A 72,089-nucleotide genomic window follows, 5' to 3' on the forward strand; every position below is an offset into this window, starting at 1 on the left:
GTACGAACGGTTTCGGAAGCAAGCACCTCCGGTTTTCCTGGGAGGTCCGGACGTGATGAAAGCCGAGCAGTGGCTGACGGTGATCACCAAGATTCTGAACTTTATGGGTGTCACCGGTAACGACAGAGTGGTGTGCGCCACATTCCAGTTCCAGGAGGACGTTCTGGTCTGGTGGGACATGGTGTCTCAGATCCATGACGTCACCACCATGACCTGGGAAAGGTTCCAGGAACTCTTTAACGCAAAGTACTACAACGAGGTCGTCAGAAGCGCCAAGAGAAAAGAGTTCGCTCACCTGACCCAGCGTGAGAACATGAGCGTCACTGAGTATACTACTCAGTTTGATCGGTTGGCGAGGTTAGCCTCGGGAATTGTGCCGACCGACTTCAGCAAGAAGGAGAAGTATCTGGACGGGTTGAATGCCAGGATCAGGCATGATCTAATGATTACCACGGACGACAGCACCACCTATGCTCAGATGGTGGAGAAGGCACTGCGTGCTGAGGGCGCAGTTGGGTGCATGTCAGAGTCAGCCAGTACTCCGGTGAGTGGCGGAGCTCCTACCCCTCCTGCATCAGGCTATAGCAGGGGGAGTAGTGGTTCGGCCATTGATCAGAGGAAGAGAGCACCCACTGCTTCCGGTGGCTCGAGTCAGAAAAGAGGTTCCGGGGGAACCAGAGCAGAGGGAGTCGTCCTGGTGGTACTGAGACCCGATTCTCCTATCCCGAGTGCCCTAGCTGCAAGAGGCACCATCGGGGCGAGTGCAAAGGTCAGGGATGCTTTCACTGTGGCATGCCCGGACACTTCAAGAGGGACTGTCCCCAGCTCCGATCAGAGGCACCGAGAGCTCCAGCGATACCCACTCCAGCCAGGGTGTTCGCTATCACTCAGGCTAATGCAGATGCCAGCCCATCAGTTGTCACAGGTCAGCTTTTTATTAACAACTCGCTATATTTAGTGCTGTTTGATTCTGGGGCTACACATTCTTATGTGGCGGCCAGAGTCTTTGGTAAATTGGGTAGACCGTATGATAGATATGAATCAGGGTTTGGAACCCTATTACCTGGCGGAGAATTGGTTATCTCCAATAGGTGGATTAGGTCTATGCCGATCAGGATAGATGGTAGAGAGTTAAGTGCTGATCTGATAGAGATGAGTTTAGTCGAATTCGATATTATTTTAGGAATGGATTTCCTATCTAAATATTCGGCGAGCATTGATTGTAAAAGGAAGATGGTGGTCTTCCAACCGGAAACTGAAGAACCATTTGTGTTTGTTGGTTCAGTTCAGGGATCTCGAATCCCGGTGATCTCGGCTATGTCAGCTAGAGAATTGTTGCACGGCGGTTGCTTAGGGTTTCTGGCCGTGGTGGTGGACACCACTCGGCCAGATACCATTCGGCCAGAGGACATCAGGGTCGTTCGGGAATTTTCGGATGTTTTTCCCGAAGAACTTCCAGGGTTACCACCTCAGCGAGAGATTGATTTCGTGATAGACTTGGCACCGGGGGTAGAACCGATTTCCAAAGCCCCGTATAGAATGGCTCCAGCTGAACTTAAGGAATTAAAGATTCAGCTCCAAGGGTTGCTTGACATAGGGTTCATTCGGCCCAGTGTGTCACTCTCGGGAGCCCCGGTTTTATTCGTCAAGAAGAAGGATAAATCGATGAGGATGTGCATCGACTACAGGGAATTGAACAAGCTGACGGTGAAGAATAAATATCCATTACCTAGGATCGATGATTTGTTCGATCAGCTTCAGGGGAAGACGGTCTTTTCTAAGATTGATCTCCGTTCGGGTTATCATCAGTTGAGAATCCGAGAGGAGGACATTCCAAAGACGGCTTTCCGCACTAGGTATTGACATTACGAGTTTCTGGTTATGTCATTCGGACTAACCAATGCTCCTGCAGCATTCATGGACCTGATGAATAGAGTATTCAGGGATTTCCTCGATATCTGTGTGATTGTGTTTATCGACGACATCCTCGTGTACTCTCAATCAGAAGAGGAGCATGAGTTACATCTTCAGATGGTACTGCAACGGCTTCGAGAACATAAGCTTTATGCCAAGTTCAAGAAATGTGAGTTCTGGCTATCTCAGGTGTCCTTCCTAGGGCACATTGTGAGCAAAGATGGGATCAAGGTGGATCCCGGGAAGATCGAATCCGTCAGGGATTGGCCGAGACCGAAGACAGTGACAGAGATCAAAAGCTTCTTAGGTTTAGCTGGGTACTACCGTAGGTTCGTGGAAGGGTTCTCTAAAATTTCAATGCCCCTAACCGAGCTTACAAAGAAGAACCAGCGGTTTATTTGGTCAGACAAGTGCGAAGCTAGCTTTCAGGAGTTAAAGCAGAGATTGATTAGCGCTCCAGTACTAGCTTTGCCTTCGGACAAGGAGAAGTTCGTAGTATATTGCGACGCATCCAAACAGGGTTTGGGGTGTGTATTGATGCAAGCCGATCGGGTCATCGCTTACACCTCCCGTCAGTTGAAGGATTATGAACAGCGATACCCGACTCATGATCTAGAGTTGGCCGCAGTGGTTTTTGCACTGAAGATTTGGCGGCATTACCTTTACGGGGAGAAGTGTGAGATCTATACCGACCATAAAAGTCTCAAGTATTTCTTTACTCAGAAGGATTTGAATATGAGACAAAGGCGTTGGTTGGAATTAGTGAAGGATTACGATTGTGAGATCCTCTATCACCCCGGAAAAGCCAATGTAGTGGCCGATGCCCTGAGCAGAAAGGGTCCCGGGCAAGTAGCTAGTATGGTTCAGATCTCACCTCAGCTAGCAGAGGATATGGTTAGATCCAGCATTGAGTTGTGGTAGGTCAGCTTCACAACTTAACGCTGCAATCTGATCTGTTGGAAAGAATAAAGGTCGCTCAGATGACAGATCCGGAGTTAGTGAAGATCTGAGATGAGGTGTTGGCTGGTCAAGCCAAGGACTTTTCAGTGTCAGACAGTGGGATGCTTTTGTATAAAGCCAGGGTTTGTGTTCCGAATAGTGTGGAACTTAGGAATGAGATCTTTGAGGAGGCTCATTCTACCCCGTATTCTCTGCATCCCGACACCACTAAGATGTACCAAGATTTGAAACCGTACTTCTGGTGGAGCGGTATGAAGAAGAATTTGGTAGAATTCGTATCGAGATGCCTCACTTGTCAGCAGATTAAAGCTGAACATCAGAGACCAGCAGGGTTGTTGCAGCCTCTAACCCTACCAGAATGGAAATGAGAGGATATTACGATGGATTTTGTGGTCGGGTTACCTAGGACCACGGGTTTATTTGATTCCATCTGGGTAGTGGTGGATCGATTTACGAAATCTGCTCATTTTCTGCCGGTTAGAACAACATTTTCAGTGGATCAGTTGGCAGAACTGTATGTCAGAGAAATATTAAGACTTCACGGGGTACCGAAGTCTATAGTTTCGGACAGGGATCCGAAGTTCACCTCCAAATTTTGGCAAAGTTTGCAACGAGCAATGGGTACAAAGCTGAAATTTAGTACAACATTCCCTCCTCAGACAGATGGTCAGTCCGAAAGGACAATTCAGATATTGGAGGACATGTTGAGAGCCTGTGTTATGGATTTTGAAGGCTCATGGAATAAGTATCTACCGTTGATAGAATTTTCGTACAACAACAGTTATCAGAGTACGATAGGGATGGCTCCCTATGAACTGTTATACGGTAGGAAATGTAGATCCCCTATCCACTGGGATGAGACAGGGGAGAGAAAATACCTAGGTCCGCAGTCGGTGCGGCGGACCAATGAGGCAATTGAGAAGATAAAAGCTAGAATGCTTGCCTCACGGAAGCGGACAAGAGTTACGCAGATCCGAAACGCAGAGATGTTGAGTTCCAAGTAGGGGACCATGTGTTTTTACGGGTATCTCCGATGAAGGGGATTAAATGTTTCGGGAAAAGAGGCAAGTTATGCCCTAGATTTACAGGACCATTCGAGATTCTCGAGAAGATAAGTCAAGTCGCATATCGGTTAGCATTGCCTCCAGCCTTATCAGCAGTTCACAACGTATTCCATGTCTCGATGTTGAGAAAATACGTTTCAGATCCCTCTCATATACTCAGTTATGAGAGTCTTGAGCTACAGCCAGACATGACTTATGAGGAACAGCCAGTGCAGATCCTGGATAGAAAGGATAAAGTCCTTCGGAATAAGACCATAGCATTGGTCAAAGTTCTCTGGAGAAACAGCAAGGTGGAGGAAGCCACGTGGGAGCTAGAGTCAGATATGAGAGCTCAATATCCAGAGTTATTCGGGTTAGATTTCGGGGACGAAATCCTTTTAAGGGGGGGATAGTTGTAAAGCCCGCTTAGTTAATTTGGAAATTAGCAGTTGTTTATGATTAATTACGAAAATTATTTATAGCTATTTAAATAATTTATTATACTGTTATTTATGGAATTCAGAAATGCATGGTTATGTTATTCAGTAGTTTTCATATTTTGCATTCCCGGTGCCCGGTATTTTGGAACTCGGCGTTTGGCTCAGTAGAAATCACAATTTAGTACGTTAGTAGTTTGGGACGGGTTTTAGACATTGGGAATGTCGGGAATGGCCGAGAATTTAGAATTTCCCAAAAATACCCCTTTTGTATGATTTATGTGATTTTAGTGTGGAGGGGCAAAATGGTCTTTTTGCCCCAATGACTTTTGTCTTTTAGTGACTTGATTAAATTGAAAATAAATGTTATTTTATTTAATTGTTGGCTGGAATGTAATATGATATGTGGCTTTAATTCAGTTTCTTCATTTTACAAAAAAAAATACTAAGTTTAGAAAATAGAAATTGGAAAGCTCTCTTTCTCTCTTTTCCTCTCCTTTTCGGCTGGGTTGTGCAGCAAGGAAAAAGGAATTTTCCTTGGTAATTCAAGCTCATCTTGTGTAGATTTTGTGATCCCTAGTTGCTAGTAAGTTTTTCTTCAACCTTTCTTTATGTTCTTGAAGTTTTTGAGGTGAAAATGGTAGGTTGCATGTTAGTTTGTATGGCTGTTTGTTACTGTGTTTAATTGTTGTTTACAGAAGCTAAATTAGGTTTAAAATGAATGGATTATCTAGGTTTTATTGCATGCTTGCTACCTTGTTTAAAGCTTTGAGTTTTCTATGTAAAATATGTGATTTTGATGAAATGTTGTGTAATCTGTTTCTGTGTTGTTGCTGTTGTTTTTGTTTGTTTTCAGAAGCTTAATCATGCATATTTAAGTAGAATTAACCAGGTTTGAATGCATGTTTGTGGGATTTGCTCAAGTTTGAGTTTAGAACTCAAAGCTTGAGCTTTAATGGCAAATTTTGTATCTGAGGTTTCTGGGTTGTTTTTATGCTTTGAAAATGTTCTTTGGGGTATTTAGAGTAGGTCTGGAAAATTTGGTTTGAATTGGGTTTGATTTGAGTGAGTTAGGAATTTTTGAAAAGTTCCTGCGAGGAACCGGAATTCCGGTTGGATGAGGGTTCAGTAATTCCCAGAACCGGAATTCCGGTTGGGCAACCGGTCTGCCGGTTGGGGAATTTTCAGAACCCGTGTTTTTCCTCGTTTTTATGTTTTAAGGGGTATTGCCATGCTTTTTATCGATAGGGAAACTTTTAGTTCCTAGTTTAAGTCCCCGGGAAGTGATTTAGCGTGTCACTTATAGTGTTGTGATTTTTATGGTTTAGGAGCCTGTAATCCGCCGCTCAGCTAAAGTTCCGGTCAGGTTGACCGGCACACCTGAATTCGGAATCCAGGTAAGATTAGTATAACAGTATGCATATGTAGATTACATGTTTAGCGTGCATGTAGGAAGCCTGTTAGATTACATTAGTTATGTATGTTGGCTTCGAACCATCCAACCCTGTCACGTCGGTACAGGCTGGAGTATGACCAGCAGCCGGAGTATGACCGGTTCGACCGATCAGGCTGACATTTGGTTGGTGGTTCCGTACTATTGACCTATCCCGTCGGTACAGGCTGGAGTATGACCAGCAGCCGGAGTATGACCGGTTCGACCGATCAGGAGGATACTTGTCAATAGTACCGTCCCCGTGAACGTTCAAAACTCAGTACCATGTTGGACATGGCAGTAGTGGCTCAGTACCGTGTTGGACACGGCAATAGCGGGACTCAGTATCGTGTTGGACACGGCAGTTAGGCTTATGTATGAGTATTATTATGCTTTTCTTACTGAGTCTGTCGACTCACAGTTTACGTTTATGTGTAGGTAAAGGCAAGGCTAAAGCTGATGGGCCGTGAGCGAGCTTGTGAAGATTGTACATGTCGGGGCGGTTAGGCCTGGAGCGTACGATCATCGGGACAGCGAGGCTAATTTTTGTAACTGGTCGTTAGACGACCTTTATTTTATGTATCAGTTAAACAGTTAAATCTTTTGTAAATAATTTTATAATCAGGATCCCGAGTCTTTTGTAATATTGTTTTATAAGTTTAATTAAAAAGCAAAATTTTAATTAATCACGTTTTTCCATAAACCTCGTTGATTAGCAACGAGCTGCACAGTATGTTTAAAAATCACGTAATACGCCTATGTTAGTTAGGGTGTTACAATCTATTAGCAAGGGACAGAGAGAGAAGACAAATCAAAGCCCCTGACAGATTTGGATATGCTGAGTTCATTGCTTTTGCACTTATGGTTGCTGAAGAGATAGATAGTTCAGAACCATTGAGCTTCTTGGAAGCTATGAGGAGTAAGGATGCTGCAGCTTGGCTGCAAGCAGTTAATGAAGAGATGCATTCTCTTAGAAAGAACAAAACATGGATAGTTGTGAGAAAACTAGAAGGGTACAAACCAGTTGGGTGCAAATGGTTATTCAAGCATAAAGAAGGATCTGAAAATGAACCTCCAAGGTTCAAGGCAAGATTAGTAGCAAAAGGATTTACTCAAAAGGAGGGTGTAGACTACACAGAGATTTTTTCCCCAGTTGTCAAACAAGCTTCAATAAGAGCTATGATGGCAAAGGCAGCTAGTTTGGATCTAGAAATTGAGCAAATGGATGTGAGGACAGCTTTCTTGCATGGAGAATTAGAGGAAGAAATCTATATGCAACAACCTGAGGGGTTTGAAAATGGTAATCCTAATGATGTTTGCCTACTCAAGAAGTCCCTATATGGCCTCAAACAACCACCAAGACAGTGGAATTTGAGGTTTGACAACTACATGCAAAGCATTGGATATACCAAAAGTAAGTATGACTCTTGTGTATATTTCAATAATCAAACTTACCTATTGCTCTATGTAGATGACATACTGATTTTCAGTAAGTCTAAACCAGAAATCAGCAAGCTTAAAGGCAAACTCAGTGAGGAGTTTGAAATGAAATACCTAGGAAAGGCTAAGAGGATTCTAGGCATAGACATTAAGAGACCTTCAATAGGAGTTATTGTTTTGTCTCAAGCCTCATATCTACAGAAGGTACTCTCCAAATTTGGCATGTCTAAGAGCAAACCAGTTGCTACCCCTATTGCACAACATTTCAAACTCTGTCGTCGCACAATCACCCAAAACAGATGCTGAAAGAGAAAAAATGAACAAGATCCCTTATGCTAGCTGTGTGGGAAGTCTAATGTACTCTATGGTTTGTTCAAGACCAGATTTAGCTCATGCAATGAGCATGGTAAGCAGGTATATCTCTGATCCTGGTTCAGAACATTGGGAAGCACTTAAATGGACCATGAGATACCTGCAAGGAACTCTGAATACAGGAATTGTATTCAGCAAGGATAGTCAGTTTCAAGAAGAAATAACTGGCTATGTTGACTCAGATTTTGCAGCCAATCTAGACACAAGAAGGAGCTTGACAGGTTTTGTATTCACTGCTCTAGGAGGCTGCATCAGTTGGAAGTCTAATCTACTGAAAGTTGTTGCTCTGTCTTCAACAGAAGCTGAATATATGGCAGCAACAGAAGCCATTAAAGAAGCTATATGGCTAAAGGGTTTAACTGAAGAACTAGACTTCAAATCTGAGGACATTACAGTATATTGTGACAATCAAAGTGCCTTGCATCTCATGAAAAATCCTATGTTTCATGAGAGGTCAAAGCACATTGATATCAAACTACATTTCATTAGAGACATTGTGTCATCTAAACAGGTTCAAGTTAAGAAGATCAGCACCCATGAAAACCCTGCTGATATCTTCACCAAGAGTGTCACAAGAAGCAAGTTTATACATTGCTTGAACCTGCTCAATATCAGAAGCTCATAAGCTTCTCTCTGACATTAGCTTTTTTGAGACAAACCAGGTGGATTTGTTGTATGATTTGTCTCAACTAAGCTATTGCCACATCACCATATTATTTTATCCTTGTCATTGGTTAGTTAAGTTAGTTATGTAAACTTGACACCTAAGCATACCTACCTACTCAATTCAAGACCAATGCCTATAAAAAGAAAGGCACCAAGGCTACAGAAGGAGTGAGTCCAATCCGAGCCTCTCACCTAGAATTCTCTCTCTCTTTCTCTCTAATTTTCTGTACCAATCTTGTGAGTGTTTAGGAGGGTTGTAAAAGTAGAATTGCTCATCCTATGAGATGACTTCTACCATGTGAGGTTTGATATGTAATGTGTCTTACACTTAGACTCAAATTGAGTACATGAATCGGATTGTAAAGGTGCTAGACATTTTTGAATAAAGTTCAATTGACTCAATGCTAAGTCTTAATTAATTTTCATTTATTTCTGGTTTTAGTTGTTCTGATTTGTATTAATCTTGTTTGCTTGTTATGTTGTTGTTCTTCTTGTTGTTAATTGGCACTGATTTGGCCAAGTATTGAGGGTGTTTTTCACCACAAAAATTTCAAACTGTATTAAAAAGCCTGGCTTGTATACAGCACTAGTAATTATGTTAGAATAATGACTTTTGTATATATATACTCATTAAGAGAAATGTTAAAAGATATTAATAGTGTACTTTTTTATATATCATATTATTATTGGTATAATTAAATATTAAATCTCATATATAATTTTAAAAAATATCGCCAACTAAACATAAGATGTTACCTATAAAAAGTGCTAGAGACTACCGCTAATTCCCAATAACAATATTTATCAATTAATTAAGGGCCAGATTGGCACAGCTGTGCTGTGGGAAAAAGCAGCTGTAGCTGTGATGTGAGAAAAAATAGCTGTAACAAAACTGTAAAAAAAAGTTGAGCTGAGTGTTTGGTGAATTATAAATTTTAAAGTACACAGAGTTGTCAAGATTATAATGATAGTGATAATGTTATAATCTACTTTATTATAAAATTAAATATGTAAAACTTATTTTATATAATATTTTATTTTTTTATAAATTTTTAATTTTTTTTTCAAATATAAATTTATATGCATTTAATAAAAATAATTTATAATATTTTTTTATTATGTTTTATCAAATTGAGAAAAAATTAGAAACTCAAGTATATATGAAAAATTCTAGGTTCATGTTGTTTGTTAATAATAAAATAAAATATAAATTATTTTTTAAAAAAAAATAAAAGATTTAATAATTATTTATTTTTTCTTAAAAAAAATTATTTATTTTATTATAATTAGTTTATTTTAAATTTTTTTATTTTTTTTATATGTAATAAATAAGTAAATATGGTTTTAGTACAAAAAAAAAATTATTATTATAGTCTTTTAAACAAAACAATTTTTTCTAAAAGTTGGGTTGGAGCAGCTTCAGCTTTTAGCTGTAGCTTCTCTAAAAATTCTTCAAAAAGCTGTTTTTTGACTATTTACCAAACACATTTTTATCATAGTTTTTTTAAAAAGTAGCTTTTAGCTTTTCCAAAAACTGTGCGAAACTGGATTCGTTACGGTTATGAACCAATATCAAATAATGTTGACCCAGGATTGAAGGGACTATGCATACATATAAATTAAATGTGAGTATAACTATATATTATTATATTTGATACAACTCACACCAACACCATACATTAGGCGATGTCTCACCACTTGATCACATATATATCTGAATACACAACATTGACGAAATACTATGTCAAACTAGACTTCATGACTTGCAAGTTTATTGAAAATTATCAATTTGTCTATATTAGAGTTTTTAAAGAAATTTGAATTTATATGCATTTATTTATTAGGTTAAAATTATTTTTCTAAATTTAAGTTAATTCATATTAGTAGAATATATTAATATTTTAATTATAAAACTCAATTTTACCATTTTCATTTCAAACACCTAATCCTCTCTCTTCCTCCCTTATTTCTCTTGCTCTCTGAACTCACTCTAAGGATTCAAACCCACAACTCACCACCCACAATATTGGTGTCCCTTCTCTCTACGACCACCACGACCACTGACCCAAGGATCCATAGACTCAATGACCACCGCGGATCCAGTGACTTCTCCATCAACTACGGTTTCACCATCGACAATGTTGTCAAAAGAATAAATTGTATGATTAATGTTTATTATTTGTGAGTAGATGTTAGATTTAGGGTCGAAAATAGTCAGATATGAGTTTTGGGCAAAAAACAGGTCTTAAAATTCCTTAAGGTCATTGTAGTGATGTCCCAAGTGAGTGAGACCATTTCCCACCCCACGAGAGTGTCCTCCTGGAATTAAAACGTAGCACAAGTCATCATATCATTATCAGTGACACCCATACAGTTAAGAATAATGTTAATCACAATCAGCCATTGTTATGCTTTCATGACATCTGGACCTCCCAAAACGGCTAGAGGGGCTTCCTTACAAAACCACTCATACAAGGGCTTCATACGATTACTAGCAACAAGTTGTTCTACTGGAAACACTACATCATGTTGAATACTTCGAGCATGCATCTCACTAATTTGGGCATAACAAGAGAACCTTGTTGCCTCAACCTCTGAATCACTACATCATGTTGAATACTTCGAGCATGCATCTCACTAATTTGGGCTTGCATCTTTGCAAACCTTTGCTCCCAGTCGTGAGGAGCCTGTGACGGATTTTCATAACCATCTCTATGTGATCTATCATGACCTCTTCTGCGTCCATGGGGATGAGGTGGATTTTGACCTCCCCGACCGCCTCTGTTCTTAACTATTCTACCCTAACTTCTTGTGTTTCGCCGGACATCCATATTATAAGATTAGCATGTGAACCCATAAGTCAGGTAGATCAGTCAACGATCAAATAAAATTTAACAATTGCACACATGGAAATTTAGGCAATGCACTAATCAGCTAACATATTACTAACATACTTCCTATAATGTTTTTCTAATCACATAAATTACTAAACAAGTAAAGGCTTACTAAACTATGAGTCGAGCTTGTCTCTAACGATGACTGTACATATCTTAACGGTCTTCGGTAAACAACCTGATAGCTTTGATACTAAATTGTAAGGGCCTACTTGCTTAGGCACACTATAGTGATTTTTTTAATTACTTTGTACACCTTTACTAATCAAAGGGTTTCTCATAAATCGTGTCAAGTTTAAACTTTTTAATTAAACATAATTTTACATAAGGGTCGGGATCCCAATTTAAAAAGTTTACAACCTTTTCAAAGTACATTTACAAACATGTCGCTTTGCAACTACAAAATAAAAGCCCAAGTCGTTCCAAAACTGAACTCTCCAAGTCTAACCATCATGATATGTACAATCATCCTCAAGCTCTGGACTCACTACTACTCAGCCCTCGCCTTTTTTTTACCTAAACATGTAAACAAAATCTGTGAGTCGACAGACTCAGTAAGAAAAGCATAAAATATAAAACATATATACACATTACTGACTTGCATCTAGGCGTCCATATCTACAAGGCTTAACAGATAAATCAAGAATGTTCTTACCTTTGGTAAGATATATCATAATATTAGCCACAACTAGCACTATAATTGCGCTGCGGGCTTAGCACGATAGTTGTACCGCTATTATAGCATCAGTCTATACCTGAAAGTACTATTAACCATAATATCACTCTTAACCAGTACTTACTTGTACTTCCGACTTGATACTATAGTTGGTACCGCTATGATAGCGTAAATTAATATTTTATGGAATTAAATACCAGCACAACCAGCACTATACTCGCACTGTTATCCCGATACTGTAGTTTGTGTCGCTATGGTACTAATTCATTCATTTTGGCCACTACTAACACTATAGTTGTGCTGCAGACTTGGCACTATAGTTTATGCCACTATGATATCAATGCATATATTCTAACAATATAATCATGTATATCTACACACATATATATACACATTTTATTCTAGTCTTACCTCATTTCCTGATTCAAGCGTGTCGGTCAACCTGAATGAAAATTCACGTGCTGAACGGAGGTCATATGTCACAATCACGTAAATCAGGTAAACAACTTGCTAAAACCTTTACAAGGACCTAAATTCAAAACTAGAAGTTTTTCTATCGATAGATAGCATTACAATACACTAAATATTGAGGAAACACAAAAACTAGGGTTCTAAAATTGCTAAAAGTAGTAAACTGGATTTCCAAAACAGTAGACCATTTTTTGGGGTCCTCCTTGGAAAAATGGTTAGCTGATTTTTTGCAAAAAAACCCCCAAGAACTTTGAATCTCTCTTAATTTTACCCTAAATTTGGTCGAACTCTCTAGAATGCCTAACTAAACATCAATGAACATAATCCAAGAAATAGCAGTAGCTCACACACAAAGAAATGAAATCTATCATTGTTGAGCCAAGTTTGAGTTCTTGAACTCAAACTTGCTCAACAACTCAACTAACCACCAAAACCAACTCAAATAAACATCAAACAACTTATAACTAACCCAAAAAACCAATTCCAAAGTTACCTAACTCAGACCAAACGTATTTTAAAGATTTACATGCTTAAACCCAAGAAAACTTACCAAAACTTAGAGAGAACAAAGGTTAGGGCTTTACCTTATAGGTTTTGGCTTTTAACTCCCCTTCAAAACTTGCTGAAAATTGCTTGGATTAGCAGCTAAGCTTCTAGTCTTTCTTTGGTTCAAGGAGGGTTACGAGAGAGAGAATAAGAAGACAAAGGTTTCATAGATATTTTTTCATTTTTTTTAAATACTTATCTAAAACCTAACTTATCCTTATGCAAAAGAATAGCAATCAAGGAATTCTAAAATTTCAGAGAGTTTTTACCATTCTTTTCTTCTTTATTTTCTTCTCTTTTTTCAAGTTAATATGTGTGATTTTGCTTCCATGAACATGAGTAGCTAAACACTTAATCAGCGTTTAGATGGATATTGTTGACATTGTTTTATGGTTTTAATATAATTTATTTTCCCTCAGTTTCTATGTATTCTATTTGATTCGTATTTAATTACTTTTAATTGCTAGATTACCAATTAACTGTCTATGATTTTGATGTGAAATTTGAGAAGTGAGTGTCAATTATGCTATAGTGAAATAGAACTGAATTTCGATATAGGACGAGAGTACCTGTATGGTTTAGATAGCTTATAGGATTTCTGTGTTTAATGTCTGTTACATGTTTAATTTATCACGAGAGTAGAAAATTTGCATGTAATTGAGATTTATATATCTGAGCAGACTATAAATTACATTAGTAAACCTGCTATTCAATAGAAATTGGTAATAGGAAGATAATCATATTAGGCCATAATCAATAGATACAATTGAAGTCGAAGCCCTAACATTTTTTCACTGTTAAATTCTGAAAAACCGTATTTTTGCAAATGTCAGTTATATATAAGAAAATATAAAACTGTATGCGTCTGCAGAAGCAGAAAGTAATTCGTGGTATAAAACAGAACATGCAGAATATAAAATATTTGCAGAAAAATAAATAACTTGACACAAGAGATTTATACGTGGAATCAGTGTTCTTCCGAACACTACTAGTCCACGGGGCCACGCCCAGAGAATGAAATCAATTAATAAAGTATCAAAATTACAAAGATAATTGACTTAAACAAGTTTAGACTCCCTCTAAAGTATTGCCGCAATCCTTTGTAATCCACTTTATGAATCTGACTTCTTGAAACACCTTCAAGCCCGAACTCCCTTCGTCTTTGAAGCGTGAGTGCTTACTTCCTCCCGAAGTAAGGCTTCAACAAGTCTTCTCCCGAAGACCAAGTGCTTACTTCCTCCCGAAGTAAGGCTTTATCAAGTCTTCTCCCGAAGACCAATCTCTTGTTCAGTCAAGTAGTTCTTCACAACCTCTAGGACAGAGTAAGAACAGAAATAAACAACTAGAACCTAGATGAACAATTAGGCTCTCACAAAACAAAGAAAACTCTCTTCTCTCAAATAAGATAAGTGTAAAAAATGAATAATGGAAGAGCTGATTCGAATGGCTGCTCTCTAGGCTCCATTTATAGAACATAGAAACCTTAGAGACAGTCACAAGATCGAATCTACAGTTGTACAAAAACTTTCCTAAGAAAACACGATCTGCACCATCAGATTCGAATGCTGACGCAGCAGATCAGACCAGAAACGGAAAACTTGCTATAATCGCGTCCGATCCTCTATCAATGCTTGATTCCTGCCAAAAACAGATTAGATCTTCTGATTGTATCAAGATACAATCGAAATTAATAAGGAAAAGGCAATAATCAAAGTTTCCCTAAAAAATACAACTTTCCAAAAGAGAATTGCTTCTCTTTTAAGAAGTTTCCAAACAAAGGAAAGTTCAGCTGAAAAGTGCAACTTTCCTAACAAGGAAAAGAGCAACTACAAACCGAATAAACAAGGTAAGAAATCGATTATGAATGCACAAGAATCTTACCATAAAAGAAAAAATATTTTGTCAACTAACTTGCCAAAAAAGGACTTTACAAATTCCTTTATTTATTTGCTTCCTAGTTTCGCTATTTTCCTTATTTTAATTTTCTCTATTAATTTTATTTAGTCAAATAGAAGTAAGAATTTAATTGTAAAGTACTTAACTACAATCCTCGTGGGATCGACCTCACTCTTGTGAGTCTATTACTTGTTAACCATACGTATACTTGCGTGTTGAAAATACTACAACAGTAAACCCTAATGGGTTCGAGTTTCACCCAAAAACTCAAATCTGGCCTATAAATAAGGTCTTCACCCTACATGCAAAGGGCTACGAATTTTGGCTACACACTCTGGTTAAAAATTTGGTAAGAATACTAGTATAAAATACTCTATAGCCAAATGGTTTAATAATATTGACTCGTGGGATAAGACTCATTAACACCTCAACTACATAAAAATATTTGTTTCTCAATTTATTTCTGAATCGGTTTCTAAAAAATTCGATATACAATTGTGATTCGATAAAAAAACTACATGAACAATTTATATCACACGGTGATAAAATTATTTTGTTAATAATTCTCTCTTATAAACTTATTTTACTTAAAAAAAACCCAAAATTTCATTATGGCTAACACTTTCTTCACACAAAATTTACATCTTTTGCATTTTATTATTAGAAAGTAATTTGGCTTCTTAATCTAATTTTAATCCTAGTTATGTCTCGATAGAGATGATGTCCCAATTAAATTACAAACTATTATTTTAACTAATTATTATTAATAAAATTGTATAATTTATTCAAAAAAAAAAAATTATTGGAAAGCAATTTTGAGGGCTTAATTAAGAAAATTAAAATTGAGGGGCCATAGGAGCAAATATCCTAAACTTGATTCTTGCTCTTTGGGGTTTCTTCTTCTTCGTCTGACCAACAAAGGGTTTTACCCGCAAAAACAAAGTTCAGATTTCGCAAAGAATTCCTCCATGGACGTAATCAAGACCCAGCAAGTATCTTCGAGACCCATTGAGAAGGTCGTAGTGCACCCGCTCGTCTTGCTCAGCATCGTCGATAACTTCAATCGAGTCGCCAAGGACACTCGCAAACGAGTCGTCGGTGTCTTACTCGGAAGCACTTTTAAAGGCACCGTCGATGTCACCAACAGTTATGCAGGTATCCTATTATTGCTTTCCCTCTATTCATGTTTCACCACACAAACTATTTCTTTTAGGAGCCCAAATGCTCTGCTCAATTTTATGTTTTCAGGGAATTCGCCCAATCAATGCATGATAATCTGTCAAACCCTAGAAGTATTCTTGTGGTTTCTACTTAGACTTTATTTGTTTTATATATAATGGGTTTCTTAGTATTGACATTTCTGCGTGATAAAACTAGGTAATTTTAAACTGAACTTTGCTTTGGAAAATGACTGAGCTGGTAGATGTTTAAAGATTGAAGATCTCAAACTATTAAAAAATGAGTCTTTAAACTGCAGCTATACTTTAATAAAAGCATAGTTAGGATATATGGGCTGTGCTACTCTCTGTGCTTCAATGTCCATGCTATCACTGTCTCTGAACTTATTTGGGAAGGTTACAGCTCAACTCAACTGAGTGTTTATTTATACATATGATAGATTTTATTTAAGTGAAGGTATTTTCTGAGGCTCCAGTGAGAACAATCTTGTAGTTAAGATTAAAATTGATATAAGGATTGGAAGCCACAAGATCAAGAAGTACCTGTGGATAGATGCATCTTGGATGTCAAATTATGGCTTGTCTTGTATTTGTAACTAAATGTTTTCTAGTTTGAAAGTTATAACTAATATGATTTATTGTGTGTCTGAATGGTCATTTTTGGTTCATACGATAAACATTTGTAGAAAGATTTTAAGTAAATTTGTATGTGACTTGAGAAATTTGTATTCGGAATTAGTTCTTATACAAACCTGTCCAACCTAAAGCGATGGTATTATTGTATGTTTTTGAGACTTGGGAGGATATCTACAATTTTCAGTTAATAGTTTATAAAAAGATTGTCATTTGTAATTGTATGTACCATTGCAATAAATACTATTAGTTTAACACTCTTAGGTGTAACTTTCCGCTTTTCTATGTATGCGCAAAATGCGTTTAACCTGACAATTGGGCAAAAAAATTTACCACAATGTTCTGAATTTCAGTGCCATTTGAAGAAGATGATAAAGATCCCAGTATTTGGTTTCTTGACCACAACTACCACGAATCAATGTATTCGATGTTCAAGAGAATTAATGGTACCCCTGTCTCCCCTTAATTTAGATATTAATTACTGTGCTAAATTTATTGGACTAACTAAATCATATATTTTGTGTGGATTACTGATAATGTTCAGCGAAGGAGCACGTTGTAGGTTGGTATAGTACTGGGCCAAAGCTTCGAGAGAATGATCTAGACATTCATAGATTATTTCACAAGTAAGATTATGAGTTTTTTGTTTAATTCAGAAGTTGGTGTGTGCATGTATTGTAACCTACTGCACATCGAATTTTAATAATTGTGCTTCATATGTTGCTATAGTTTAATTTGTTTGACAGTCAATTTCCTTTTGGAACTACTTTATCAACGATTGTCATTTTGATCTATACATATTTTACTATTTCAGTCAGAGTTATGATAGTTTGGAAACCATCGTGTAGCTATATGTTTACCACACATCCTTATAACCTTGTTATTCTGATCTTATAGCTACGTCCCAAATCCTGTCTTGGTCATTATTGATGTCCAACCTAAGGAATTGGGAATACCGACCAAGGCCTACTATGATGTCGAAGAAGTTAAAGAGGTAAGCATTACATTGATGGGTTTGCCATTGAGAATCATGATAATTGATTTCCAGATTGACCTATGAAGTCCGTAAATTATTCTTTGCTATCCATTTTCTCAAAATAATCCTTCCTAGAGCTTAATCTTCTTGATTATGTGACAGAATGCCACTCAGAAAAGCCAAAAGATTTTTGTTCATGTACTTTCAGAAATTGCTGCTCATGAGGTTGAGGAAATAGGTATATGGTTACAATTACATGAGTAGTTATAGCTAGCTCACACAAATTATTACCTATGCAAGTTGATTTTTTTTATTAGTTCTTTTCTTAAATAAACTGATTTTATGTACACGATATCTGATAATAGGAGTCGAACATTTACTAAGAGATGTGAAGGATACAACTATTAGCACACTTGCAACCGAGGTTTGATCTTTAGTTTGTTCTTCGATGTGTTGTGACTGTCTCAGATGCCCATGGAATTAATATTTTGTCATGTTCAGGTTACCGGAAAACTGACAGCCTTGAAGGGTTTGGATGCACGCTTACGAGAAATACGTGGTTATCTAGATCTTGTTATTGATGAGAAGCTTCCTTTAAATCATGAGATACTTTACCATTTGCAGGTACTCTTCTCTACTATTTCTTCAACTCCCCCACCAAATGACACGTCTTGCTTTTCATATTCTTTTTCTGGAAGTGTTGCTTCTGCATTTTGCATGATTTTGTTTTGAGTGTAAAAGGTTTACTGGGTAGAAAGTAAATATGTGTAAATTTCAGGACGTGTTCAATCTTCTACCAAATCTCAATGTTACCGAACTGATCAAGTCATTTGCAGGTATTTTACACTAAATTAATATGCTGCATTTGCTGTATGCTGTGTATGCCCATCTGATTATATATTGAAAGTCGTTTTATTAATATTGTTCTATTGTCTTATGCAGTGAAAACAAATGATATGATGCTAGTTATCTATCTTTCTTCTGTCATTCGAAGTGTAATTGCACTCCATAACTTGATCAATAACAAGGTAGGTTACTCTTTCTTTTTACTTGTTATGTCAGCTATGTCATGCTTACTGAAGCCGATTAGATAATTGTTTTCGTGAAGTTTGTATGCTCTTTTGTTGTTCAAGCTCCTTACATCCTGTAGGTTTGGCTAACAGTAAATACTAAATTGTGGGTGAAAATCTTAAGCTCTATGCAAATTTCTCAATTAGTTTCCATTAACCCTTCCATGTATACATATAATTGAATCAAGCGCGATTATCCTTTTCTATGTTTTCAAGAGCGTTATAAGAATTTGCAATTGGAAGTTAAAATGAGTTATGATGTGATTACTTGTTAAGACTTTTGAATTTTCTTATTTTCGGTTACTTGTTTTCAGATGCTAAATAAAGAACATGAGAAGACAGAGGATGCTAAGCCAACAGCAGTTCCCGCGGTGAATAATAGCTGAAAACCCATCACCGGTTTCGTACTTTCGATTAGAACAGAATTAGCTTTAGGAGTGGCGGAAGGCACCATTTTATCTTGATGCCTTTGAGACTTCTGTTTGAGAATATTTGTATATTCTCCTCGGTGACAGAGGATTCTGGTAACCTCTTCCAACTGGGAAATTACCTTATACATTATATTGCAAAATTGTTTGGTTTTTGTTTTTTGAAATTTTTGAGGTTTGTAGGCCTAACACGTAATTGGGGTTATTTATTTCATTTCTCTATCAACATCCCCTCTTACTATATTTATTTTTACTTACAAAATTGCTTCTTAATTGTGTCAACAATGGGCACATGTCAGCATCCATCTATGACTTTATTTTTACAGGTTCATTTATCTTCCTTCCATTTATTTTATAATATTCAATCTTTAAATGCATCTGCTATATCAATCTGGATTTCAGTAATTGTATAAACATAGCTCATTCACAAACTTAAGGAGACATTCAATAGAAAATGATTAATTTAAATTGGACTTTATGTGCTTTGGTCATGAATAAAGTTTGTAACCCTTTTACCCAAACAAAACTCAAATGGTGAAATATGATACCACTTAGGTTTTACCGTTTTAGAAAAGTTATCACTGCTTATTGAAGTGAAGGCTGAAAGTTGAAAAATTTATAATTTATTTATTTATGTATCTAGTTGATTATTATAGACTTTTTGAAATGATGAAATGTAATAATAAATATGAAATAAAAAAAGTGATAATAATTAATATGAAATTATAATTACACTTTATTATATATATTTATATATTTAATATGGATTGATTTTAGTAAATATTAGGATTTTTACTTAAATTTTTTAAGTCGTTTAAATTTTTTTTTTTTTAACTATTGAGATTGTTAAATTTAAAAAAAAAAATTCAATTTTACTAATGAAAATCTGAGGGGAAATATTGAGAGATAATTCAGTAGCTTTTTCACGATGGACAATGATACCAAAAAAATAACTTATAAATTCAGTTACAATTGTGCTTGATAATTGGGGAAGAAAGCTCTTGCAGTATGGATTATCAACTCAAAGTAAACCAGAACTTTTTAATTTAAGATGGATTTGAGTTGATGTTGTCTTATTAGGATTAAGTCTTTCTAAATTGTATTGATTTATCGTAAAAAAAAAATTTCAATTGAAATATGATTATTCATCATGAACGAGAAATCTGAGGGTTATCTGTTAAGAATATTTATATTAGATAAATATAATTTATAATTGATAACATTAGGGTTTCTTCAATAGGACACTAAAATTCTAAAAATAATGAAGTTTAGACACAAAACTGCTTCAATGGAACTCTAAATGTAATCTTATATATGTGAGAATCTATAGTGTCACGCTAAAAGTAGTGGGACACTATAGACTACACTATTTTTTTTTTTTTAGATTTTAATATTAAAATAATGTATTTATGATTAAATTTTTATATTTATATAAATATTATAATGTGAGATAGCTTAATAAAATAATATAATAATAAAAAATATATTATAGTATTGCGATTAGAATAGAAAAAAAAAATTAGTACTAAAACTATACTCTTCTAGTTGATTTTACACTATATATAAATTTAAGTATTAGAGTTGCACTCTTAGAATATCCTAAATTATTATTATTATAATCTCAATGTTTTTTTATTATTTATATGTATACAATTTTGAATATTATTATTATTTAAAATATCTTTAAGAAATTTAAAATAATTTTTAATGCATAAAGTAAAGTTTAAATAGTCTATTTCATACATGTACAAAATAAAAGAAATACATGTGCAACAGATTGATTAAATCTTATCTTTGGTACGTTATATTATTAAATTTTTAAAAAATTTGAAGGATGTCTTAAATAATTATAATACATACTATTAGAAAATTCTATAATGTATCCCCTTAAAAAAGATGCATCGATGCACCCCTATCTGTTTTGGTATCCAAAATAATTTTTTAGTCAATTTTTTTCTAATGGTCATGTATTTTATAGTTATTTAAGACATCCTACAAAATCTTAAAAAATTCAAAAAAATAAAATAAAATAACCAGCTTAAAATAGGGTTCAAACAGTGTATTGCACGCGTGACTATTTTGTTTTATACGCGTGTGATGTAGACTGTTTAAACACTACTTTTTATATTGTAAATTATTCTGAAATTTTCAAAAATTTGTAGGATATCTTAAATAATTATTACGTACACGAATATGAAAAAAAAAATAGACTAAAAAGTTCTTCTGAATCTCGAAATAAATAGAAGGTGCATAAGTGTATCCTTTTTTAAGGAGAGCATTGTAGAAGCACTCTATACTATTATATAAACATTTAAGATTAAAACTATAGGTGCACATTGAATACAAGAAAGTGGAAAGTGGTGCATCAATACACTTATTTTTAGGAGTGCACCCTAAAATTTCTTATACTTTTTTTTTTTTGACATTAGAGAAGGAAATTTCAAACATTAAGCTATATTTGCTACCATTAAAAAAACAAAAATAAAAATTCATTAATAAAAAATTATCTATAAATTTCTCACATAATTTTTTTTAAAAAAAAAATAACAAAAAATAAAAAACTAAGTTTGAACTTTTTTTTTCTTAAAGGTTAGCTCAAGTAGCCATAAGAGAGTGCGTGTGTGTTAGAGTACTTAGGTTCGAGTCCCAAATTATACCTTGTGTAATATATAAACGCTTAAATCAAAAAACAACTTTTTTTTTTCTGTATCTAATCTAATAAAAATAAAAATTTATTGGGTGATTCTACAATGCACCTCCTTAAAAGGGATGTACTGATGCACCCTTAACTTGTTTCGGCATCCAGAAGAATTTTTTAGTCTATTTTTTTTTTTTTAATTTCATGTACGTTATATCTATTTAAGATATCTTACAAAATTTTGAGAGATTCAGAATAATTTACAATATAGAAAACAATGTTCAAACAGTCTATTTTACACGCGTGTAAAATAAAATAGTCATGCGTACAACACACTGTTTGAACGTAGTTTTCGGCGTGTTAAACTTTTTCTAATTTTTTAAAATTTTGCATGATATCTTAAATAACTATAACGTATATGACCATGAGAAAAAAATTGATTAAAAAATTATTTCAGATGCTAAAACAGATAAGGATGCATCAATATATCCATTTTAAAAGGTGCGTTGTAAAATTTTCCAAATTTATTTAACACAACTTTGGTATTTAAAAAAAAAAAAAAGAACGCACCACCTTGGTTACAAAATTTGGTATCTAGTAACGAATGACCCATGTCCAAATAGCTGATAAACCCGCCCCACTTAGAAAAAAGAGAGAGAGAGAGAGAGAGAGAGAGAGAGAGAGAGAGAGAGAGAGAGCAGAAGAGGAGCCATCAATTTTCGCCGCCGTGAAGCGAAAAGAGGAGCCTTTAAAACTTCGTGAGGTCCCCGTCGTCCTTCTACGTCCTCTGACCCCTTTTCTTCCGACACCCACCTCTGCCCTCTGCTCTGGTTAGTTTTCTTGCTTCTAGTCTCCATGGAACTCTTCAACTATTACTCAATGCTCTGCAAGTGTTTGATAAAATGTTTTAAAAGACCCCTAGAAAACTAAGTCACGGGTCTCTCACTTATGGCATTCAGTTTAATCTCAACGATTCTTAATCACAAGATACTTCTCTATTATCTGAATTGGCTTTACCAGTTGTAACTAATATCAATTAAGTAACACTACACAACAAAAGTTGTTTATCAGATTTTCATGGAAACCATATGTGAGTGTTGTTTCCTTGACAGGGCATAGTATTGGTTCTCATATTATTATATTGCATTTTATCTGATGCAAAGGTAATGATTCTGGTAATCCATCATATTTTAAACTACTTCTTCCAATTGAATGATTTCAACTACTTGATATGTCAAATATAGTAGTAGGTTGATGCAATTTCAGTCAAGCAAAGCCTACTTAATTAGTTAAGGCTTCTACTTCTGATAAATACACATACACTATCACAAACAAACACTAGTTCTAGTCTTTTATCCTTAACTGCACCTTCATTTTGTTTTTGTTTTTTTTTTCTTTTATTTTATAAGTGTGATAATTTTTAATTGTTTCTGAGACAACGGTGATTTGTGTTTGACTTTGCAACTCTGCTTCGTACGACAATTTAATAGCTCTATACGGAAATCAGATTACTTGGCACTTTGTTTGGGCTTCATTACAGTGCGTGTCTGTTTTATTATGTTGTGGAAACAGTAGTTTTTAACTTGCTATTATTATGTGTCATTCTACTTCATTTACATCCCTAAATTAAAGGAAAGTGAAAATAGTTGAGCCAAGTTTTAGTTTCCTTCTCTTTGTCATTCTACTTCGTTGTATATGTAGTATCAACTTGAAGTTCTTGTTGAATTGTACTGAATTGGTATAAAGTTCTTTTGAAGTTGATTTCATTTTTTTTCTTTTATTTAAATGTTACACATTTGGAAATTTTGTTTCCAGTTTCTATCCAAAAACCTACCTGGTGTTGTGACATGGGAAAAGCTTCGAGGGATAAGAGGGTATTTTTTTTATTCTTTTATATATATCATTCAAGTTTTAGTTCTCTTATTATTGTTTTTCCGGGATTTTAAGTAATTGGCTGAATCAATTGAAGGATATCTATTATCGAAAAGCAAAAGAAGAAGGTTGGCGTGCTCGAAGTGCCTTTAAGCTTCTTCAGATAGATGAGGAATTCAACTTATTTGAAGGTAAGCAATTTGAATTTCTCAAACTTAGTTTTCCAGAATTCCTATATTTATTTGTTGGAAAAAAAAAATCGTAGTAAAGAGATAGTAGGAGACTAATGATCTTACCATTTTCATACGGAAATTAAGATACAATTTAGAAAACAGTAGGAAATATTAATTTCACTAGAAAGAAAATATTTGTTATAATCTGTACTGTTTTTGTTATTGTTTGTGAGGTCTAATGGTACTTTTTTTTTATAAATGTCAAGGACTTGCTAATTTTTAGGACAGATAGAAATAATAGTAATAATAATAGATGATGATAATGATGATGATCTACCATTTGTGTTTTAAAATAGCAAGACCTTCAAGCAGTTTATCTATTTTATATTTTTCTGGTTGCCCACAGCAATGCAGTATAAATTTACTTAAGCTATCTGGTTAGTATGTTTTATAATTATTAGTAATACAAATTTGAGGAGTTCGGAAAGTGCTGGTAGATATTTGTTCCAAGGTTCAAATTCCCAGACTCAAAAATAATAAAATAAAAATTACAAATTTGATTATTGTTTGTCCCCAGGAGTGAAGCGTGTGGTAGATCTTTGTGCTGCCCCTGGTAGCTGGAGTCAGGTATAATACTCTATAATAGATAGATTTAAATATTCCTTTTCTTTCTTCTTTGTTTATTTATTTATTCATTTTAAGTCTCCTCTCTTTTTACTGAGTGTTCATTGAAAAATCTACTCCTCTTGATTCATGTTCTCATCTTCATCACAATTTTGCATTTGAAACAATCTTCTGTATTTTTTCACACAAAAGGTGATGGACGTGATATATGCGAAGGCTCATTAACTGACATCACACCTTTTATATATTTTCTCATGCATAGGTTCTGAGCAGAAAACTATATCTCCCAGCAGCACTTTCTTGCGATTCTATGTAAGTTGGCAAAGTAATAGAGATGCATAAAAACTTGAACATAATGAGAAGAGTTTTTTTTTCCCCTTCTTTTGCTGGATACATGATGAAAAGTTTAATTGCCTATGTTGGTGACTGCTACGTGGACTTTTTATGTATGAATTTTTATACTATTTGTTTATTCTTTGTCAAGCTAATGAATTTACTATGGAAAATATTGAAATGTATTCTTTGGGTGTCTAATCTGAATGTGAAAGCCTTGTTCCAAGCATTAACACTTATTTTCCTTCTGTTTGAACAAACTTGCTCATCTGCTGTTAACTTGCATATCATTATGTTTTTTCATTGTAACAAGATTTTTATATTTTACACAACGGTGTAGATAATTTATAATATCAGTCACCTTCAAGTGACTAGCTTTGTGAGAGGACTATAAATTCCTACAATGATATGCAGGGATGGCGATCTTCCTCTTATTGTAGCTATTGATCTACAACCCATGGCTCCAATCGAAGGTGTAATTCAAGTGCAGGGTGATATAACAAATGCCCGAACAATTGAAGGGGTAGGAAGCAATTAATTTCTCATATTCATTGTGCATTTTTATAGAATCATTTTATCTCAGTGCCTTCATTCTCAATTGGTCACTCGTTTTCCTGTCCTAACATGTATAACTTTATTCATAAATTTGTCTTATAATAAGGACAACATCAGAGGATTGGAACGTTTATACAAATAATTAGATTTTCTGCTAAAACATTAATGGTTATAAATGTTACCTTTTTGAACTTCTCTCCTTCCACTCTTTAACAGGTGATCAGACATTTTGATGGCTGCAAGGCAGATCTAGTTGTGTGTGATGGTGCTCCTGATGGTATGCAACAGTAATTGTCGCAGTATATCAGCTTCTCTAGTAGTAGTAATCTTTGTTTACATTATGCTATTTTCATTCCTATCTACAGTTACCGGCCTTCATGACATGGATGAATTCGTTCAATCCCAACTTATACTAGCAGTAAGTCTTCCCTTTTCACGTGCATGATCAATTATGAGTGGCTTTTTTCATTTTTTCTCATCTTTCAGGTTCTTTAGCAGGATCTTCCCCTTTATTTGGGGTTTATCCATTTTGTTTCAATTGGTTTGCAGCAAGTGTTTCTGTATTTGCTTTCTCCTCGTTCATTTCACTTTGTTTACTAGTAGAAATGGTTAGACTCACATAGTGTGAAATTAATTTAAGGTCCAATTATTATGATTAACTAAGACATGGTGGGATCCATTAGGAAATATTTAAGTGCTTGGTCTTGCATTATTTTTAAGGATAAGACCTTTTTATTTTAATTTTGACTTTAACTTAATGCCATTTACCCTTTGTTTCTTTCCTAGTTGAATTTCATTTTTCCTCTTGATTCTTGTTTGTATAACTAGCAAAGCTTGTGGACTAAGAATTGTCAACAATGTTTTGAATATTCTTCAAGCTGTATTAGATTGATAATATTTGGCGGATTTTAAATGCAGGGTTTAACAGTCGTTACTCATGTATTAAGAGAAGGTGGTAAATTTATTGCTAAAATATTCCGGGGAAAAGATACAAGTCTTATGTACTGTCAGGTAAATTAAGTTGTTACCGAAGCTCCAAGCATGGGTTTAATTTTTTTTACTTGTTTGCTTGATGCTTTGCATGTAGATGAACTGCTGCTCTTCCTGTTGAAGACTATTAAATATATTCTATTTAGGGTTCAAAAAAGCATACAGATAAGAATTCATTTATTTCTGGCTGTAAATAGACATTTTTAGTTGTTTTATGTCACTTAAACATGCGTGCTCATGTGAATATGTAAAGACAATGGCTAAAGAATATGTTAGCCAATGAGCCTCTGAATTGATCTTTACTGCTTCATCCCCTTTAAAGTTGCTGTTTCAATAAGTTCCATTGAACAAATATTCAGTTTCATTGAAAATGAAATCTGCAGTTTATGCCTCCGAAGGGGTGGTTAGATTTTCCTTAAGACTCTCACCAAGGGAAAGGTCTATGGTTCAAGCCCCTACAGTTCTGGGGCTGAAATTTCCACAACATTTTTATTGTTATGAAAACTGATGACAGCAAATTGTTTCTACTTGTCAATTTTTATGTTGAAAATGCATGTTTAATCATTTCCACGTGTTAAAGGGTTTATTCTTTGAGAGTACTCATGTAGTAGATTCTACTTGTAGTTTATATGAATAATGATTCAAAAAATATTAACTTCAAATTACTTGTTTGTTGCAGCTCAAATTATTCTTTCCTACAGTGACGTTTGCTAAACCAAAAAGCAGTCGCAATTCTAGTATAGGTACACTCAAGTTTTGTTCTTTCTTTCCATTTAAACTCTTGGTTCGAAGTTGTACAGATTTTTGTGAGACTCTACCCTTGGCAATTACATGCTTTGAAGTTGGCACCTCCATTAAGTAGAGAAAACTTTGCCCCTAAGATATTATGGTAGTGCTAAACTCATTAACTGCTAAGAAAACCATGTTAAATTAATCTGAAAAAAACATCTGCAAATGTGAATCTGCCAGTTCCTTCAGGTTTACAAGATGTTACAATGCAGAGTCTGTGGTTTGAACTTCTGTTTGTACTAAATTTCTTCTCTCCAATGCGTCATGCAGAGGCATTTGCAGTTTGCGAGAACTATTCTCCTCCTGAAGGATTTAACCCGAAAGATCTACATCGTCTCCTAGAAAAGGTGGGAAGTCCTTCTGGCGCCGATGATTTAGGTAATATACCCATTGTTCACATTCAAATTTCATAGACCATCTTTCATTCCATTCAAATTTACTAATCATGCTGAGGTAGAACTGTAAGTGATGTTACACAACTCATTGCTTTGCTAAATAGTATGGTTATGAGCCCTGAAGATAGCTAGCTGGACCAATCTAAGTTGGGATGAAACTGAACCACAGAGATTGTTCTTTTATCCTGAAATTTTGAACTGAATTATAGTACATTTTGAACTGGATCTTGGTTTGTTTGTATTGTTAAGTCTTATTTACATCTGTTATCAATACTGATTGTATGGGGATTGTGCTGTTGGTCACCACCGCTGATAGTCACCGCTCAGAGATAGAACAGGGGACCAATATCTCTGAGCAGTATTGTCAATCTTGGTGACCAATATTTATAAGTATATATAGATGTATATTCCTAATGTATAGTTGATGTGGTGACTTATTTTTGGTACTTGTCACATTGCAGATTGTAGTAGCGGGTGGCTAGAAGGACCAAATAAGGTTTATATTCCATTTCTAGCTTGTGGGGACCTTAGTGGATATGATTCTGACCGTTCATATCCACTGCCCAAAGTTGCAGAGGGAACCACCTACCAGAGCTTGGATCCTGTACAGCCTCCAATTGCTCCTCCCTATAAGAGAGCTCTTGAAATGAAGAAAGCTTCTAGTCAGGGTATCCGAGAGCTCGAAAATCTCTCCTTGGATTCTTCTTGATCAGACCAACAAAACTTTCACAATTCTAATATTCTTTTTGTTTCAATATAAAGTTTAATTGTGTCTATTGGGTTTGTCTCAAAGACCTCTTAGAGTTGGTGGATAAATATTTTGTTACAATTGAGTTAATGGTAAAAAATTTCCATGAAAATGGGGGGAAAACCATGTAATGTTTCACAATTATTAGATGCTTTTATTTGAATTGTGGGTCTTGATTAGCTATGGTAATTGCAACATTTTAGCAATTAAGCTGGGTAGTAGTAATAGAGTTTGGTGAAGTGGGTCAAAAAGATAGCAATAAAGCAAAACATGAAAACGAGATTGTGTTCCCTCTTCTGTATTACTTCGTTTACTTTTTGTATCTTTTTCTTTTTAGTGAAAAACCAATTAAGTGAAGAAAAAAAGAAATACATATAATAAAAGAAAATTAAAAAAAAAAAAAACATTGGCTGAGCAACTGTGGTCCTGACAATGACTTTTCCTATGAATTGGCACATCTCTCAACGGCCAAGCCAACCCCTTCGAAGAATGGTCAGTATCTTTAGCGTTGTCTTGTGATGAAATACCAGACAGGAACTTTCATTTCTCATAATTATGATTATGAACCCTTTTTTTTTTCCACCCATTATTAAATTGCATGCAATTTCTCCTACTCTACAGTTTTGTACTACTCATTTTTTGCTTTTTGTTTTTACTTTTTTTTTTTAACTTTTCTCAATTTCTAGAATTAATTATTTGAAATTTGGCATTTACAGTTGTGGTTATCACTAAATGACATCGATTAATTATATCATTTGGTGAACACTTTAACTAAATTAGTTACACCAAATTAAGGAATCATAACAACACTTGCATTTTTGGACAAATAAGCCATCATTTAATTGTGGAGAAATATATACACACTCATCAAACATCTTTATATATGTGCCAAACGAAGTCTTTTTTTTTTTTTTTTTTTTGTGAGAAATAAAAATGAACAAACAGAAAAAGCAATTTAATTTGCACCCCAGATGTATTTTCAATTTCAATCATCTAAAAGAAGAAGAAAAATATGAGTAAAAAAAAAAAAAAACTTTTTTTCTTTTTTAATGTCATATACACTAAGTCTAATTAAGATGATAAACACAAAAGTAATAATAACAACTAATAATTTGAAGAAACAGAATTGGATCTCTTCAAAGAAGCAGAGGAATTCAAGAACTCAATGCAATCTTCTAATGCCTCAACTCTATGAGAATCCATAGGATCAGATACAGAACGACATCTTGTTAGATTATTAGATGATGATAAAGATGATGACGATGATGCTGATACTTTACCTGAAGACCTTCTCTTATTGGACACTAAACGAATTGCTTTAGCAACCTTAGCCCTAAGGTTACGCAGGAATGAACTCATTGGAGAGTAATATTGTTTGGAATTATAATCCTTGTTTGGCTGCAGCCTAAAACTACTCCAAATCCCGCCAGCCGAGGCCGAAACCCTTCTCCGGCTTGATCTTCCCGGCGATGATGATGATGATGCTCGGTATGAGACACTTCGTTTGAGAAAATCACTCATTGGCATAGAGTTCAGTTCTTCTGGACTGAAATTCACCCTTCTATCTTTTCTTGACATATTTTTCTGATGATGATGAGACTTAATTGATGACTTGTGAGACAAATGTTTGTAATGAGAGAGAAGGAAATTGTGTGAATATAAATAAGTGAAGACAGTTTGGAAATATATAGGGTCAATATATATATATGTGTATGTGTATTAATTATGATGGTTTAATTAATATATTGTAATAAGGAAATAATTAAAGATCTAGGAAAAGTAGAGAGAGAGAGAGAGAGGGTATTGGAGTTTTTGTTTGGAGAGAGAATGGGAAATGATATATGGTGCACATATATAGGTAGTCCTTGGGCGTTTTGTGGAAAGTATAGGCTTGTTTGACTGAATATATATATATATATTTATTTATTTGTATACAGGTTAATATAGGTGATAGCTATATAGCTAGCAAAGGTAATATTTGGGTCACGCAATCAAATTAAGGATTACCAAAATTTGTATACGTGCATGAGCCATGCATATGTAATGCACGTGGCGTACTTTACTATATTACAATTAGATTGGAGCATAATTATTATCTATAATAATTTCATTTCACTCTTGTATCAACTTTAATTTTGGCTCATAGTCATAATCGTATTGATATATTATATATACGATTTAATTTTGTGCTTATCTGAAACAGTTTAGGCAGATGAAAAGATAATAAGAAAATTGAATTGGTAAAAGAAGACATACATTAGGAGAGATTAATTATTAGGAAAACAAATTGGGTCAAAAGGAAAAGAGAGGAGTATAGTGTGGTGGTGTATGTGGAGCCATATGAAGAAGAGTAGAGAAATATTTGATACCCTTCTCATCAGGGCATCACTTTTTATGTTGTCGTCTAGGTCCTACACACTTGATTATATATTGTATATATATATATATATATATATGGATCTCATCTCTCACTCTCTCTCTATATCTATATATATATATGTATATTATTGTAGCTTTTAGAATCAAAAGTCTTGAATTAATAATGGGCCCTTATGGTTTTAGATCAGGGAGAAAAAGAAAGAGAATCTGTCTGAATATATTAAGAGAGGGGGCCTTAATGTGGGCTTGGCGTGAATATTAGGAAATTCCAACTTTTTCCCTTTTTATTTTTTGTTTACGCAATGAAAATAACAGATGGGGATTCTTAGCTTTTATATATCTCATGGTGTTTTCTAATTTATACCATTTTATTCAATTTTGATGTTGTATTTTGTAGTTTTGATGTAACATCTCATATACTTATGAAAAATTCTGAATATAATTTGCCATATATATTCAAAATAAATTTTCTTTTCAACAAATTTTTATATATATATATATAGTTAGTATAATTGAATGTAATTTTACCACTGTAAATTATTTAGATTTCCAGAAACAAACAAAATATCAAATATAATTACTATAATCTAGTTTAAAATGATGCCTTAACTAATTAAAATTATGTATATATAGGTTTGTTGTATATATGTATAGTCTACATTTGCATAGAATAAATTGGTGTGTGTTTTAAGATTCTGTTAGGATGGTTCTTTTTGACTACCTACTAGTAATTAAAAAGCCCTCACACACAGTTCCCCATACTTGGAGTGCACTCTTTGGTCAAAATCTCTTTTTTATACTTTTATCATGTTTATCTTTAAATATTTATTATACAAATATGTACATATTATATTTACATAGTTTGTTACTGTTTGGTTTCGTTCCATTGACCCTAGTTCTACAACAAAAATGGCCTTATTGTCACTTGTCATATATATCCTCATTATATCAATAAATTGGAAAATTCTACTCAACCCTTAAATTAACAGTGTTTATAAAATAGTCGATACAATTAAGAATGTCAATGGAGCGGGTCGGATCTAATCCGACTGTGATCCGACCTGATCCAGATCATGTACGGATCTGTCCCGTCCCGTCCCGCTAGATCAGATACTCGGATCGGATCAGATTCGACCCAACTTTTTTTTTTTAAAAAAAAAAAAATTATTTTATATCTAAATTTATAATTATTTTTTCCAAAATTTATTTGTTTAAGAACTAATAATGGATCATTTTTTTCTTATATATTTTTATTTTATTTGTCAAAATCAATAAAAAAAAATATCAAATTCTTATCACATAAAAATGTGATCATGTATAACCTCAATTCTCGCATAACCTCTCTCTCATTTACTCCCCTATATATACACGATCATATTTCCACATTCAATAACTACCCTCAATAGCCAATGCACAATGACTCAAACACAACCTTTTATTTACTATACCCTCCCACACTCTCCTAAACATAAGGTCTAACAGATATTGAAATATATTTGCAAAATACATTATCTCGGATAGAGTCCTCTATTGAAACTATTTCTTTATACTAAGGGAAATAAAATCTATTTTATAATAACCATTGGGTATACAAGGTACTACTTATACTGGATTTAAGCAGAGTGCGGAACAATTTTCGGTGGTTCTTTTCCAATTCTGTTTATTGCAATTAATTTCTACTGTTATGTTGTTGTTTTCATGTTTCATGTTTGTTTTTTCACTTTGAAACTAACACACAAAGTTCCATTTTTTTTTAAAATAAATGTATTGTAAGTATTTTATGGTACCACTTTCTAGTCACTGTGGTCTGTATATGCAACTCGTGTACGGACTTCCATGAATGTTTAATGTGATGAATATCTCCTTGTGCTTTAGCAAATCATTTTTTTTTTAAAAAAAAAAATATATTAAAAAGTAAAAGAAAAAATTAAAAATATATATTTAAAACGGATCGGGTCAGATCCGATCCGTAAAAAAATTAAGCGGGGCGGGTCGGATCTGATCCAAGATCCAATAACTATCCGAATGTTTCGGATCAGTAATGATCCGTCGGATCGGATTACTGATCCGACCCGAATGAATGGATCTTTTTGCCATGCCTAGATACAATTCAATCCGTACGATCCAATCCAATCCAATCCGCAAAGTGCGGATTAGATTGGATTAAAAAATTCAAAATCCGCACTTATGCGGATTGGATATTGATTGACATGTAAAAATAACTTATCCAATCCAATCCAATCCACACATATTTATAAAAAAAAATTAAAAATTATATATGCAAATAATATTTTAATATAATAAAAATAGTAATTTAAAAGTTTAATACATATAATACAATTATATTTCAAAACTTAATAGATCACATGTATATTCCATTCTTTTATATAATTTTTTTTAATACAATGTAAAACAAAATTAAACATTTTTTATACATACAATTTTTTTCTTTCTTTGAATTGTTATTTGTTATTTTATTTATTTTAATTTGTTGTTGAAGACATAAAATAATAATAATTTATTTTATTTTGTTGCTGGTTATGTGAAGAAAATATTTTTTTTCATAAATATTAAATAATTTAATATTAAAAAGTAACCAATCTAAAATAATCGATCCAATCCACACTTTTGCGGATTGAATTGGATTGGATTTGAGCTATTGTGCAGATTGGATTAGATCCAAAAAATAAAATCCGCACATGCACTATGAGCAAAATAGTGCGGATTGGATTAGATGAACACTCCTACCTTAAATTTAAGAATATACTGATGTACTCTATTTGTTTCGGTATTGGAAGAATTTTTTTGTCTATTTTTTTATGATCATGTATGTTGTAGTGATTTAAGAAATTTTATAAAATTTTAAAAAAAATTAACACATTAAAAACAAAGTTCGAATAGTCTGTTACGCGTGACTATTTATTTTCTATGCATGTGGCCGGAATAGATTGTTTGAATATTATTTTCTATATTGTAAATTATTCTAAAATTATTAAAATTTAATAAAATGTTTTAAATAACTACAACGTACACGACTATATATGAAAAAAAAAAATTCTTAGATATCAAAGTAGATAAAAAGTGCATCTATACATTCCTTTTAGGGGTGTCTATTGTAGAAACACCCAAAATATATATACATATTTATATATATATATACATACAGTGAACAGGGCCGTCTTAAACATTTTGGAGGTCCTGTTCCAATCTTAAATTTTAGGCCCCTAATAAAAAAAAATTATTTTATTATAATAATTGTTATTTATTTCATTACAACTTTAAGTAAGTATCAACCTTCTATTTAAAAAAGGTCATTCTTCGCACACTTTTTGAAGCGAATTGATCAACCATCTCTTCATATTTTACAGTTTCTAAAACATCATTTTCAATCGCGATCAATGCTAATCCATTAAGTCTTTCTTGTAACATGGTAGACCGCAGGAAGGACTTCAACAACTTCAATTTCGAAAAACTTCTTTCTGCAGAAGCAACTGTCACAGGAATAATCAGTAAAATTCTGTACGCAATAATTGTATTAGGAAAACAATCTACGCCTTTGAAAAATTTCAATATATCAATAGCTCTCATTTTTTCCCTAGGCAAGATTTCTCTTAATAACTTTAACTCCACATATAATTCATTTCCATCAATATCATATTGTTCATTATGTTTCAATGCCTTTTCAAAATGACTACAACAAGACTTCAAACATGTATTGTCTAATGATTGGAGCTTATCAGAAGTAAACAAAAAACCAAAAATATTTTCATATTCTTCATATTGTTCAAATCGCTTAGTAAGAGAAACAATGGCTTGATCAACAAGGTAAAAAAAATAATTAATTCTAAAAAATTCTTCTCCTGATAACTCAATAGACGAGGTATTCAAATTCTCATCAAATTGTCTTTTTCTTCTAATTGTACGTCTTTGAGGAAAAATTGGATCAATATTCATATCAATAGCAATTTCCTTAGCACTATTCAAGGCATCATAAAAACCTGTTTCTCTATATTTTTCAAAAAAATAAATTAACCGTTTTATTTTTTCCATAGCAACATCAATAAGCATATCTTTTGATTGTAAAAGCTTGCTAACTAAATTAATAGCAGATAATATTTCAAACCAAATAATAATTGCTATTAAAAACTCAAAATCTCCAAGCTCATTTGTTGCTAAGGATTTTGCTTCACTTCTTATTTTAGAATCAAGTTCATCTTTTTCTGACACTTCAAGTAAAGCTTCTCTAAAGTCTGATATTTGAAATCTTATAGCTTTAACACTATCTACACGACTTTCCCAACGAGTGGATGACAATGATTTTGGAGTCAATCCTTTCACATTATCTTTCAAAATTTGTCATCTCTTAGTAGAATTGGCAAAAATCGTATATATGCGCTGGATAACTCCAAAAAAATCTCTAGCTTTACTACATGATTCAGCCATGTCACATAATGTCAAATTAAGACTATGACATCCACAAGGAGTATAAAAGGCTCTTGGATTTATGTCTAAATTTTTTTTTTGTACACCTTGATGTTTTCCTTTCATATTTGACCCATTATCATAGCCTTGTCCTCGCACATCAAATATGTCAAGATTAAGTTTTTTCAACTCATTTTGTAAAACATCAAAAAGTCCTTGACCAGTTGTATCATTCACATTTAAAAATCCTAAAAAAGATTCTTCAATGTTAACCGAATGTGAAGAAACATCCACATATCTCAATATCATCTGCTCTTGATGACTAACATCAGGAGTACAATCAAGTATCACAGAAAAATACTTTGCTTGTTTAACTTTTTTAATTATTTCAGTTTTGATTGCAGAAGCAAGCAAAAGTATTAACTCATTTTGGATGTTATGTCCAAGATAATGATTGTGAATATCATCATTTGTGATGCGTTTAACATGTTCTTGGACAACAGGGTCAAACTCTGCTAACATTTCAATTAAGCCCAAAAAATTTCCATTACTATTTTGATACAATTTTTCATTAGAACCACGAAAGGCTAAGTTATGTTTAGCAAGAAATTTCACTATTAAAATAATTCTTAGTAAAACTTTTTTCCAATGAACTTTTTCTTTTTCAATTAGCCTTTGAGTAGTTTTATCAATCGTTTGATTCTTTTTAAGGCTTAGACGCAATTCATACCAAGTGGTCATATATTTAACATGTTCCATGCTAATCTCATGCTCTTTAAGTCTTTCACCAATATGCGCCCAATCACTAAAGCCTTCATTTGTTAACATGCCTCTACCAATCCCACTTTTAAAAACTTTGCAACAAAAACAAAATACTCTATCTAACTCTTTTGAATAAACAAGCCAATTTCGATCACACTTCTCTCCATTTGATAAAACTCTAGTATACAAATTAGCAGTGAATCGTCTAGAAAATTTAGTTTTAGAACCACTCATAACAGAATAATCTCTTTTTGGACCCTTCAACACTAATAAATCAATCATTTTTGAATCAAGAGCATCCCAATTTCTTGGATCAAATATATCAAGCAAATGTTCAAATGGGTTTGATTGCTCTGCATTGTTATCATCATTATCCTCTAAAACATCTTCATTTTTAAGTGAATTATTCAAATGATCATCATCACTATTTGTAGTATTATGATTTTGATTTTCCATATTATCATTTTTAAATGACTCATCACTATTATTTTCCACATTAACATTTTCAATAGACACATCACCTCTACTTTCCATACCAACACTTTCATTTTGATTCTCAATACTAACATTTTCATTAGGAACCACATTTTCAAGAATTTCAACATCAACAATGTCATAATTATGATTTTTTAAAGAAACTAATGGTTCTTTTATAATAAATTTATCAAGAGCTCCTTTTTGAGATTGAGTTAACTCCTCAATTTTTTTCTTTTTCTTACGTTTTTCATACCCAGACTCATGTTTTCTAATATTGGGAGGCATAGTAAAAAAAAGAACTAATATAATATTTCAAAGAACAATCAAGAGAGTAATAATTAAATTAGAAGTGAATAAAGGAACAAAAGAACCTGGTATTTGTTGCTATTATAAATTCAATATCGCCAATTGTCCAATATCACAATCACCAAGTGAAAAAAAAAAAAGCAAACCAACCACCAAGTGAAAGCTCCAATCTAAAAAATAAATATATATATATATATATTATAGAGATTAGAGAAAGAGAATATATATAAGCAATATATAAACCTTATGTAACATTTATATTATATAATATATAATATATATATACCTGGCTTTTTTTTATGAGAATTGATGGCAGCCAAAAACTAAAATTGATTTAAAAATATGAGAAAGGAAGAGAATGATACTGGTTTTCTTAAAAAAAAAAGAATGAGAGAAAGAGGAAGAATGAGATAAAAATGGGAATTTTAATTATGTATTTATATAATAATTGTACATAACACTAATATTAACGTTATGCTATGGAAAACTACCAATAACAACCTTTCCTATTCTCAATATTAATTCTTTTTATATTTTCAAAATAATAATAATAATAATAATAATAATAATAATCCCCTATTATTTTGGGGCCCTATGCAACTGCCCAGGTTGCACAGGTTATTAGCCGCCCATGACAGTGAAACATTTATTTAATAATACTCTACTCAAGAATAACCTCTAATCTATTATAAAAAAAATTTAGTCCCAACTTAGACCAGTTATAAATAAAAATAACCTCTAAATTATAATTGGTATACATGTTCTAAGACTCGCATTAACAAAAGTATACTTTTATATAAAAAATAATTATATCTTACTAAAAAAATATATAATTTATAAATTTATTTATGTAGAATTAATAATTTTATTCCAAAAATAGATATTATATTTACACAAAAATAATTTTATTATGATATAATACAAGATTGTGTACTACAAGAAATCGTATTTTTAGTCCCAACAAAATTTGTTACTAAAAGTAAAAAAAAAAATTGCAACTAAACATATAAATTATCATTCCTATGTTATCACTAAAAAGTTTGTGGCTAAAAATATTATTAATCACAAAAATCACAATTTATTGTAACTAAATGTGTTTTTAGCAACAACACTGACTAAAATAAAATAATAGCAACATGTATTTAAATATTAAATGACAAGTAATTTTTGTTGTGACTATAAAAGTTATATTTAGTCACAAAAAATTTATATTATGATAAAAAAGTTATCACTAAAGATAACATTTTTGGTAGTGATTGTTGTTAAATTTGATACTTTTTAGTATTTTAATTTATTTATTTTTCTGATGTACTTATATTTAGTTATAACCACTTACATTAAAATATAATTAGTTCTATATATATTATATACCATTTGGACTTTACGGTTTGTAACAGTTAACCACAAAAACCGAAATTTTGGCGGCATAACTACCTAAATGGTTCCGTTTTGCTTTGCACACCTCCGTCCAAAAATCACAGTTAAGTGTCACGGTGGACTGTTCACGTGTACACACGTGTACACGTGGCAAGTTTTTAGTGGTCCACGTATATTAATTTTTAAAAAATAATTATAAATATTAAAAAAATTAAAAAATCAGAAAAAAAAATTAAAAAATATTTTTTTTTAACTTTTTTTTTTGTTTTTCTTTTTTTGTTTTAAAAAAAAAATTATAATTTAAAAATTATAAAAAAAAATATTTTCTTTTATTTTTTTATTTTCTTTTTCATTTTCCTTTTTCTTTTTTTTTTCTTTCTCCTTTGTCTTTCCTTCTTCTTCTTAACTGAACCAAAAAAACAAACCCTAGCTGCTCATCTCTTCCATCAGCCGCCTCCCCCCTCTTTCTTTGTTTTTCCCTCTCGGTGGAGGCTGAAGGCCAGTGGACAGTGCAGCCGCCTCCCTTCCTCTCTTCTCTCTCGCTCTCAGACCCTCTCCTCTCTCTCGTTCTCACGCGACCTAGGCCCCCATTAAAGCTCTTCTCTCTCGCTCTCAAAAAATTAGGATTTTTAGTTTTGGGACCTAGGGAACATGATCCCATGGTCCTGTTGGACCACCCATGATCATGGACGGCTATATAGTTATCATTGCACCGGGAAAATGAAAGAGAAGGAGAGAGGGAAAGATTGCAAGGAGGAGAGAGGGGGCCGTCAGGTTCTTGGGTTTTTGGAATCAAAGAACAAGGTTTCAAGATCCCTAGGACCATCGACACCGTCAACAACAGTTTGTGGTCTTACAACGCCGTCAAGCAAGAGAGCAAAGAGAGGAAGGGAGTGACGGGGAGATAGAAAGAAAAGATTGCAGCTAGGGTTTACAATTCGAGAGAGAAATAGAAAAGAAGAAGAAGAAGAAGAAGAAGAAGAAGAAGAAGAAGGAAATAAAAAAATAAAAGAAAATAATTTTTTTATTTTTATAATTTTTAAATTATTTTTTATAATTTTTTAATTTTTATAATTTTTAAATTATTTTTAAAAAAAAAACAAAAGGAAAAAAGAAAAAAAAAGTAAAAAAAATATTTTTAATTTTTTTTTCTAATTTTTTAATTTTTTTTAATATTTATAATTTTTTTTTAAAATTAATATTACGTGGACCACTAAAAACTTGCCACGTGGACATTCCACCGTGGCACTTAACTGTGATTTTTGGACAGAGGTGTGCAGAGCAAAACGGAACAAGGGTTTAGGTAGTTATGTCGCTAAAATTTCAATTTTTGTGGTTAACTGTTACAAACCGTAAAATTCAGGTGGTTTAGCCGCCAATATCCCTTATATATATGAGTATATATATGTATATGAGGATATGATTTTTAAACTGTATACAATATAAATATTATGCAAATATGATTTTTTTTTTTTTGTCAGATTCTGTTATAAAAAGTAGAAAAATTTATATAATAGACCAAAAATTAAAAAAAAAATTACAAAAATATGTCAACACGATTTTTTTTTTCATTTTTACTCTTTGAATTTTTTTATTTACAAAAATACCTCTATAGTAAAAATAATAAGCCGTTTTTTTTTTGTTATTTTATAGTTTATTTATAGTTGTTGAGAGGTATTTCTCGTTATCGTTTACATTTTATTGAGCAAAGTGTATTTTTACAATTTTAAAACTTTACAAGTGTATTTTTGTAAATAAAAAAATTTGGCCGAAAAATTATAAATAAAACATAAAAGAAGGGTATTTTTGAAAATCTCCCCTATAAAATTATTAAGCTATCATAATTAATCATATACCTAGAATGCCAAAAAGAAATAAAGTGTTAGGGTATGTCCTGAAAAGTCTGTAAAGACATTTCTGATTATTAATAAGAGTTGATCATTTTGATATATGCGTGAATGTTAAATTATTAATATTTAATATTGAATAATTTATATATAAATATTAAAAAATTTATTATTCATACATGAGGTTGTGACTTGTATTGTATAGAGAATAAGATCACTTAGTCATGAATAAAATAGTCAGTAACATATTAAAGTTTAAGAATCTTTAATCAATAGTTGTTAGTGTGATTCACTAATGCCGTTATTCAGTGCAAGTAATCTCGATTCAGATTATTGATGTAGTATGACATTTAAGTGGATGTGTTGTACGTAATAGAGATTATATATGACAAGGACTGATATGAATAAAGCTATCTTTATCAAACTTATTGTTTACTATAAAGACCAAATTCATATCATAAAGATGATCAATAGTAGATTGGCCTACTTCTGAGTAATCATGAACTCATGTTCATGTTACTAGTTTCTTTGATTCACTCGTTAAAGTTTCTCAGAGAAGATAATTTTTAGAACTTCTGTTTAAGGAATCTAATAATGTTGATATATGGCTAGGAACATAATCTAAAATTATAGAATCCTGACTTTCCTAACAGATTGAATGTTGGTTCCCTTTATGTGTTAATTTTGAAACTGGAAAGTTACACACAAATTTAGATTGAATCTAAATTATACTTCCACTAGTGATTTAATGGTAGTATAAGATAAAGAAGTAATTAGAATCGTAAAACGGTAATTTAACCAAAATTAATTACGAACCAACACAAGGATGACTAATCACTGGAATTGATTATATCAATTGACACTGCAGTAAAACTCGGTAAATATAATTATATAATTACTAAGAGTTTAATTCTATATTTATAGTGGAGTAATTATAGAATTAATAAATAGGATTTTTTGGTTTTATGAAACTCAATAAATAATTTAGTTTATTGGAGCTTAGAATTATAGGTCCATAGTCTTCTAATCGCCATCTTGAAACACTATCAAGGGTAGGTCTAAAGAGTTGTATAATATTATTCGAAAAAATCTATTTTGAATTGAAAAAATAGTAATTATTTATCTTTGTAATAAATAACTGTTTAAATTTAAATTTAGATTTAAGACCAAAGTTGTCTAAAAAAGACACTATTCTTGTCTTAATTAAGACATGATAGGCGCCTACCCTATTGTAGAGTTATCCCTTGATTTTGTCTTTTTAGTTAATTAATTAATTAATTCTTTTTTTTTAAAAAAAAAAAAGATAAATATTTGAATTTAAAAAATAGTTAAATATATTTTTAGTTGGTTGAGATATTCTTTCAAAGTAGTTGAGATATTCTCTCCAAGTTAGTTGAGATATTCTCTCAAGTAGTTGAGAGATTCCTCCTCAGAAATATCAATAACCGATTCGATTGTGGATATTTTATTTGAATAATTAAATATGATTTAATTAATTAAATATTTACTACTATAAATATATGTCTGATTTAAGAAGGAAAATTTGATTTTTTATACTTAAATATACCTAATATTTTATCCCTAAACTCATACATATCACCATTGAAAATATATGACTACTTTATCTAAAACCCAAAAATACCCCTCTCATAACTCAACCCCATCTCTCTCTCTCTCTCTCTGCTCTTCTACAACCCAAACCGAACCACAACCCAAACCCCCCTCACCACCGTCCACAACCCAAACCCCCCCTCACCACTGTCCACAACGCCGGCCCCTCACCACCGTCCACAACGCCAGCCCCTCACCACTGTCCACAATGCCGGCCCCCTCCCAAACCAAAACCGATCTCCCACCGCCGGCCCCCTTTTTTTTGTCATTTTTTTTTTTGTGATATATGTTTTGGAGTATTGATAGGTATTGATTTTAGGGTTATAATGTATAATGTATGTGTTTATGTGTGCACCGTGAGCTTTGTTAAATTTAGGTTCGATTTTAGGTTCAGATCTGGGATTTGGAAAAATTGCAGTTTGGGGAAGACGATGGCCCGATGGGGTCCGATGGGCACCCCAATGGGGGGTCTGATGCTTGCGAGTTGGGAAAAAATATTGGGTTGGGCCCGACGGGTTCGATGGGGGGGTCCGATGGGGGGGGTCCGATGGGGTCCAATGTGGGGGGGGGGGGGGGGGGTCCGATGCTTGCAAGTTGGGAAAATTTGGTTGGGTCCGACCGGTCCGATGAGGGGGTCCGATGAGGCCCAATGGGGGGGTCCGATGCATGTGTGGGTTGGGAAAAAATGGGGTTGAGTTATGAGAGGGGTATTTTTGGGTTTTCGATAAAGTAGTCATATATTTTCAATGGTGATATGTATGAGTTTAGGGATAAAATATTAGGTATATTTAAGTATAGAAAATCAAATTTCCCTTTGAGAAATCGGAATATTTATTTCTAAATTAAATTTGAATAAAATTAGAGATAAAGAAATTTATTTTTCTCTCAAGAACAATTCTTGCTCATGTGTTGGGAATTCAACAAGAACAAATTATACACTTTATCTTAGTAGATCACACTACTCTTTGTGTGTGGTGGATTGATTTGGTGTGTGATTTATCAAATCCAAATTACAAGAAATTTTGAGGATACCCAGATTGTCATCGAGTGGTATTTATTTCTTTCATGTAATTTATATTTCAAATTTAGTGTATGTGGTGATCCTCGACGCTATGGAAACAAGATCTTCCGCTTTGTACCTAATTCAGTACCATAAAGAACTCTAAAAAATATAATATAATTATATGCAATATCACTATATTCTTTCTAGGGTTTCTCTCTAGAATTTCTTATCCACTACTTGATTTTTTTTGCCTGACTAGGCTCGTTGGCTGTTTCTTGGCCTTATGACATGGCTTTGGCATCGAGTCTTATTGATTCCCACACTATTTTCGATTTCACTAGAGTTGTTGCTATCCTTCTTCCTGAGTGTTCTTTCTTTAGAGGTGTGTCTTGGAAATTTGAGTTGTCCATTGGTTTTGGATTAGCTCTTCACTGCTGTTAGTCCTCTTAGTGTGTTGTTTATTTTTATTTTCAATAATGGTATTGCTACACCACATTGCTATTGTTATAGTAGTAGGGTTTTATTAATTTCAATTGGTTCAAATCATATTTTGTTAGTAGCATGACTATCATTGTCCATGATCAAATTTGGGGGATTCTAAGATTTTTATTAGCCTCATAGTTTATGGTGCGATTGTTTGTTACGATTGTTATCGATCGCTATGGTTGGTCGTTTCACTATTTCCTTTTATTCTAGAATAATACCTAGGGTTGTTATTACGCGGGCACTTTTTATTAGAAGATCTTTGGCTAATAATCATTGATGAGTGTGATTTGTCAAATGTTCATTTGAATTAGAGATCTAGTATTTTTTGTGATTCTTTGATACTTTAATGTTGACGATTATAGTTGTATATATTTTATTTGAAGGTTTATTAGAATTTTTATTTTTATTTTTGTAAACAACACAGTTTGTTTATCTTAAATGATATATTATTATGTAACGAATTATTGTCAGATTTGATTAAAAAAAAAAATCATTTCTCTTTAAAAAAAAAACTATAAAACTATTAAATTTGTTACATTTTTGTTTATATGAAACTTCCTTAATTTAATATAGATATTGCATATAAAAATAAATATGTATGGGTCGGCCTATACTTATACAGATTACGTACAAGAAATTATTGTGGAAAAATGAGGGAGTTGAATTATACACATCATTATACATTTAGTGAACCCTTTCAAATAATAATAATAACAATAATAATAAACAAAATAAACAAATAAATAAGAATAAATTTATTAATTATACATTTCTCATTGAATATAAGAAAAACATTTAATGAGATTGAGAACAATTAATATTGAATAATTAATGTGATAGTTACTTGTCTTGAAATAAGATTAGCTAATTGGCAAAGGAACCTATTTTTTCAATGGTGTTTGTTTGCTTAATTTTGTAGTTTACAATTTTAAAGACTAATAATCATAAGAAAATTGTATTCTATCTTCTCACTTACGGGTATTTAATTTCCAATATAGTAGTTAAGCTCTTCACATTGTTCAATGAGAGAATGTGTTGACTTTAGTACATAATTTATTTAGTTGTTGTTGTTGAAGGTAATGTAGTTATCTTAATTATAACCTTTAATTTTTGGAATGATCATTATCATTTTTGCTAAAAAGCATATATGCTACTTTTATAATAATTGCATTTAGATTGATCAAATAAAGAACATTGACATTAATTATGGAATGGCTTTGTAGAAAATGGAAAAGAGATGATGATGCTACTACATATACAAATACACATTAAAGCATAAATATTAATTAATGCTATATATATAATACATATATAATTATTTGCCAACTACCTCATCATAACATGATCTAAAATGAGCATAAGTATTCGGCGGTATCATTACAAATATACATCTATGTAGGAATTTTGTGGTGAAATCTTTTAATATTTATAATTGTTATATATATATATATATATGATTTTAACAAAAAAGTAGCATATTTTATCTTATAATTTTGTTGTAGTTGTATATTTTTTAACTGTTAAGTATCAATTCAGAAACACATGATGACGACATATTATTAAATTACTTATTAAATAAGTTAAAAAAATAAATCATCATGTATTTTTGAGCTGACACTTAACTGTCTTATTTGGCATTTAATAACTAAAAAAGAATACAATTATAATAAAATTGTAAAATAAAATACTTTTACTATTATTTTTTTTTAATTAAAATTATATGTATGACAATTATAAATATTAAAAAAATTTCACTATGCAATTAATATATGTTTTAGATAAGATCATAGTGACATTGATTGTTTCCACTTTGTACATGTTATATATTATTTATTATATATTATTTATTACCTATATATACATATTGATGATGATAATCATTTGTATAAAATATGTGACATAATGCATAACTAATGATGATCTACACATATATATAATGAAAGTAATAGTGAGGGGCAAAAGAGAATTCTTTTTGAGAGGGGGTCAAGATGTAAATAAATATTAATTTAAGGAAAAAAATAAAGAAAACACCAACACAATTCTAAGAAGAAAAAAGATTGACCCCAATAACTTGGTTGTGTGGCAATTGTGAGAATATTTTAAACTAAACAAAAGCAAATTTTCTAGTATTTTTTATATGTTTTTCTTTATAAATTTCATATAAAAAATAATAATTTATTTATAGATCGATAGTATTAAATGGACTGTTATGTATTATTATTAATTGTATAATTGAGATATAAGGCATTATTTTTTGTAAAATATTTACAATTTTACGTTCAAAGAATGTTTTTCTACATTTTATTGTTTTCCAAAAAATAACACGAAAACACCATAAAATCAACAAGAAAACTACATAAAAGTAACATGAAAATAACGACAAAAAATAACATACATGTAACAAAAAATCAACAACAAATTAACAAGATTACAACATAAAAAGACCGTATTTTTTGTAAATAAAATCAAAAAAATCGTAAAAATGTAAAATTCTGTGAAACCATATTTTTGTAATTGTTTGTTGTTTTTATGTTTTTGTGAAATAATCCCTTAAATATACACATCGTATTGAAAAAAAAAATGTGTAATTTAAGTTTATCACAATCATACCCTATATATTTATATTGGAGGAACTTACAAAAATATTAAAAAAAAATAAGAGAAAGTTTACAAAAATATTGGGATACAGAAATTTTTACATTTTTACTGTACCAAGTTTATAAAAATATTATGTTAAAGTTTCAAAATTATAAAAATACATGTGTTTCTGTAAAATAAAAAAATAACTCAAAAATAATCCTAGAACAACTTAACAAAAAAATATAAAAATAACTATAAAACAACCAAAAAAATAGCTACAAATTAACAAAATAAATAACAAAATATTGACCTAATTGCAATAAGTAAAACAATATAAACTCTTTAATATATTTTTGTATTACGATTTTTTTACTTAGTTTTGACAACTTGATTTTTTTTTTATACTATTACATTATTTTTTTCATAGAATTTATTGTTACAACTCTATTTTCTCAATTTTTTTTTTCATATAGTAATGTTATTATTGTAAATTAGATAAAAAAGATGTATATTATTCTAAACTTTCCAATATGACATCCTTGGATTCTAAAATGTGAGGCTCGAATTCAATCCTTTTCTTTCTGTGGGCTGGGCCTATTGGCCCATTATTTGGTGTACTCTACAATGTTGTTAACAAGGAAGCCTTTTAACTTGAGTTACTCCTCTTATCTTATTTATAAGCAAGCTCCCTTCAAGTGTTTTAAATGATAACTTCACCAAATGAAGAATTTACAGGTTTTTTTGTTTTTGTTTTTTTACTTGAATATGACAGTTTTAAATTTGGTTATTTTTTATAGTATTTTTTTTTTTAATTTTTGAACTATTTTATAATATTTGCCATGCTATATATATAAATGGGGCTTTTTTATTTTCACTTTAAAATAATATTTTTTTTTTGTATTTTTACGGAATTCTACATAGAAACCGCTATTGCAACTAGCGCTGCAACCTAAATTGCAACCAAAAATCGTACAAAAACCCTTATTGCAACTAGCGCTGCAACCACTTTAGAAACCTAAATCGTAAATTTGAAAAAAAAAAAAGTTTAAAAAATAGTATATGGGATAATTCTCCTATATAAATTTAATTTTCAAAACTCATATTTAATCTTTAGATAAATTGCTTACTAAAAATCATTTATCAAGAAACTAGTTTTTTATTAAGAAATTAGTTTCTTTATTAGGAAACTGGTTTTGATTATATAGAAATAAAATTCAATACGAGTTTTTAAGCTTTTTACCTATTCGGCGACGATCGGTCAGAGCAAAACTCACCAAAGATCATACATCAAAAAATTAGTTTCTTCATCAGGAAACTGATTTTGATTATATAGGAGTAAAACTTATATACAATTTTTTAAAGTTTTTTATGATATTCCTTCTTGTCTATGATGATTTATCTTATATATATTTAAAAAAGAATAATTAGCATATTTTCCTCCTGAACTTTCGGCACTACTTAGTTTTGCCCCTTAAAATATACGGCTTGTTAAAAATTCTCCCTAAAATATAAAATTTACATAATTATGCCCCTTCTGTTAGGTTTTGTTATCTTTACCGTTAAAAATTAGCATTTTTACTCCCTAAACTTTGATTAATATGAAATTTTGCCTCTTTTATTTAAAAACTAATTTTAAAAATTATAATATTCTATTAATTTGAAAAAATAATAAAAATTATTTAAAAAACCTGACAAAAATATTAATTTTACTTAAAAAAATTATATTATTCTTAATAAATATTTTTAAACTTTATTTTATTTATAAACACGTATCTTAAAAAATCAAACAAAAATTATTGACAATCTAATAAATTATTTAAATAAACTAAGATTTTTTTAAGAATAAAAACTCATTTATATTTATAAATTCATATCTTAATAAATAAAGAAAAATAATTAAAAATTCAATAAAAATATAAAATTATTTGAAAAAAAAACTATAAATTAAACTAAAAAAATGTCATGTTTACTTAAACAAACTTACATTTTTTGAGAAAAATAAAATATAGTCAAGTTTATTCCCGTAAAAATTAATTTTTATAAAAATTAAATTTTAATATTTTTTTAAATATCTAAATGAATTTTTAAATAAAAAATAAATAATTTTTTAAATGGCTTAATTAGTTTTAAAATTTAATTTATTTTTTAAATTTCTTAATCATTCAAAATAACATTTTCTTAAGATCTACGTTAATTTTTTGAGATTTACTAAAAAAAATGTTGAATTTTTTTCATTTTTATTCTGAGGGTGTACAATTTGATAGTTGTCAAAGTTTAGGGGACAAAGTTGCTAATTTAAAAAGACATGTCAGCATTTAAACGGAATAATGAGACGGAACCTAACAGAAGGACTAAATTTCTGTATGTGTAAAAGTTCAATGGGGATTCTTAACAAGCTATATATTTTAAGGGCCAAAATCAATATTGTCGAAAGTTCAGGGGGAAAAATTGCTAATTATTCTTTAAAAAAATATCATATTTGATACAATTTAGTTTGCATGCCATATATATATATCAAAAAATTTATTTTTCTCATATTTTTATGGGATATTTACAAAAATATGGGAAAATAAATAGAAATTTTGATGTATATATATATATCTAGGGAAATTTACACCACATACTGTTTTTTTCTATTTTATTTCAATTTTACTGTTGTAAGGGAGATATTACATTTTTACTGTTTTTTTTTCTATACTATATATGTGTACTGTTTTTTATTTTTTATTTTTTACTTTTTTACTTTTCACAATTGCCTATCCACATATTATATATACTAGATGAGAGTTACGTGGCGAGCCACGTAAATATTAATTTTATATAAGTTCTAGTTGTTTTTATTAAGAATTCAGTAACTAAGCAACGACAACAACAATGGTAGATAGATTGATTTAAGTTTTTCATATTTGTAAAGATTATAAATCTAAATTTTTAATTTTGTTAATTTGAGATTTTGAATTGTTCTGATTTTTTTGTTTATGAATTTATTAAAATACTTTAATATTTATTTGTTCTGATTTTGAATTGTTCTGATTTATTCATACTTTAATATTTATATTTATATAAACATATTTATTTTTAAAAAGAGTAATTCATCAAAAAAAAAATAGCATAAATATACAAATAAACTAAAAAAATTATCAAGTCTATGGTAGCTCAAATTTTTGCAGAAACTATATATTTGTCGATCTTTTTTTTTTTTTTTTTTGATAATTAAGGTCTTTTATTGAAAGAAAAACAAACTCACATAGTAGCCACAAAGGGGGCTACATCCCTTAGCACACAACTCGCACTCACACGAGACACTCTAGCATAACACGCAAGAGCATCAGCTACAGAGTTATCCAAACGAGGAATAAATGAAAACACTCAATTTTGAAACAGAGGCAACAGGGCACAACATTCATGAAAAACCGGATACGAACCCCAAGCATAAGGCAGAACATTAGAGTTTAAAGCCTTTACTGCTATGAGAGAATCAGATTCAATGAAAACAGAATTGAGTTCCTTTTCCCTTGCCCATGTCAAGACGCTGAGAATGGCGCGCAGTTCTGCTTCGAGAACACTGTCCACTGCCGTAAAGTGCAGCAACACACTTGCTTCATCGGGCTCTGCATCAACTTGAACATCACCTAACCCAGCCAGACCATCGAGGATCGATGCATCCACCCTAAACCTGCAACCATCCACCAGATTGGAACGAGGAGCATCTGAATGAGTGTTCACAGGTTCGTCAGCCTCTAGGAGCTCCGATCGAAACTCATTGAACCGCTGGAGTATAATTTTTACTGAAGCAGCCATGTTTGCTTTAGCTCCTCTGAAAATGACTTCATTTCGGCAATTCCAAATGTGTTCAATGATGCAAGCTCCATATAATATCATCAACTCGTTCCTTGTATCGAACAACCATAAGAACCAATCCTCCAAGTTTAAATTCCCAAGTCCACTGCTGCAAGGACCCCACGGGCAAGAGAACCATAGGCCACGAGCAAAATGGCAGTCTCTAAACAAGTGTACATCTGATTCAACATCATCACCACACAAAGCGCAACATGTATCAGTATTCAGAAACCCCCCCAGACGGCTTTTGATGGGCAGACAGCCACTCAAAATCCTCCAAAACAATGTCTTTTGCCTCGCATGAATCCTTAGCATCTAGAGACATTTCCAAACCCTTTTCTCTTCATGAAATCTATACTTTTGCGCATTCCAATAGGCATTCTTGACCGAGAAGTTGCCTTGGCTGTTGCCCCTCCAGAACAGAGTATCTTCCTTCCCAGCAAGTGGTCGGATGCGTAATATAGCTTCATCAACTTGCATCGAAAAACACCGAGTAATGAGGCTCTCATTCCATCTTAGTGTCCCAGGTATGAAAAAATCTGACACGGACGAAAAGGCATGAGTAACATTATAGGAAAAGGCATTGCGAACCTCCACAGGATTGATCCCTGGAACCCACGGCCTACACCAGATGTCAATTTTTCCATTTCCCACCAGAATTCCAGCATTTTGCACACACAAATCACGGGTACTCAGAATGCCCCGCCAAACTCTCGAATCCGATTGTTTTTCTTGGACACACCAGAAGTCTTGAATAGAGCAGTACTTTGCATAAAGAACTTGAACCCATGGTCTAGTACTTGTCTCCCCATCAAGCATCTGCCATGCCAACTTTGCCAACAACGCTACGTTCATGTCTTTAAATCTTCTGAAACCGAGACCCCCATTCCTCTTAGGTTGACAGTAGTCCGCCCAGCTTTTCAGAGCTAAATACCGATTCCCTTGAAACGCTGATCCCTTCCACCAAAAACGAGCAACAATGTTATCCATTTCAGCACAAACGGACACCGGAATTTTCATGGTTGACATTGCATAACCCGGGATACTCTGCATCACCGAGTTAATAAGGGTTTGCCTCCCTGCTATCGACAAATGCTTGGCTTTCCACCCTTCCAACCGAGCCAAGAGTTTGTCTTTTAAATATTTGAAATCATCCCTTCTCCTAGCCGAGTAGAAAAAAGGATTCCCCAAATATCTCTCTTTTTTATCCAGCATATTAATGTTAAGCAACCCTTGAATGTTTGCTTTCTCGTCGTCTTCACCCTCGGGGAACACACCATACTACTTTTGCGCCTGTTAACTTTCTGTCCTGACCATCTCTTGTACTTCTCAATGCATTTTCCCAGCTATTGAGCTTCAGACACTGTCGCTCTACAGAAGAAAATTGCGTCATCGGCATAGAACAAGTGAGTTATGGGCTGAGAACTCTTACCAACTTTAATCCCCGAAATCTGTCTTCCAGCTTCTGCACGGTTCATTAACTTGGAAAGAACTTCACTACAAAGAATGAAAAGGTACGGTGATAAAGGATCACCCTGTCGTAGACCCCTTCCGGGAGCGAAAGATTTCAGAGGAGCCCCGTTTAGCAGGATCGAGAATGTCACCGTCGTCACACTGGGAGATTAAGTTGCAGAACTGCTCATTAAATCTGTTTGCTTTGAGGACACGCTGCAGGAAACTCCATTCAATTCTATCATACGCTTTGTGCATGTCCGTTTTGACCGCCATGAAACCCCGGTTACTTCGAATCTTGTTGAGAGTATGGATTGCTTCCGCCGCAAGATCATAACACTCCGCTATCCATCTCCCTGGCAAGAAAGCCGACTGCAGGGGGCTGACCAATTTGTCCAACACCAGCTTCAGTCTATCAGTGATTATCCTCGCAATAACCTTGTAGCTAAAATTGCAAAGGCTTATTGGACGGAAATGGTCAAAGGAATACGGGTTGTCAGTTTTTGGTATGAGACATAAGAAGGTGTGGCTAAGTTTTCCCACAAATCTCCCACTTCGGAAAAAATCTTGCACCATCCCACATATATCTTCTCCAACCGTTTCCCAGTATTTCCTATAGAAAATGCCAAAGAATCCATCCGGTCCCAGAGCTTTCAAAGGGTTCAGTTTCCAAACCACTCTCTTGATTTCTTCACATGTGGAAACACGGCAAAGGTCTACATTATCCTCTTCTGTTACCTGACCTTCGAAAAGAGTATCAAAATCATCCTCAATGCACGGATGTTGGCTTTCAAAGAGTGCACTGAAGTTCCTTATAAAATAATCACTCATTTCCTTTCTTTCAAAGATCCATCGGCTGCCATCCTTGATGGCTTGAATATTGTTTCTCCGTCTTTGAATCATAGTAGAAGTGTGAAAGAACTTAGAGTTGCAGTCGCCTTGCGAAACCCAAAGCTCTCTTGATTTCTGCTTCCAAATCCTCTCCATCTTTTGTTCCAAGCTAAGAATGTCCAATTGCACCTCAGCTTCTTCAACGCTAGCCGAATCAGTATGTTGCATTTGGAGATCACTTAACTTTGCATACAATCTTCTTAATTGCACATCACAGAACCCAAAAACATTCCTATTCCAATCCTTGAGCGCCTCTTTTGTTCTTGCAAGTTTCCCGCACACCCTGAAACTCGGTTGGCCATGACAAATTCCTTTCCAAGCGTTCTGTATAACATCTTTACATCCGGGATCAGCTGTCCACACCTCTAAGAACCGGAAAGGATACTTCAGTTTTTGAGTCATTGGTTGCCAATCCAAAACCACCAGGGCATGATCAGAGGCCAGAATAGGGTGATTCACAACCGTAGCCTCAGGAAAATTTACACACCAGTCCGCACTTGCTAAGGCCCTGTCAAGCCGCTTCCTCACCCCATTATTTGGACCCTTCGATCGCATCCAAGTATACCTTGGTCCTATGAAACCAAGGTCTACTCCTTCCGTATCCGACATGAAATTCTGCAAATGAAATCCTTCTCGATCATGGTATTCACGGCCTCCCCTCTTTTCTTCAGCATTAGCAATGACATTTAGATCCCCACAAACCACCCAGTTGGTATCACCTCTATTCACCGTTTCAGAGAGCCATTGCCAGAAAGCTCTCTTTTCCCTTCCATAAGGCGTCCCATAAATCAGAAAAAGAGACCAGGGAACCACGTGATTTTCTACAATACTACATTCAAATCCCGCATTAAACTTGTGCCGAACTCGAAGCTGAAAGCCTTTCTTCCACGCGACACAAAAGCCTCCAGCCGTTCCCATAGAAGATATACACTCACAATTATGGTAACCTAATCTAGTGATTGTTTCAACCATTGAATCCTTGTCGATTTTAGTTTCCATCAAGAAAATTACATCAAACCCCTCCCCTCGAGAGAGCTTTTTTAAGGCTCTCTCCGCCGCCGGTCTCCGGAGACCGCGGAAATTCCACGCTAGGCACCTCATGGCGAAGGTGGGGGCATGACATTGGCCGCCTCCTCGCCATTCCCAAATTTTGCACATAGGTGATTGAAACATCAATGCATTGAGCAAGAACTTCATCTAAATTCAATGAGTTACCTCCATTGTTGTCTCGGTTTAGAACTCTGCTCCTCCTTGTTTTAACTCCTGAATTTCTTCTCAATAATGAGTTACAAGTTTCCCGAGTCCCTCTCTTAATTATGCCTGGCCCTTATCACACCCCCACTGGTGCCCGGTTTGAACACCTCAATCGGCAAATCTTTGTTGGGTTTTATGCCCTAAATAAAACTCCATTTCAATGTAATCGATTTTATTTAACATCAATAAAGAAACAAAAGTATTTTTCATTCATTTGTGTATGTTTTGGTTCACTTTATCAATTGCTTGTCTATTTGATTTATAAATTCATCTTAAACCCTTTTCACATACTTGATCCTGTTTATTATGTTGTCATCACATTGGAAAGTAAACATGACTATGTGAATAAAGTTTCCTAGATTTATCAGACACAGGGTTTTACTGATATGATAATCTACAGCAAGAGTTTACTTGCATTTGGAGAAATGTTATGTTCTTTCCAGAACATTAGTTAAAGTAAAGCTCAGGTTGGATGCATAGAGTATGCATCGGAAGAGACCGATATTAAACTTTGACTTAGATTTATTAAACTTACCGTAAAATCTATTTAAGTCAATATCGCCTAGTTGATCCTAGATCAAATGTTCTTAATCCTGTTATGATTAGGCTCAATCTCAGGAGGCTATTCGTGTTCTTTGATTTGTTAGTTAAGCCTACTTTTAGGTCAGGGTGATACGTACATTTTGGGAACATGGTAGTGCAATTGAGTGGGAGCGCTAACATAAACATAGAATCTATAGCTTCTATCTGGCGAATAGTAAGCAAAGGATGATCTCCTTCGAGCTTGACCAAACAAACATAAATGGTGCAGTACTCATTTCACATAAGCTGAAATATCATTTATACGGGGTCAAGTGTTTTAAGGATAAAATACATAGTAGGGTGTAACGGTAATCTAATCCCTTTACAGTGTAGATCATTCATATAGAGGATCATTGATCAAATTAGGATTATAACAATGGATAACTAATGATGTGTCTATATGGTGGAACATATAGAGCATTCTATATACTGAGAGTGCAATTCTAAGTTCTATGCGTGGATTCAACGAAGAATTAATAAGTTAGTGAATTATAGTGATAAATTCTTGATCTACTTATTGGAAGCTCGGTTATATAGACCCATGGTCCCCGCACTAGTTAAGATAATATTTCTTGTAAGACTCATGTAATTGGTTTTGATTAATCAATTATAATTCTCAAGTTAGACTATGTCTATTTGTGAATTTTTCACTAAGTAAGGGCGAAATTGTAAAGAAAGAGTTGTTAGGGGCATATTTGTTAATTATGATACTTTGTATGGTTCAATTAATAAATATGATAAATGACAATATTATTTAATAATTATTTATAGTTATTAAATAGTTAGAATTGGCATTTAAATGGTTGAATTAGAAAATTAGCGTTTTTGAGCAAATCAGATACAAAAGTGATAAAACTGCAAAATTACAAAAAGTAAGGCCCAAATCCAATAAGCCATGGCCGACCACTTTTATAGGAGTTTTACCTCTAATATTTTCATTATTTTAATACCAAATAATTCAAACCTAACTCTAGTGGAATGCTATAAATAGGTAGTGAAGGCTTCAGGAAAATTACACTTTTCATTCAGAAAAACCCGAGCCTCTCTCTCTACCTTTGGCCGCCACTCTCTCTCTCTTCTTCTTTAGAATTTCGAAACCCCTTAGTGATTAGAGTAGTGCCCACACACAACAAGCAATACCTCAATCATAGTGAGGAAGATCGTGAAGAAAGATTTTCAGCAAAAGGAGTTTTAGCATCAAAGATTCAGAGAAAGAGATCCAGGTTCAGATGTTGATAATACTCTGCGACAGAAAGGATACAAGGGTTAGAGATCTGAACGGAAGGAGTCATTTAATTCCGCTGCACCCAATGTAAGGTTTCCTAAACTTTATGTGTTTATTTCATCGTTTTAGAAAGTTCATATTTAGGGTGTTAATCAACATACTTGTGAGTAGATCTAAGATCCTGGTAAAATAATTTCCAACAATCTTCTCCCTTGTCATCATCCAGTTTCTGCACTGTAGGTTCGGAGGTTTCGTGTTCAAAGAGATTGAAGGATTCAAATATCTTGGACTCATTCTCAAAAGGTGAGTTATTTAGTTTGTCTGGTATTGGTTGGTAACAAGTACGGGCTTTTCTTTTTTAAGACCCCAATAAGTGAGTTATCATCTCAGAAACGTTTGGTGGATTAGCTATTAGGGAGGGTTGGGCTTTATACATATTTGTATAGTCTGGTCCCAATAAGTCACAGTAGAGTTTTTGTAACTCTGGGTTATTTGTGGGCCACTTAAAATTAATGGGCTCAGGAAAGTGGTTGTCGACCTAATTCATCCTATATACTATTGGGGAACTCCATAGCAGCTATGGCTAGTAACAGAAAACATACTCAAAATAGCTCTTGTCAAAAATGTCAGGGGTGCCGGTCCATGATCCATGATATCCACTGTTATACACATAGCAATGCCCCTGCAAATTAGTTAATGAATATTTTATCATTATTATCAACGAGATAGTACAAAATGAAGCTTTGAAATAACCAAACAAATCCAAAATACCAAAGTGTGGCCACAACTCCATAAATCCAAAACTCCACAAATACGAAAACAAACATATAAACACGAATTTATAATAGCTCAATAACCCTTGGTGCAGGCAGGGAGATGGCCTTCTGGTGGCGGCTCAGGCTTGTCCTGTGTTCAACAACAACATAAAGGAATTATGTAAATTCATTCTTTCTAGTCACTACTTTCTCTTTCTTTTTCATTCATTCGATTTAACCAACCCTTATGAGATGGGATGATAAAAAAGAGTTTAAAGTCTGGAAAATTCAATCACTGACCTCTCTTCCCGGGTGGAAAGGAATCTCTGGACCACCAGTGATTTCAACAGCAACTACTCCAGCCAACTACTTTCAAACAACACATCATAAATCCTGCCTTCACTTTATTCACACGGCGCTAATCAAGTCCAAAATACAAGCAACGTTAAAGCACCTGGTACAAATCAGCATATGAGATCACAGGAGATTGCTTTTTTATGTCTCCCAAGCATTGAACAACGTGAGTAAGACCAGTGTTGGCATCGTGATTCTGCTCCGCTTCAAGTCGCATTGTACCAAATGGGCCACCAGTTCTTGTGATAACATCAAAAGTTGCAGCCGAGTTCCATCTGCAACAGACAACCCAAATAACAGTATCACTTTCTCCGTCCTCTAACTCTGATACACACTAATTAATGATAATAGATTAAAACACAATATGAAAACATACGCAAGCCTCAGCATAAGAGGAGCAAGCTTTTTCGCATAGATGACACCCCTGAGCTTCTTTCTAGCCTTGCAAATGGCAGTTATGTAATCATCGGTGACTATTGGGTATCTCTTTGACATATATCTCTTTTTAGGGAAGAGATATAACAGGATATAATAACCCAAACCCAAAGGAACAAACTATATTTTCAATTTATCTAAGATAGCAATGTGTATAAACACCTGATTTTCTTTTAATACAACAATCAAGTGATCAACAATATAATTAGTAACAAAACACGTAAACTACATTACTTCGGATCCCAACATTTCTTTCTTCATAGTATTACCATATACATTATCATCAATTTTCCCGTTAAACATACATTCACCTAGCACATAACTTGACCTGACCCCTTATTTACTGAAAATATATGCATATATTCATCACATTGAATTAAGTTCTTCGATCGCAATGAATTTTTGGTGTTTGTGTATTATTTACGGTGATTGGTGCTGAGCGTAGAGAATCTATCGATCCTGATAAAAGTACCTCAAATTAGAGGTTCAGATTTGAAGATTTTTTTAGCTACTTAAAGCTAACCCATACATGATTTTCTTCCATTAAGGAAGCAAAACATATTCAACGAAAAATTAATAAACATTAAATGCCTTACGAGTATGAAATTGAATCATAGTTCAATACATGTAAGAGAGAGTGATGGAGAGTGATACTTGGTAACGAACAGGCGATGGCTACGAGATTTTTGATAAGCTCCAACGTAGAGATGAATAGGTGACTATATGGCGATGCTGCAGATAATATGTTTTGAGAGGGGGAGAAATGGTTAAAAAAAAAAAGATTGTGTTGGTGTAAATTATTTTTTATTATTTGTTTTATAAAAATAGACTTCTTGGAAAAACCTAATACCTGAGTGCAAAGCTATAGCTGCTATACGGTTTGTTAGAGAGATATGTGGCTAACATGATTTTTTTTAATTTAAAAAAAAAAGATTGTTTAATTTTTTGGGTTTAATTATTGGGTTTATTTATTAACGGGAGATCAAACCAATTAACATCGTTAAATTTAACAGAATATTCTTTTATTTTTAAGGTATATTCTGTTAAACCAAGAAATGCCGTTAGATAGACATTTTTAATATATAAAGATATAAACTAAACAAAAGTAAAAAACGTGTGGGAGTGGTAGATTTTTTATTATTATTTTTTTTCTTTTAATTAAAATTATATTATATTTTAAATGATATAAAAGTGTGATGTAACTTGTGTTGTCACTTTAGTGACATATTTCTTTTTTTAATTTTCTTTTAATTAAAATTGATGATAAAAATATGATACCCTAAATTAATACCCATTTCTTTCATTTAATCTCACTTCCCCATTATTCTCTCTTACTATTCATCATCTTCTTCCTTTTTTTTCACTCTCTACTTCCTCAAGTTCTCCCTATTTTTCTCCATTAACATATAAATTTTTTATTTCTTTTCTTATTTAGTTCTTTTTCTTCATCTTCTTTTCATTTTTCTTTTATTTTTTTTTTTGAAGTTCTTAGTCACGTTTTTAGAAAATATAAGAGTTAGTGTGATTTTTTTTTTGTTCTAATTTTCCAGAACTTTCTTGGAAATATAGTGCATCTAGTATTGAGGATGTGCATAAGATAGTTAATTTTTTAATCATTTTTTATTTGTTTTAGTGTTGTTTTTCTTGATTTATTTATTTGACGTCGATTTCACTGCTCTTGCTCCATCTCGCTGGAATTAATAGTTATTTTCTGGGTATTGTCGTGTTGTTGTGGTGGTTCTGTCCGTGGGTGTGGAAGATGAAGGCTATAAATACATTTCTTCTTCGTTCTCTTTGGTTATTTTTGTAGTTTTTTTATTCTGGTTCTCTTATAAATACATTTAACGAGCTCACTGACAAAAGAGTTTTGAGGTGTGTAGTTCTTTTATATTTTTCTAAGTGGTTATATTTGTTTCATTTGTTTTTGTGTTGTTTCGGTGTTGTTTTAGTAGTTTTTTTTATTATGATTTTCTAGGAATGAACTTGCAAATATAGTTGATTTTGCATCTGGTGTTGAGGCTCTGCAGCAAATTGTTTGTTTTTTTAAATCATTTTTTTCTTTTGTTTTGTTTGATTGTTTTAGTGTTAATTGTTTTACAGTTGTTTTTTCATGATTATTTATTTGATGTCAATTTCACTGTTTTTGCTCAATATTGTCGGAATTAATGGTTGTTTCCGGTTGTCCTGGTATTGTTGTAGTGATTCTGTCTGTGGTTGTGAAAGATAGAGGTCTCATACTTTTTTTTTTTTTTGGTATTTACAGTATAAAAGAAAAAAAAAGGGAGGACAGTATAAATGTAACATCTGCCGTGTGGCAGTAAAATTGAAAAGTATTAATCCAAATTCAGTATTTTTGTAAAATTGGGAAAATATGGCATGTAAAGTTAATGCCACTAAATATGACATTTTATAACCAAACTAACTAAACGTATGGGCATTTAAATTGAAAATGCCATAAAAAATATTTAAAAAGATGATTAATTTTTCAAAATAGGATCACGCTCTCTCCAGCCATACAATATTTGTTGCTCTCATGCAATTTAAATTGCTTAGTTTCTCATGCAATCAAAATCAATCATCAAAGATCATTCATCAAGAAATTGATTTTTTCATCAAGAAATTGGTTGTTTCATCAAGAAATTGGTTTTGATTATGTAAAAGTAAAATTTATAATAAAAAAAACTTATAAATCCAGTGTTGACTCTATAAAAAGATAATATGACAAACTTATAATAAAAAAAAAAAGACAAAACACAATAAAAAATGAAGTAACCACATCACAGTAAAACAGAGTTGCTCGAAAAAAAACACAAAAATCAAACTACTCTCTCCAACCACACAAGATTTTTTCCTCTCTCTCATGCGATTCAAATTTCTTAGTTTCTTATGCGATCAAAATCAATCACCAATGATCCTTCATCAAGAAACTAGTTTCTTATTTCTTCATCAAGAAATTAGTTTTTTCATCAGAAAACTGGTTTTGAATATAAAAGTAAAATTGATAATAATAAAAAAAAAAAAAAGACAACCCAATAAAAAAAAAAAAAAAGCAACCTCATTACAGTAAAATAGAGGTATTACAGTAAAACAGAGGTGTTCGTAAAAATAGTAAAAATTATTCTATAAATCTGCTTAAAAATAAATAAAAACATTAAATATGAGCTTTAAAAACCTAATTTACATATATATATGACATATCAAATACAATAAAAATATTTAAAAAAAAAAATATCATATAAATTAGTCAAATTTAAAAATACCATATTTAAGTGAACAACTTTTAAAATCTCATGAATGTAAATTCCTTTATTTTTATAAATAGCCCAACTAATATTTACATGTTTCTAAGTTTTCTTTTTCAAAATAAATAAATAAATAAATAAATCCTATATTCACATGTTTCTAATTCATGTTGTCATTTGTACATTTTATTTTCATTTTATGTGCATGAAACCTATTTTTAAGGGATGACATAATATAATCAGTAATAGAATCCCTATTTCTCGTGGAAAAGAGCATTTAATTGCTCTTGTTTGGAGAAATGGGAATTCCATTAATAGCTATATTATATTACACACTACTGACCTTATAGATTAATTAATTAAAGGAAAATTTTAATTTTGATAGTTTTTATGGCAAAAATTTAGGTTTTTTAAAAAAATATAGGGAAAACAATTGAAGCTACTAGTTAGTAGTTACGATTATTCTAAACTATCTTTTTCATATTTTTTTTTTCTTTGAGCCATTTTCCATAAAATAATATATTTTTTAAAAAAATTATATTTTATACACATTGTATAAAAAATCATAAAAGTATAAAATCATTTAGACTATATTAATCAAACTACATCTTCAAGGGGTGCTTATCTTAAATTTCCTATTAATAAATATAACGTATACAAAACTAAATACACTTCACTAACTTGATTTGATTGACACTACTTTAAAATAAATATTAAAATTATACACTGCTTTACACAAAATATCTTTGGTGTATGATCTCAATATTAAAAATTATAATGATATCAAATTGTTTTGTATATAAACCTAAAAAATCAGCACTTAAAGACAACCAACCTTTTTTTTTTTCTTCCTTAGTTTCTTTTGATGAAAACTCAATTTTGAATTTCTTAGTTTCTTTTGATGAAAACTCAATTTTGAATTTAAACAATTTGTTTTGTTTGTTCACTTACCAAATTTGGAGGCATGTGACTTATTGTTACACGAATCATTTGACATCAAATATTTGCTAGCATATGCTAAATTTCAACAAAATAATTATTAACATATACCATCTCTCCTAATATAATAATTAAACATATTAAAGTAATTGGCCTGCATTATTTGGGTAGGACCCATTAATGAAACAAACAAAACAATTGACAGAGAATTGGATATTCCAAAGGAATATGTTATGAGTTTATGTTTGTTCCATTACGGAAATTTATGAACAATTTGAATTATATACAAGTGTATAAAGATATGGGATAATTGCGGCAAAAGTCCCCAAAAACTTGAGGTTGATGCCGATTAGTTCTCAACCTCAAAAATTGGCGGTGAAAATACCCAAGGTGGACAAAGTTGTTTGTCCGTTCATACTCAGTCCGTTAGTGAGACTAACGGGACATGTTGACGCACAAGATTTAATCCCCATTTTATTTTTAATTTTCCCCTAAAATATAAAAGTATTAAGTAAAAAAAATTAATAAAACCTAAAAAAATAAATAAAACAAATTAATTAAACAAACCTGAAAACATTTCAAAAAAAAAAATATTCATTTCAGAACTAAAAACGAACACACTGAAAACACGAAGCCTTAAATCAAACCTAAATCCCTAAATCCCTAGGTCGAAGGTTTAAGAACGACGATGATGGACGAAGCTTAACAACAACGAAGCTTGGACGAAGGTTGAGAAGAATGGATGGGGAAGGTTCGTACAGTAGTTCTGGTGTCAATAATAGAAGGTTGAGAGTAGCTGGTGGTTCAAACCATGAAAGGGAACCTCAAAATTGCTACTGTGGTATCCCGTGGATTTCAAGAACATCGAACACAGAGGCAAACCCAGGTCGTCGTTTCAGGAGGTGCAGATTTTCAAGTGTAAGGATTTAATTTTTCAATTATCCCTACATCATATAATTTTTCAATAAGCTGCTGCACACATAAGGTTCTAAGTTCAATTTATATGATGTACCGTGCAACCATGTGATCTTAAATGATGGAAGGTTCCACGACACTAACCTGGCCGATTAGTGTTGTCCTGTCTCTAACGTATTTTTTTGCTCTTTACCGCGTGGAGGTGCCACGTCAGTTGGACAAAAATTGGGATAAAATTTTCCCCCAAGTCCCTGTCTAAACGTCTATTTGGGTAGTGACTTTAAAATCTGTCTGGTATTGTGATGCCTTTTATCGTGCAAATTCGCATGGCCAAATATAAGTCTCTTCAACTGGCGTGATTTTATGACAGTGACCAGTTTTTATGTCGATCAATGTGGGAAATCGTGTGATGGCTGCACACTTTCTCATGTTGAAACTCTTGGCATTCTCTTTCCCATGCATGCCTATTTTTGTGACATTAACTCCAAATTAAGTTTTTTCGGGAAAATAATTTTCCAGAAACTATATAAGTGTCTCATTTTTTTTTTTTATAATCTCTCACTTCTCATTTATTTTTCAAGATTTCCTTTTTGAACAAAAAAAATCTCTCAAGAACTTCATAGAAACCGAAGCCTTGCGAGCCTGAGTTCTTCGTGGAATTTAACTTTCTCAAAACCTACACTCGTCGTGCGGACTAGGACAATCTTGCCTGCATCTTTTTAGTTGGTAAGTTATTGTTGAGTTTCAAGCTTTTTAAACTTCTTGATTTTCATACTTTAGAGTAGGCTTTATGCACTGTGATCCGTTCAATAGCTTTAGGATACATAACGTATCACTCTTTCATGAAAAAGATTGAATCTTGCGCTTTGTTTTGAGATATTGACCTTCAGGGTTTGAAGAACACGAAGAATGTAACTTTGAATTAAGAAAATTAGATTTTTGATCCGTTAGGGACCCTGCCCAGCACTTTGGGTCTGTTAGAGACCATGCTCAGTTCTTGATCCCATCCAAATTATAACACCCTTCTAGTTTAGGCGTGTTACAATACTTTTCATAAATACTGTGCAACCTTTGCAAATCAAAAAATTTATCAAAAGAAGTGATAAAATTTAAACTTTAATAAATAAACATAATATGCATTACATTTATAAAATTCAGGATTCGTATCTACATTTTTCAACTGTACATAATCAAAAGATGTCGCACAGCGACTACAAAATTGTCAGCCCTAACTATCTCGAAGATCTAATACTCTAGGTCGAACTATCTCGATATGTATAATCTTCATCCAGCTCCAAACTCACTATCGTTCAACAATAGCTTTGCCTTTACCTGTACATAATATAGCATATGTGAGTCGACAGACTTAATAAGAAAAACATAAAATATAAACATATAACCAACTTACGGCTAAGTACTCATACACCTATCAACAAGTCATAAACCATGTCAAACACGTATAACTGAGTCTTGAATGTTCTTGACCATAGTATGATTGATCATAATACCATATACACTCAATACTCTAGTCGTACTAGTGTTGGTAGCATCAATCCATACTATAAGTACAACTAGCCATAATATTACATGCACTCAGTACTCTAGCATACTAGTGTTGGTAGCAATAGTTCATACTTTTAGAAGTATACCCAATCATAATACCACATGAACTCAGTACTCTGGTGTACTAGTGTTGATAACATTGGTTCATACTTTCTAAATTGCCAAACATATATATTCACGATATCAAGATGCAATCATATATACACCAACTATTATTCTAACTGATATGCCATACATCTAGCAAACATAAACATGTACATATATATATATGTGTGTGTGGGTTATACTAGCCTTACCTTAATTATGATTTTAGGTGTGGCAGTCAACCCGAGTAGAAATAGCCACTGACACAACTTACAAGGAAGAACCATAAGTATGAATGGGCAGATACTTGTGAAAAGAGCCTTCAAGAACTAAAACAACAATTAATTTCAGCACCAATTCTTACTATTCCAACCGGATCAGGAGGGTTCACTACTACAAAATAAACTTCTAACAACACTTTTTTTTAACTAAAAAAATTAAAAGGCAACACTTATAAAAGTGTTGTCTCCTAGACTGTTGCTAAAAATCTAGTATATAAGACAACACTTATATAAGTGTTGCCTTATGATAATATTTAATGCTTTAAAAATAATTAATTGTAACACTACTTTTAAAAGTGTTGCTTAATCTTTTTCTATTATATAATATTTGGGAACATTTTTATTAAGAATGTTACCATACTTAACTTTTTAAAACTTATTTATAGCAACATTTTTATTTTAAGTGTTGCTTTATTAATTTTTCTAGTTAGACAACTAGCAACACTTATATGACTAGTGTTGTTATATGAGTATATTCTTATTATCAATAAATACCATAATAAATAATTAACCAAATGCCACAAAGTCGTAAGAAAGAAAAAAAAAACGTAACCTACATTAATTTAAAATTTACAAACTCAACAGTTAGTACAAATAACAATTACAAATCTATTTAAAGAAAATTAATTACAACAATATAGTTCAAAGTATGCACATATAAATTTTAAACTTTAACTCCCTAAATTTTAAAATTGTTCAAAATGTGTTGCCCACTCACGTCGAACCACATTTAGTTAATCCTTTGAGTAAAATTCCTGATTATTACACTATAAAAAAAAAAAATTATAAGTACTAAGAGATTTAATATACTATAAATACATGAGATTTCACATACTTGGAATCATGAAATTTTTAATCTCTTAAATAAAATAAAAAATATACCTTTGATTTTATATAACTACTTGGTTGAGGTTCAAACACAAGATCTCTCATCATGGTGCAAACGTAAAAGCCACATGTTTTTAAATCTTGTTGTTGAGGACACTACATGAATATCAAATAATAAATAGAAATCGTTAGATATTACTAAGTTAATAATAAACTTAAATAAAAAAATAAAGTATGCAAATTTTACCTTAACATTATACATTGTAATGAATCTTGTTTCATTCTTTTGCCCTTTGTTAAGTTATGCAACTGAAATGCACTATATCAAATAATAAAAATTAAATGAATATTAATTTAATTATTATGATGATAAATTCAAAATTTATAATTTATATACTTACATTCCTACAACATTCTTACAATCTTGAGGAATGTAGCCTCCAAGGGGATCAAAAAAGTATACTATCTCTTTAGATACGTCAATCAACAAGAGCATCCAATGTCTCCTAAGTATAAAATATTTAGTTTATAAAAAAAAAAAAAAAGTAAAATTATATAGTTACATTAATTGATATATATATATATAAGTTTAGAATATATTTTCTTACCCATCATTAAAGGCTGCCATGAGTACTTGTCCTGGTATAATTTCTCCAAATCTTTTTGCAAGATCTCTAGCTTTATCATCAGGTGTTCTCCCTAGTATTGCAGCTAAAAGTTGAGGCTCAAAAAATGTAAATAAATGCATTCTTTCATTCTCCACAAGTATTGTATAAAAAAACCTACATGTACATGATTTACAATTATCACAATATTTTAAAAATATAAAATAAGAAAGAAAATAGTTATTATATTGTAAAGTACGTACCTCATATATAGTGATATGCAAGCAGCTGTGATTTTACTAAAAGATACCATAAACTGAACATCTTCTTTAATCACTGCTATGTTATGCTCTTTAATATCAAACATGTGTTCGTTCACAAGCACACTAATCATAAATGATTCAGATTTTTTCATAATATCATTCCACATAGCTTTTAGATTTGAGGGAACATCTATGAAGGTTACTTTTTGTGAATTTTGTGGTGGCCTTGCACTAGAGCTTGAAGAAGCTAAACTAGTCTCTTGTTGTGGCTGTGGTTGTGTTTTGGGTAGAATTGGCTGGGGTTGTTTTGTATTGGTTCTTTTTTTCTTTGGTGTATATTTTTTAATTTTCTCACCGTCTAAAAGAACAAGATATTTTGGCCATGCCACATAAGATCTAAAGACATATTTAACTAAGTAAATCGCATCAGGATCAATTGCATTAGGTATTAAAGCATCAGGAATCAAGAAGATATATGTAGGTCAGAGATTGAGATTATTACAAGAAGATTAAATGCAATGAGTCTACAGTCTACATTACTAGAAAGAATCAAACAAGGTCAACTTGAAGATCCTGATTTAATCAAGGAGAAAAGTGCAGTGGAAGGTGGGAAGAAAACAAATTTTGAGATTTCAGTTAATGGAAGCCTAAAGTTCAAAGGAAGGTTGTGTATCCCCAACAATGATGAATTGAAGAAAGAAATTCTTACAGAAGCTCATACTACACCATATTCGCTACATCCAGGTACGACAAAAATGTATAATGATTTTAAAAATGCATTATTGGTGGCCAAAAATGAAGAAGGATGTGGTAGAGTTTGTGGCAAAGTGTTTGACATGTCAACAAGTGAAGATAGAGCACCAAAGGCCAGCTGGTTTGCTACAACCCATACAAATACCATAATGGAAATGGGAGGAGATTACTATGGATTTTGTAGATGGATTGCCAAAGACTTCTAAGCAACATGATGCCATTTGGGTTATAGTAGATCGACTCACAAAATCAGCACACTTTCTACCAATACGTATGACATATACTATGGATCAACTTGCTAAGTTGTATGTGCAGGAGATTGTTAGATTACATGGAGTGCCTATATCCATTATTTGAAATCGAGATGTCCGATTCACCTCAAATTTCTGGAAAAGTTTACAGAAGGCCATGGGAACTAGATTAATTTTCAGTACAACCTTTCACCCTCAAACAGATGGGAAAAGTGAAAGAACCATCCAAACATTGGAAGATATGCTTAGAGCTTGTATTCTAGATTTTCCAGGTTCATGGAATAAGTACCTACCTCTCATAGAATTTTCTTACAATAATAGCTTTCAGGCAACCATTGGTACAACACCATACGAAGTCTTGTACGGTAGAAAATGTAGATCTCCAGTTCATTGGGATGAAATGGGAGAAAGAAGATATCTTGGCCCAGAAATAGTTAGAAGAACGACAGAGGCAATAGAGAAAATAAGAAGAAGAATGCTTACAGCTCAAAGCAGACAAAAGAGCTATGCAGACAAAAAAACGAAGAGATATTGATTTCTCAATTGGAGATAAAGTATTTCTCAAGGTAGCACATCTGAAGGGAGTAATGAGATTTGGAAAGAGAGGAAAACTAAGTTCACGATTCATTGGCCCCTTTGAAGTGCTTGAGAAGGTGGGAAAGGTAGCATATAGACTGGCATTACCACCAACATTGTCAAGGGTACACAATGTATTTCACATTTCTATGTTAAGAAAATATGTTTCAGACTCTTCACACGTGCTCAGTTATGAACCATTAGAGTTGGAACAAGACTTGACTTATGAAGAAAGGCCCATTACAAATTCTTGATAAAAGAGAAAAAGAGCTTAGAAACAAAAAGATTTCACTAGTAAAGGTTTTGTGGAGAAACTTTACAGTGGAAGAAGCTACATATGGGAACGGGAAGATGATATTAGAATCAGATATCCAGATTTATTTGGGTAAGAAAATTTCGAGGATGAAATTTATATAAGATCGGGAGTTTGTTATATGGTATTTAAGTTTCTTAATTATGCAAGAGAGCCAACATTGCATGATTGCATGATTTGCATGACACTACATTATTTAATAGGTGCATATTATTATATGGAATGCACTTGACATAGAAAATAAATATTTGAGAACTTTTATACTGATTTTATTATGATGATTAATATTTTAAAAGTTATTCGTCAGTCAAATACTATGTGTGCTCAATGATATGAGATAATACAAGAGATATGTGCTATTATGTGATGGGCATTACATTTTAGAGTGGCTAGTAAAAAAAATAATTAAATAGTAAAATTATGAAATCTCATTATTTATTATTAAACGATAATGTTGTCTTTATAAATATTATTATTATGTTAATTTTTTTTTATTATTTGACAATTTGCATTTTTAAAAATAGTTCCACCGACTTCCCCACATTGTTTAGATATTTAATAGAGAGTCATTTGACTATCTTGCTCGAGATGAAGTAGTCCCTCTCTCTTCAAAATAACACATAACAAGAAACATTTAGTTAAGGAACACTAGAGCATGATTGATATTGTTTTCAGTTTTTTGTTTTAAAAAATTGTTTTTAGAAATGAGAACAAAAAATAATTTTTGAAGTTTTTAAAACACAAGTCACATTTGGTTAGTGATTTTTAAAAATAATATGGACCAAAAGTGAATTGGTTTTTAAAACAGAAAACAACATTTTGTTGTTTTCAAAATTCTTGTTTTTTGTAATTTTATTTTCTAAAAACTGTTTTTAAAAAGCAAGGCCAAACAAGCCAAATTGTTTTTAAAAATAATTTTTTGTTTTTAAAAACAAAAAACAGTTTTTTAGTTATGATGTCAAACATGCACCTAGACTCCGGTGTTCAAGGAGATTAATAGGTAAAATTCTCATTCAATAGTATAAGATAATATTTTCTTGTGATATTCTTTGAGTTATAAATGATTGTTTGAGTTATACCTCGATATTATTACTATGCTTGCTTTCATTAGTTGGAATAATTATTTTGAAATGATATATGAATTAGACACTTGGGAACAACCTTAATGCTTACTTAGAGTATAAAAAAAATACTAGTCTTCCATAAATTTGGTGAGATAATGGATAGTTTTGGCCCTTTTGGACAACTCATATATTTTAGTGAGATGATCATTGAGATTGATAATACCCTTGGCCTTGGCCTTTACTTGTGTACTGTAATATTTTTTTAGTGAAATTATTATATTATAGTCATGGTTGATACTAATTACTTGATTGTGTGGATTATAAATTTTATTAAATGGTGAGTTTACCTTGTTGTCGTACTTGTATGAGGATGTATCACAGGTATATATGGAATTTATACTAATACACCAAGTATAGATTATATTATTTTTTATATATATGGATTGATATCCTACAAAGCTACAGTGAAATAGAAATTTGTTATGCCATGAATATCTCAAGAATAATTATTGATTGAAAAATCAGTTGAACACTCAATGGTTGGGATTTTGTTACTTGCGTTGAGTGCATGCTTAAACTATTTTATTTGACTTGGTTATACTTATAGATCCATTTTATTTGAGATAGTTAGGAATAAAGAGAAGAAAGGTAACTAATAATTAAATCTATAATTTGACAACTATTAGGGTCGAATCACTCATATCTTGAGCAAAGAGTATTTCACTAATAAGAATTCGTAAAGCTCGGATGTAGGTAAGTAAAGTACACAATTATAATATAAGAATTTTATGTTTTATGACAATTTGTTTTATGTTATTTATCCTCCTCTTAGTTGCAAATTTATTAATATTTCAGCGTAGCATTTCATGCATGATATGTAGAGATATAAATAGAAACACATATTATGAGACCATGCATGATTTTTGAGAAAAGCTCAAAGTCTTATGAATTGCTTGATAAGATTTTATTCTAAGCACCATAAGTGAAAGATAAGATATAAGAAATCAAAGAAAGGTTGAAGTGCCACTATTTCGGGAAGCAATAGAGAAAAGTTGTAGTTTCAGACGGAGGTCTTTATGGCTCATAGTGGCAGCCCAATAGAGTGGGCCAGGTCAGAGTTATCCATGAGATAACATGCCATGTTACCGTCTTTCTCTCCTCCATTTATATGAGTACTATAGTGTTACAGTTAGGGGCCACCTTAATTCTTGAGCTCGACGGGGCAATGAAGGAGTAAGGTTAGTATGTGCCCTCCTGTGACGAGAGATGGCTAGCCAGAGGAGAGTCCATGGGATTTTATAGCTCAGCAAGCCCTGCAGGCTCATGCTTAACCGAACAATGTGTACCAGTTTAGAGGTCAAAGAGATAAAAGAAAATTAATATTCTAAATTCACAATCATACTTTGAATCGTATTTTCATAATGTCACATACATGCAGAACTCTACTTACTGAGTTGTAGCTCACAACTTGTCTTTTGCTGCAGGTAAAGCTATAAATAAGTAGATGGTTGGGTGAGTTGGAGCACAGTCCTAACCTTGGTGGTGTACATATGGATATTTTGACCGCGTGGGAGGGTCTAACCCTATACTTTTGATTCTTCTGTGTGCTCTAAGTAGTTAAGTGTAATAGTAGACACTTATTTGTATATGTTTGGAGGTAACCAATAGTAGGAACTCTATCTAAAGGTATTTTATTATTTTAAATTAAAAATTTTAAATTAGCAATAATTTCATAAGTAGTTAATTAATAAAGTAAACAAATAATACTTCAAATTGTGATAGTCTAGTATATTGTCGTTGTTAGTAAGCCAAAGAAAAATCAAAGGGAGTATATAGGCCGACTTGGATGAACTTATATGGTCGGCTAGGGTTTGAGCACAAGTTGGCCGCCAAAGGTGACTTTTAGACCAAGGAAGGCCCCGTTTGATTAAGGAAACCTGACCTGTACAAGGAAAAGTTGTACATAGGCTGGCCACCACCTACGAAGGTTGGTCAACACTTGCCAAAGCTGACAAGAACATGACCTACTAGACCTTAGCAGGAACATGGCCGGCCAGACCCTGGCAGGAATGTGATTGGCCAGCCTGCATGGCTGACCAGCTTTTACTTGATAGGACTCTAAGTTAAGTAGTGAATTGGGCCTTGATAGGCCACGAAAATAGGGAGAATATATCAAAAACTTCCCTATTTTCAAGGGATAATTTAGTCATTTAAAGTTTATTAATTAATTGTGTAAATATAGCTCTATTTACATATTTTTAATGAATATTAGGGATGTAAGCTCTACTATAAAAGTAGCATTAGCCTAACCCTAATTCTCTAAGTCTGAAACCTTAATTCTCTCTCTCCCTCTCTTCTACACGCCTTAGGACTCTCTCTCTCTCTCTCTCTCTCTCTCTCTCTCTCTCTCTCTCTCTCTCTCTCTCTCTCTCTCTCTCGCTCTCTCTCTCTCTCTCTCTCTCTCTCTCTCTCTCACTTGAGATTCGCGTACTTGATTCATATATTGTAATCATATAAGAGAGCTACTGCAGATTAATTCCACAACACTAATGATCTGAGTAGTATTATCTCTGGTAGCAATACAACTAAAAGAGGAGTAGGTCATTACCCACTAACTAAGGGAGGCGAACTTCTATAAAATCTCGTGTCTAATTTACTTTTATGTTCTTATTGTATGACACGTAACAAGCATCAGTGATAAATACGATTTTGCTGTCAATTGGCCAAATCTGAGATTAACCTCTACCGTTCATTAAAAGTACATGGATTGGACACTATTCAAAGCCTACATATATATTTGTTATCTCTTATGTCCTTTTTAAAACATAATTTTATTGGTTTTTTTTTTTTTTTTAAATTTTCTTAAAGAATTTTAAGGTAGAGTTACCCATGGTATCCTATACCCTATGGGCACCCTATATCTATTATGGTAATATTCGTACCCTAATTGTAAGAAATAATAAAATAATAAAGTAGAGTATAAATAATTTTATTTTTTTCACAGAGTAGGATTGTGAAATAAGCATATCTTAACCATACTCAATCTGTTAGCATTTCCAAGTGTGACTTGTGAATAAATAAAGGGAAATTTCATATTTTGGCCCTAATAAAATACTCAATATCAAAATTTAGACTCATTAATTTTTTGAACAAATTGATTCCTCTAATTTGAAAAAGTTCCTAAAATACCCCTAAAATTAAATTTTCACTATCTCTCTGACTTTCCCTCTCTCTCTGGCTCTCTGACTTTCCCTCTCTCTCGCTCAAAGACTTTCCCTCTCTCTCGCTCTCTTCACGAACCCACACGAACCAGACCAACGTACCCACGACGTCGACCACGAAACCAACAAACCCACGCCGCCGTCGACCACCCACGAACCCAACCCCACGAACCAAACCCACGAACCCAATCGACGAACCGAGGAGAAACTGCCGTCACCACCACGAGGAGAAACTGCCGTCGCCACCACGAGGAGAAACCGCCGTCACCACCCACGAGCAAAAATACAGTCAAAGGTAAGATTTTTTTTTTTGAAAAAATACATTTTTCATAGATTTGGATGCCAATTATTGCATGTTGTTCAGATTAGTGGATTTTTTTGTAGCTTTTGTGATCTTTAGGTTGTAGATGTTAGTGTTGCAATGAAATCTGTGTATATTACAGAGTTGTCGATGACATATCGATAGGATGTCGATAGGATGTCGATAGATTGGGTGTTGTTTGAATTTTGCTGTAATTTGTATGTCGATAGGATATCGCTTGTATGTCGATAGGATGTCGACATAGTAGTTAAAGTATATTTCTGCCCTATATTGTCGACGATTTGTCGACAGTATGTCGATGGTATGTCGATTAAACTAACTCGTTGATTGTTAGGTTGTATTGTCGACTGAATGTCGACTGTACGTCGACAGTATGTCGATATGTTGTGTAATTGTTATTTGATTGAATTTATGTTTGCATTGTCGACTGAATGTCGACTGTATGTCGACAGTATGTCGATATGTTGTGTAATTGTTATTTGATTGAATTTATGTTTGCATTGTCGACTGAATGTCGACTGTATGTCGACAGTATGTCGATATGTTGTGTAATTGTTATTTGATTGAATTTATGTTTGTATTGTCGATTGAATGTCGACAGGATGTCGATATTTTTTGTCGACATATTAGTGTTGTGTTGCATATGCTTTTGATAATGTCGACAGAATGTCGACATGATGTC

General features: G+C 32.6%; 6 protein-coding genes and 1 pseudogene across 7 annotated transcripts; 2 read left to right on the forward strand and 5 right to left on the reverse strand.

Moving 5' to 3' along the window:
• The first annotated feature begins 15,569 nt into the window (after positions 1 to 15,569).
• LOC115697819 (26S proteasome non-ATPase regulatory subunit 7 homolog A) lies at positions 15,570 to 19,363 on the forward strand. The gene is made up of 10 exons (XM_030624953.2): positions 15,570 to 15,902; positions 16,912 to 17,004; positions 17,103 to 17,184; positions 17,456 to 17,552; positions 17,697 to 17,772; positions 17,900 to 17,958; positions 18,036 to 18,158; positions 18,313 to 18,370; positions 18,477 to 18,562; positions 18,919 to 19,363. Exons 1-10 carry the CDS (start codon positions 15,716 to 15,718, stop codon positions 18,988 to 18,990), a joined length of 933 nt encoding a protein of 310 aa, XP_030480813.1. The 5' UTR covers positions 15,570 to 15,715; the 3' UTR covers positions 18,991 to 19,363.
• Positions 19,364 to 22,306: 2,943 nt separating this feature from the next.
• On the forward strand, positions 22,307 to 28,440 carry LOC115697990 (tRNA (cytidine(32)/guanosine(34)-2'-O)-methyltransferase). 2 transcript variants are annotated; one of them, XM_061101789.1, is made up of 13 exons: positions 22,307 to 22,321; positions 22,357 to 22,500; positions 23,486 to 23,544; positions 23,640 to 23,733; positions 24,293 to 24,342; positions 24,602 to 24,651; positions 25,087 to 25,195; positions 25,444 to 25,504; positions 25,593 to 25,645; positions 26,146 to 26,238; positions 26,897 to 26,960; positions 27,277 to 27,384; positions 27,863 to 28,440. In XM_061101789.1, the coding sequence occupies exons 3-13, from the start codon at positions 23,518 to 23,520 to the stop codon at positions 28,108 to 28,110; spliced, it is 957 nt and encodes a 318-aa protein (XP_060957772.1). In that variant the 5' UTR covers positions 22,307 to 22,321; positions 22,357 to 22,500; positions 23,486 to 23,517; the 3' UTR covers positions 28,111 to 28,440. The 2 variants fall into 2 exon arrangements, with proteins under 2 accessions (XP_060957772.1, XP_030481026.1); XM_030625166.2 differs by lacking the exon at positions 22,307 to 22,321 and having other exon boundaries at positions 22,328 to 22,500.
• A 685-nt stretch (positions 28,441 to 29,125) lies between these two features.
• Positions 29,126 to 30,081, reverse strand: LOC115697863 (uncharacterized). The gene has a single exon (XM_030625021.2). It carries the CDS (start codon positions 29,725 to 29,727, stop codon positions 29,254 to 29,256), a length of 474 nt encoding a protein of 157 aa, XP_030480881.1. The 5' UTR covers positions 29,728 to 30,081; the 3' UTR covers positions 29,126 to 29,253.
• Positions 30,082 to 33,756: 3,675 nt separating this feature from the next.
• Positions 33,757 to 37,304, reverse strand: LOC115696322 (uncharacterized; annotated as a pseudogene).
• Positions 37,305 to 48,642: 11,338 nt separating this feature from the next.
• LOC115696323 (uncharacterized) lies at positions 48,643 to 49,554 on the reverse strand. The gene is made up of 2 exons (XM_030623228.1): positions 48,825 to 49,554; positions 48,643 to 48,731 (listed from the first exon to the last, which is right to left on the reverse strand). The coding sequence occupies exons 1-2, from the start codon at positions 49,552 to 49,554 to the stop codon at positions 48,643 to 48,645; spliced, it is 819 nt and encodes a 272-aa protein (XP_030479088.1).
• A 5,938-nt stretch (positions 49,555 to 55,492) lies between these two features.
• Positions 55,493 to 56,247, reverse strand: LOC133039595 (L-ascorbate peroxidase 2, cytosolic-like). Its single transcript, XM_061118491.1, has 4 exons — positions 56,129 to 56,247; positions 55,853 to 56,027; positions 55,699 to 55,764; positions 55,493 to 55,549 (listed from the first exon to the last, which is right to left on the reverse strand). The coding sequence occupies exons 1-4, from the start codon at positions 56,245 to 56,247 to the stop codon at positions 55,493 to 55,495; spliced, it is 417 nt and encodes a 138-aa protein (XP_060974474.1).
• An 8,189-nt stretch (positions 56,248 to 64,436) lies between these two features.
• Positions 64,437 to 65,074, reverse strand: LOC133039596 (uncharacterized). Its single transcript, XM_061118492.1, has 3 exons — positions 64,908 to 65,074; positions 64,648 to 64,821; positions 64,437 to 64,545 (listed from the first exon to the last, which is right to left on the reverse strand). The coding sequence occupies exons 1-3, from the start codon at positions 65,072 to 65,074 to the stop codon at positions 64,437 to 64,439; spliced, it is 450 nt and encodes a 149-aa protein (XP_060974475.1).
• Between the last annotated feature and the right edge of the window lie 7,015 nt (positions 65,075 to 72,089).

Source organism: Cannabis sativa, chromosome 7 (genome assembly GCF_029168945.1).
Source record: "Cannabis sativa cultivar Pink pepper isolate KNU-18-1 chromosome 7, ASM2916894v1, whole genome shotgun sequence".
Lineage (NCBI taxonomy): Eukaryota > Viridiplantae > Streptophyta > Magnoliopsida > Rosales > Cannabaceae > Cannabis > Cannabis sativa.

Bases quoted from the DNA above. Each gene is read 5' to 3' on its own strand.
- LOC115697819 (XM_030624953.2), top strand. From the start codon at position 15,716: ATGGACGTAATCAAGACCCAGCAAGTATCTTCGAGACCCATTGAGAAG. The intron at 17,185-17,455 runs GTAAGATTATGA...CTGATCTTATAG, and splicing joins ATTCATAGATTATTTCACAA to CTACGTCCCAAATCCTGTCT. The intron at 18,563-18,918 runs GTAGGTTACTCT...ACTTGTTTTCAG, and splicing joins ATAACTTGATCAATAACAAG to ATGCTAAATAAAGAACATGA.
- LOC115697990 (XM_061101789.1), top strand. From the start codon at position 23,518: ATGGGAAAAGCTTCGAGGGATAAGAGG. The intron at 23,734-24,292 runs GTAAGCAATTTG...GTTTGTCCCCAG, and splicing joins GGAATTCAACTTATTTGAAG to GAGTGAAGCGTGTGGTAGAT. The intron at 26,239-26,896 runs GTAAATTAAGTT...TGTTTGTTGCAG, and splicing joins CAAGTCTTATGTACTGTCAG to CTCAAATTATTCTTTCCTAC.
- LOC115697863 (XM_030625021.2), bottom strand. From the start codon at position 29,727: ATGTCAAGAAAAGATAGAAGGGTGAATTTCAGTCCAGAAGAACTGAAC.
- LOC115696323 (XM_030623228.1), bottom strand. From the start codon at position 49,554: ATGCTAAGGATTCATGCGAGGCAAAAGACATTGTTTTGGAGGATTTTG. The intron at 48,732-48,824 runs GTTCGTATCCGG...ATAACTCTGTAG, and splicing joins TGTTCTGCCTTATGCTTGGG to CTGATGCTCTTGCGTGTTAT.
- LOC133039595 (XM_061118491.1), bottom strand. From the start codon at position 56,247: ATGTCAAAGAGATACCCAATAGTCACCGATGATTACATAACTGCCATT. The intron at 56,028-56,128 runs GTATGTTTTCAT...TGTCTGTTGCAG, and splicing joins CCTCTTATGCTGAGGCTTGC to ATGGAACTCGGCTGCAACTT. The intron at 55,550-55,698 runs GTCAGTGATTGA...TGTTGAACACAG, and splicing joins CTTTCCACCCGGGAAGAGAG to GACAAGCCTGAGCCGCCACC.
- LOC133039596 (XM_061118492.1), bottom strand. From the start codon at position 65,074: ATGTGGAATGATATTATGAAAAAATCTGAATCATTTATGATTAGTGTG. The intron at 64,822-64,907 runs GTACGTACTTTA...ATGTACATGTAG, and splicing joins TGCATATCACTATATATGAG to GTTTTTTTATACAATACTTG. The intron at 64,546-64,647 runs GTAAGAAAATAT...TTTTATACTTAG, and splicing joins ATGGCAGCCTTTAATGATGG to GAGACATTGGATGCTCTTGT.